At 40.5% G+C, this 60948-nt stretch overlaps 2 protein-coding genes and 1 long non-coding RNA gene across 4 annotated transcripts; 2 read left to right on the forward strand and 1 right to left on the reverse strand.

The window, feature by feature from the left end:
* The first annotated feature begins 6939 nt into the window (after positions 1–6939).
* On the forward strand, positions 6940–13700 carry LOC125886408 (uncharacterized). The gene is made up of 3 exons (XR_007449029.1): positions 6940–7666; positions 13080–13143; positions 13258–13700. It is a non-coding gene; the product is annotated as an uncharacterized LOC125886408 (long non-coding RNA).
* Positions 13701–16702: 3002 nt separating this feature from the next.
* dnai1.2 (dynein, axonemal, intermediate chain 1, paralog 2) lies at positions 16703–41995 on the reverse strand. Its single transcript, XM_049572580.1, has 20 exons — positions 41826–41995; positions 41539–41604; positions 41278–41376; positions 40966–41046; positions 40555–40681; positions 40200–40255; positions 39882–40037; positions 39621–39680; positions 39365–39493; positions 38472–38556; positions 38231–38348; positions 37972–38015; positions 37619–37866; positions 37165–37254; positions 36790–36877; positions 36509–36588; positions 32352–32500; positions 27711–27810; positions 23504–23689; positions 16703–17584 (listed from the first exon to the last, which is right to left on the reverse strand). Exons 1-20 carry the CDS (start codon positions 41856–41858, stop codon positions 17483–17485), a joined length of 2097 nt encoding a protein of 698 aa, XP_049428537.1. The 5' UTR covers positions 41859–41995; the 3' UTR covers positions 16703–17482.
* Positions 41996–44497: 2502 nt separating this feature from the next.
* Positions 44498–59308, forward strand: fam219aa (family with sequence similarity 219 member Aa). 2 transcript variants are annotated; one of them, XM_049583795.1, is made up of 6 exons: positions 44498–44748; positions 51228–51324; positions 52278–52371; positions 53033–53113; positions 54921–54996; positions 56017–59308. In XM_049583795.1, exons 1-6 carry the CDS (start codon positions 44689–44691, stop codon positions 56173–56175), a joined length of 567 nt encoding a protein of 188 aa, XP_049439752.1. In that variant the 5' UTR covers positions 44498–44688; the 3' UTR covers positions 56176–59308. The 2 variants fall into 2 exon arrangements, with proteins under 2 accessions (XP_049439752.1, XP_049439755.1); XM_049583798.1 differs by having other exon boundaries at positions 54921–54975.
* The last annotated feature ends 1640 nt before the right edge of the window (positions 59309–60948 follow it).

The following is a 60948-nucleotide window of genomic DNA, read 5'->3' on the forward strand; positions in this document are numbered from 1 at the left end:
TTATAGCTGCTTTAAACTCAGCTACTTGTTAGTGACAACATGGTCATTACAGTTGTATTGTTGTGACATCTGTGATGACACATGGAGACATATCAGCACTAACACTGTTTGTTGTTGTGGATACAGTGGGTCAGTGAATACTTCTGACTGTCATTTGACAAACTGTCACTATGCATTTGTAGCTGTCTCCTGCTGAGATGCTTTTCACTGTGTTCATAAATGTGTTAACACAGTATTTTGACACCCACGTCCACACCGATGTTGCTTATGTCGACCCATATCTTTGTCCACTTGAAGTGGTGCCCACTACGCTAATGGCACTGCAGTTTAGCTGGATGGTTGTCAAGAGAGATCTGATTATTGTGTTGGGTTATGTAAAGGAATCTCATTAGTGCTGGTGGGCTTACACACAGACAATGAGACACTGTCCAGAGGTAGTGACGCACAGACAGCCTGAGATGTCAACTGTGTTACAATCAACTGGGTTAGATGCCCTTTTTTTAGCTTTAGCTTGTTTAGCTTTTCCTTTAATTGTTTGACCTGCTTATTTCATACAGTTAATGGTGACCTGTAAGCAATGTGCTTTTCTGACCTGCTGCAGTTTGTTCTCTGCGTGGCACAAATGACCTTTGAAAAGACACAAGTGGTAGAAAAATGATTGCGGATGATTCATCTTGTCGTGTACATTGTCATAACACAAATAATGGCTGTTAACTACACAGGGATTTCTATAGAATACACTGAATATCATGTGCTGTTTATTTTGCTGGTGAGTGTGAGTGACTGTGTGCTGGACATCCAGACTGAACATGCTCAGCTGGCCTGTGCTCCTGCTACCAACAACACACTCCTGCCTGTTATGTCGTCAGCTACACTGGACTGTGAGGCTGAAACTGAGCACACTGTTTACGCAGTGAAGGAGCCACGAAGGCTTCACTGAATTCCAAACTGCATCTTGTGGATTACATGTCCTGCAGTTCTTTAGTTCCCCTCTGAAACATTATGCTTATTAACATTATGTGGGTGTGTTTCAGCTGGAGGACGTGTGTGGTGTGCTGGGCGGAGATAACAAACACTGCAGTGTAGAGACGACCAGGCTCATCTGTGGGAAGTTGAGGAGAATGAGAGATGAATGGAGGAATAACTGAGTTGTCTGTTTTGGCTGTAAACTAATCAGCAATTGTTCTTATAAGACATGTGATGACATGTGCTCATTAGAGGTTTGTGTTTACACTCAGTCAGGCAGTGGATTATTGAGCAGACAGACACTGCTGTTGGTTCAGTTTTGGTTTGATATCATATGCAGAGTCCTGGGCCTACAATATGTTTACTGTCCAACTGCACATATGATTGTGAGCAACCATAGCACATCAAGATTAAAGTTCCTAATGAGGGCGACTCAGAGGTAGAGTGGGCTGTCCACTAATGAGAAGATCGGCGGTTCGATCCCCGGCTCCTCCAGTCTGCATGTCGAAGCATCCTTGAGCAAAGATACTGAACCCCCAATTGCTCCCGATGGCTGTTACATCAGTGTGTGAGTGTGTGTGAATGGGTGAATATGACATGTGGTGTACAAAGCCCTTTGACTGGTAGAAGAGTAGAAAAGCACTATACGAATGCAGTCCATTTACCATTTAATCCGATTCATAATATCTTTAACAATTTATTCAAGACAGGTATAATAATGATTTTAATTTCATAAATGGAAAGTAAATGTTAGAGTTTCCCGACTTTGGATTGGTGCCTGAATCACGTCACCGGCTTCCTGTGTGTCAGAGAATAGATTTTAAAATCCTTTCACTTGTCTATTAAGCTACAAAACATCCACACCCCTCAGGTCATCTGGAGCAGGTTTACTCAGCGCTTAAGGATCAAAACCAAGCAAGGTGAAGCAGCTTTTAGTTTCAGTGCTCCCCAGCTGTGGACAAGCTCCCTGAATACCTGAGGTCTGCTGAAACTGTTAAGTCATTTAATTCAGGTTGCCTGCTTTTGCTTCAATGTTTTGCTTTTCCTCATTTATCTGTTCATTTTATTTTGACTGCAATTTTGATGTGTTGGTAATGTATTCTAATTAATGTATTTCTTTGCCCCTGTAAAGCACTTTAAATTGCCTTGAGTCTTAATGGTGCTATATAAATAAACTTGCTTTGCCTAATTCAGGGCGTCTACAAGTATCAGACAGTTAAATTTAATGCTTTCTAAGACCTGTCCAAGACACCATTTAACCAAATTTTAGACAGATTTTTGGACAAATCATGTTTTACTTATTTAAGGATGCAAGCACTACTTCTACTTCTACTATCTCTGCACTGGCTGGCAGGGTAGTGCAGTGGCTTCCTCCCACAGTCCAAAGACATGCAGGTTAATTGGTGACTCTAAATTGTCCGTAGGTGTGAATGTGAGTGTGAATGGTTGTCTGTCTCTATGTGTCAGCCCTGAGATAGTCTGGCAACCAGCCAGCTCCAATTTGAATTTAAGACATTTTAAGACTTTCTAAGGACCTGCGGACACCCTGTAATTGCTGTTTTACACAATAATGATGAACAGAATTGACCACATTTTTTTGGTTACTTCTTGATACAACCCTTAATTATATGAAGCTCATGGAGAGTGGTCATTGACGTGATTGCAAAATGAGTTGCGGGCATTTCAGCGATGACATCTTTAATGGCATCGGCCATGCTGTGAAGTTACGACAGAGCTTTTAGGAATAGTTTGAAGGCTGCAGATAATAACCAGTGAAACTTGTTGGGATCTGGAATATACGTCTTTGTACGCAGGTAAACACTGAGCTCCTCATTCACATTCTCATTTGAATTTTATTTGCTTTTGCTGAACTATAAGTGACTCTCCTCTCAACATGACTAAAGTCTGAAATGATGTGATTTAAGGAAAGCAGGATTTGAGATCTTCGTGTGAAAACAGAGCATCCCTCAGCAGATTTGAATTCATAGTGAAGTACTTGATGCCTCTGATACTTTTATCTTAAAAAAGCTGTCAAACTCAAAAGAGCTGCGGTGCTGAAAACAATAAAGAAGTGACATTTCTAAACATACCTCTGCCTTTATTGCTTTCTGCGTCTGTCTAAATCTGGCAGGAAAACAAGAGTAAAGAAAGGCTTCCCCCCCACATATCCTCAGTTCTATTTTCAGTCTTTTTAATAATCATTCCACAGGTGTATGGAAGTTAGATGTACAGCAACTAGATGAAAGTGTTAAGGCTTGTCTATTCTTTTTTGCTGTTACAGGTTGTGTGCAGCTTTTTCTTTTTTGCCTGGTCGTCTCCAGTCTTTGCTTCTGGGAACACCTGCTTATAAGAATATACATGTGTGCTGTCACATTTTGGGAGCTAACAGAGAGTTACAGTATGCCCTGCCTACGCACAGCCAAGGTGCCAATCTGTTTTGCATCGGCTTCTCTCTCTCAAAGCAAAAACTGACTTTGATCCCAAATCCTGGCATTTTGAGCTGTGTGTGTGTGTGTGTGTGTGTGTGAGAGAGAGACACAGATAGAGAGGGAGCCAAGGTGAGTTCACATGGAATCCATGTATAGCCCTATGTGCGACATTCAGCCTAGAACCTGCTCATTTTAGCGCTAGCTTAAGTTGCCTTTATGTGTTGTTTTGGAATTACAACATGTTATTTTGATTGTATCAATAGTTCGCAATAGATAGGTGACCTTGACATGGACACTGCAGACAGTACTCCTATCTTTGCTGTACACCCACAGTCCCAAAGCAAACCTGCAACTTCTTGATTTTTCCTGTGAAGCCTGTTGGTCTACAGATTTGTTTTCCAAAGTCAAAGCAAACTGTCCTACACGTGCCAGTAATAATATTTTTGGCCTGTAGAGGGGCCTCAAGCAAAATGTTCCATGTTTTCCCATAACACTGCTCCTGCCTTCCACCAGGTTATACAGTAAACACACGTGGGTATAAATAAGCAGACTGTACATTCATGGTTCAAGAGAGCAGAGGAGTCATTACATCAAATCAGACCCACAAACATAACAGCTGCTGTATGTCTGTATAGAATACGTATTTCTACAGAGAGTCTAAGGAGGTTGCTTGGACAAAATCATCTTACTCTGATTCTTCCATGTTGTATTAAGACATTTAGATTACAACAATAATTAACTACAATTTCACAAACTGATCCAAACAAAAGAAATGAAAGGGATACTTTGCTGATTTTCAACCAGATTTGTATCATAACAATGTGGGTCGTATGTGTGAATGAACTGTGGTACACCTCTTTCCATCTTACCATCCAGTGGACTCTGACTCTAGGGCTGTTGCTAACTACAGGTTGCGCGTCCTCGTTTTTGAATGCCCCACATCACAGACGCAAAGAGTACAGAAGCAGATCAAGAAAGACACCCGCCCCTAGCCCCTCCCTCTGTAACTCAAACTCCAAACTCATATCAAACAGTAATACGAGAGAGCGCTGATCAAATATAAACCAAGATTCTGTTACTGTATTGCCTATTTCTCAGCTAAAATGTCTTCAGAAACATATTTTAGTGCACTATTTGGCTGTAATACAAGAATTTGTGATAAAAGACGTGGATGACATACTGTTTCCTGTTTAGTAAGAATGGAGCTCAAACTGTAAAACTAAACAATGCTGATCAAATGCAAACCAAAATTCTGTTACTGCTTTGTCTATTTCTTGCCAAAAATGTTTTCAGAAACATACTTTAGTTTGCCATTTAACTGTAATTTGCATAGGTTTGTTTCCAGACAGCCACCATCATGTTTCATGTGGGGAAAAAAGGCCTTGCGTCACCCATCAGTGGGAGCATTAATTGGCACTGTGGGATGCAGTGCATTCTGGTAGTTGTAAGTTTTCCACTTCTAGAGCAAAAGCAAATGCCACAGCCCTTTGCTTCTGTCTTCTCTGGTCATGTAGCATCAATTTCAGAAGTATTTGCATGTTTCTACTGCACAGACAGCCCAGTTTTATGATGAGACCATGTTTTCAGCAGTGAAATACTTCTTTAGATTCTTTAAATAACTTTTCAACTGCCTCACTAGGAATCTGCCAAAACAACTGTTTATGTCAGCCCTGTCAGTCAGTAACTCTATATACTGACACATAACTAATAAACAGTCTGAACAAACCTTCTTCAGTTTGAAAATGAAACATGTTATATGAGACTTTAAGCTGATGGAACATGTTAAATTGTACAAACTAGCATTTGATCAACAGTAAACAGGAATATGAGGTTGTTGTTTATTTGACCTGCATCTGAAACACCACAAATCCTATTATTTTCTTCAAGATGACTGCACTTTTAATTTAAACCTGTCTCATTTGGATTAAACCTACAGCTAAAACTAGTTTATTTTGCTTTCCTCCTTACATAACAGCCAGATGTATGTTCACGGCCTTACACAGAGCACATACTGTTGAGTCACCACCCCCTCCCCCAAATAAAAAAAAAAAAAAGCTGGGAAGTCAGAGCAACTTGATGAAAATACGACCCCATGAGAGAGATCACTGTGGCTGACAAAGACAGATCATAAATCTAATGCAAAAACCTCAGATGAAAAACAATCTAGAGTTTTCATTCGCAACAGAACATAATGTTCTCGTGGGGCAATTCTATGAGTGTGCATACTGTACATTACAGAAATGCTGCAATGCTGCAATGCTAATTGTTTCTCTCTCTGTGCTTTGTCAGCTGCTTTTTTTAGCCTTGAAGACATCTCTGTGCTGAAATCATATTGTTAGTAGTTCATATGATGGTTTGATTTACCAGAAACTGTGCTACAGTAATAATTTTGCAGTATACTTAGATCCAAAGTGGGCCTTATATTACAGTATCAATCAGAGGAGCCAAAGGGTAGGCTTACATAATGACCTTTAAGGTTCGGTGTGTACGATTTAGGGCGATATATTGGCAGAAATGGATATATATTATAATAAGTGTGTTTTCTTTAGTGTATAATCACCTGAAATTAAGATCCTCATGTTTTTGTTGCCTTTGACGGAGCTGTTTCTATCCACATAGGGAGCAGATCCGCCATGTTTCTACACTAGCCCAGAACGGACAAACGAAACACTGGCTCTAGGGGCGGCACGGTGGTGTGGTGGTTAGCACTGTCACCTCACAGCAACAGGGTTCCTGGTTCGATCCCAGAAGGGAGCCCTTCTGTGCGGAGTTTGCATGTTCTCCCCGTGTCAGCGTGGGTTCTCTCCGGGTACTCTGGCTTCCTCCCACAGTCCAAAGACATGCAGGTGAGTTGGTGACTCTAAATTGTCTGTAGGTGTGAATGTGAGTGTGAATGGTTGTCTGTCTCTATGCGTCAGCCCTGTGATAGTCTGGTGACCTGTCCAAGGTGTACCTCGCCTCTCGCCCAATGTCAGCTGGGATAGGCTCCAGCCCCCTGTGACCCTCAAGAAGATAAGCGGTTACAAAAATGGATGGATGTTTTGTTACCTTTGATGGAGCCATGTTTCCACAGTAGCCCAGAACTGACAAACGAAACACTGGCTCTAGATAAGGCCATTCACGTTTTCACATAGCAGCCCCTCCATGATGAGTAGTGACTGAAAAACACTGTAAAGTGCTTCATTTAGTGTTTTTGCCAGTTTAAATCAATGGGTCCATTTGTTTTGGAGAGGAGGAGACCTCTGCTGAAAACTCGGCTCCTGAACGATAAACACTGAAAGAATTCTAACCAGGTTTCAGCTGGTTACAATCTGCACGGCTAAATCTCCCTGCATCTTACACACTGCTCCTTTAAACATGCAATCTGGTTTATGTCCAATTTGTGAGCCAGCATTCCTGCCAATTCATTAACATCTAAAACCTCATATAACATGATAAAATTTCTGTCTCCCCCTGTAGATTCCCGGAGTATCCATTTACAGTGAACCATCAAACCACTAAAAGTGCATCACTAGCAGGACTGAAGGAGGAGGAGTGGGGCTGGGAAAAAATGGAAGCATCAGGATAAAAGAGAAAAAGCAGAAACAACAAGAAGACATGTGTAGACAAGGGAAAGTTCCTATTGTGGAGACTGTGTAAACTTCCTGTGCACTGCGTGTACCATTTGTACTAAAAACAATGCCACTGATTGAGTCTTAATTTGGGCTCCTCTCATAATAGGCGAACGTGCTTCCCTGTGTTCTCAGTCCTGTGTTGAACAGCAGAAACAATTTGTTTGGCCATACTCTGCACTGCGATGCGAGGCGGAAGTCATTGTTTTGTCTGACAGGCGGCTTTGCTTGTTCTCCGTAACAACCTCCACCCTCCCCTCATCCCCCCACTCCTGTCTGCAGCAGGAGCTCTGTGTAATTACATCCAACCCGTTCCCTCTCCCTTACGCTTGATATCACTGCTGACATCGACGAGCACAGCCCCTCCTGTATCTCTCTCTCCCTCTCTCTCTATCTGTGCCGCCGCTATTGGACAGCTCTCTCACCAGCAAGTGTGCAGTCCTGCCTCGTCTTCAGCTGTGTGTGTAGTGCAGCGGAGCAGATGGAGAGGGAAAGGAAGAGGGTGAGACAGAGGCAGAGATGAGAGAAAAGAGGAAAGAGCATGGCAGACAGCTGGAGAGGGAACCGTTATCCATGTGAGCAGGAACGGAGGATGGAGGATGACTGAATTATACAGCGGGATATTTATTCACAAGACAAACTGTTGGCTGAGTCTGTGAGGTAAGTGAGCAACTAGTATGAATCTAAGACTTTGCTCTGGCATGTGACAGCACAGAAAAATTCAAAAAAAGTCTTGGTGAGCTGAAGTAAACATCCAGACAGCATGAAAGATGTTTTTCTCACAGGACTGGTGGCAACCTGAGCCTCTTAAAATGTGACGTAATTAGACACTGAATTAAGCAATGATACACAAAGCAGATCTCTAGTTGTGATTGCTGCATCCTCATAATCTCAGGGGAAGTTGTGATTGTTTTTTGATGAAACACAATCCTCCTTAATCTCCTTAGAGTGAGAGAATGGAGGCTCCCCTCCACCTGAGGGCTGAAGGCTGCGCCAAAGCCAGATCAAACGCTCTGTGACTTTATCAATTCCACCTGTCACACTCTGTGGGCAGCCAGGTTTCCTATTACAGTTGTGGGGGTATTAACATTCACTGAGGCGAGGGAATCTGATTAACAGATCAGACTAATTGATAAGAGGCGATTAGGGGTCTGGGTGTGATAGAGCTGTCAAGGTTTCCCCAACAGCTCCAGGTAGACCTTTGTGTTTGTAACCCAGAGGGGGAGAAAGAGACAAACAGATTTAAAATCGACTGATAGGAAGAAAGAAATTCAACTGAGTCAAGTGAATAATTCAGTTGGGGATACATCATTGCGATTCACCAGCTTTTTCTCATGGGAAGTGACTGCTCTCATGCTCTCTACTACTTATTTGAGAATGCAGAGCAAAACTTCTGAATTGAGAACTAGGGCCACTATTCTTGAGCTTTAAGGATATTTATCTCATCGCACATGAAAGGTATGATATGGTACATTTTTTCATTGTCGCAAATGTTGTATAGGTTTTTTTTGTAAGGCTGTGTGCTTACATTGTCCTGACTGTTTCCAGCAATGTTCAAACCCAAGGAAATCTGTAATTTAATTCAAAGATTCAATCCCCTTTACCGCCTCTTGTTGCTCTAACTTCTGTGGAAACACCAGATGATACATCAGAGAGTGAAGAGGGAATCATACGATGTCACAGATTTACACTCAGTAACTGTAATGCAGCATTTCCTCTGTGACACAGCATATTTCTTATCATATTAATCTAGTAGAGACCTAATTTATTGATTTGATATTTCAATTTCCAGTTTACTAAAGCACCACAATGACAAGTGGCTCAAGCTCATGTTATTATGTTACAACAATGTTCAAAATGCTTGTAAAGTTATTTTTAGTACTGTTTAGAACTGTTCTGACCATGGACAGCAGCACTGGGCTAGTTTTATGGGTAGTCGACTCCTCTAATGCTAATAGTAAGCTTGCAAGTTGATGTCATGTTGGTGGATTTTACTTGGGGCTATTTCATTAAAATTACATGACATAACATAAATTAACATGAATTAATGTCATGTGAATAAAACTTACACACATTAACTGGTCTGTGAACATGATTTCTGCCTGAATCACATCATTTTAATTGGTAATGTTGGTTGTTTAATGAAGACAACACCTCTCATGATCCCAAACTACGTCATAATCAAAATATGTCTTCAATTTTTTGTCAGAGTTAGTATCGCTCTCGTTCCCTTGTCAAAATGAAGTCAAATCAGCTTTTCCCATTGGATTTTGGATTACTGCTGAAAATAAGCTTTGTGGAAAACAGTACTTTATAATAGTTACATTTTTCTGAAGACTTAAAGCAATCGCCAGAACGTTCAGGTGTAAACAAGCTACACTGGGATTGCATGACTTGATGTTGCCACCAAAATGAGGCTGTGACGCTGTGTTCTGTGGTCACTCTGCAGTCTCATTTAGCCACCTGTTAGTAACCGTTGTAGTGGAAATTTTGTCATCTTCATGCATAAGCTTATATTGTTTATTTCTTCCTATGTATTTGTAAGTATGTGACCTTTGCATTCCCTTTTGTAAACATCTGTCGTTACTTGACATCATCAAGAGATGTACATTCACTATAATCTCACCTTCAAAGACAGTCCATTGACTGTCTAACAGTTACAGCTGGTTATCTAACATGTCATAGACTAGAATGCAACAGGTACGCTCCTCTGATGTAATCGAGACAACATGTATTCACTGTTCTGGGCACAAACTCTGAGCTCTTCTCTATAGAGAATAAACTCTCGTGCATGAAGCTATTCAGTCTAAATGAAAAGCTCCAACTCTGCCCTGCAGCAGGTTTGACTTACATCAACTATTTTTACGATTCTATGTTAAAAGTTCAGTACAAATATAAACCTTAAACTACATTGTTAATTACACTAAATTTCATCCAATGTGACTTCATGACACAAATTTTGCTGTTCTGTCAAATTTCATGGGGAGAAGTCAGTGCATGTCAGCTTTTTATGGCATTAACAGAGTAGTAGTAAACAAAATGAAATGGCAGGTGATAAAAGTTTAGTGCCTAAGCTAGTGTCTTTACTGCTTAGAAAGACAACTGTAAATTACTGCTCATTTGTTTTAAATAACATAAATCTCCTATCATTCAGATATTCCATGAGAATGTCTTTGATCAGTTCTCTGAACAAGTGATCATTTTTCTTTCTTTAAAATAAAAAAAAATCATCTCTACATCTAACCCAACTGGTCACAAATACAATAACTCAGATTATAACTATTATTACTAACTATTATTTTTCTGCTGTTGTTCGGATGTTTCCATGAATTCAGAACGATGAGACTCCATAAGCAATCTCCAGGTAAACACTATTCACTCACTGTAGCGTAAGTATATTGTTAACTATTCACCCAAGTGCTATTCCGATGCAAATTGATAGATATGCTAATTCACCAAATGGGAAAATAATGGGAGTGAATTTTCAATCCAGTTCCAGATATTGTGCATCCATATTAGCATACGGAGTGTCTGCACTGCAGCCTGCAGATGTTAATTTGAAGGTTTATGAAGAAAGATGAGCACATCGAGTATGTAGATGTGTACAGAAGAGTGGGGCAATGCAAGTAGAACAAAAGCTATGCAGCATCTGATATGACACAGAATTTGGGCTTATTTTGGTTGAATCAAAGTTCACAGTGCAACGCGCAGTCACACTTGTGGTGTGTAGTTGCAGACTTGCAGCGCACCAGTGGTGCATGTGCAAACAGGATGGGATTAGGAGGAATCCATTATCATACATTATCAGTCCTATGAATTGGTTTGGGGCTAGTAGCAGTCATATACACTGATATTATCACTTAAAAAGCAGTGCATACTGCAGTTGTGGCAATAGAGTGAAGAGTCTGGATCAGTATCTTTTAAGTGGAAAGCATATTCTTGTGTGTGAAATGTAGTTGTACAAGTTGAAATAGAGCAGCCTAAGAACATTGTGTGGTCATTCTGCAGCAGAGAAATACTGGTTTTGTGATATTTAAAGTGAACTACAGTCGATAATTGTGATTTGAAAATTCTCCATTCATTTCTCCATTAACAAACTACAGAACTAAATTCTGATGGGCTCATCAACCACCCTTTGTAAAAGGTTCCCACTCTTCGCATTAGTGGGAAAGTTGCCACTAATCCAGTGCAAGCATGATTTATATGCTGGAACCACAGTTAAATTGTGTTAATTTGTGGTAATTTGATTCCACACAACTTGCACAGTGTAACACAATACAATTTTAAATAATGAAGCTCCTAAATCCTCCTAAAAGACCTGGTGTGGTACTTTAGCAACATATCCGCATACAACATTTCATCTGATATCCTACAAAAGTGCACACACAACAGCTTGTATTATATCCAACAATTTAGTGCCTCATGAATGACATTACGTCCCCAATGTAAGTTATGTAATTACAGGGCTGCCCCTGACCAAATTGGGGCCCTAAGCGAAATTTTATTTGGAGGCCCCCATCCCAAATGTACCATAGGTACAAAATGACCGTACAACAACTTGCCATTTAACTTGACAACCTTTACTGGCAATAACAAATGTACTGTAGATACAGTAGTTTGGCTGTATGAGTCAAATAAAATAAAAAATTCAACCTGAAATAAAGAAATAAATATTAAATAAAAAATAACTTCAAACTGAAATAAATAAATAAACAAATCTGAGTCACAAATAGCCATCAATTACTCATCAAAAGAAAATAACTTCCACCACCTCAATCCCCCACCCTTGATTAAACACTGAAAATAAAATAAAAGAGGGGGACAGGTTTTTCCTATTTAATCTTATTTCTCCCTCTCCCCTCTCTGGAGGCATCCGATCTCCCTCAGCCCTCCGCCTCTCCCACCTTAATTAAACACTGAAAACAGAAATAAAATACAGAGACATTCTTTTCTATTTTCATCTTATTTAGCTATATTTCTCCCTCTCCCCTCTCTGGGAGCACCTGACCTCCCGGCCCCGCACATACCCCCGAGGCTCGGGTCTCCCCCTCTGTGGAGCCTGCCCTCCCTCCCGTCCCTGCACACACTCCTGAGGCTCTTTTGGACGATATGTCCACCTTCACCTGTTCTGCAAGTGCCTGCCAGCGCACCCCTCTTATTGTTCAGATGTCGAGTGCTGTCAATCATTGCAGCGACGCATGGGCCGTCAGGTCTCTTCTCTCCTTCCTCGAGCTGATTCTACGCGCGCCTCACGGTAGCGCACGTGCGCATCCATTGCGCATATGCGCAAATGCGTCCCCTCGCGCAAAATGTGGCCCCCCATGGAAGATAAGGCCCTACGCACAGCGTGTGTTCTGCGTTTAGAGAGGGGCGGCCCTGTGTAATTAGTTACTGTGGTTAGGTTTAGAAAAAGAAACAAGTTCAAACTGTTCCAAACACCGGTCTCCTGGGGAAAGTCCTGTGTTTTGTGACCCATCCACCACCCCAATCTGCTGCCTTCCGAAACTGCTCTGGACTGCTTCCTTCTTTACTCCCGTCAGGGGCTTTGGTCACATGACCGCAGCCTTTCGAAATATGTGGGTTTTGCGTGAATTACTGGTTCATTATTATGTGGGATAGTATGAATTTTGGCGGATTTATTTTCATAGGGAAACGTACGAAAAGTTGATGAAAACAGCCAGACTTTGGTGGTAAAGTTCCTTGGCAAGTTAACTATAATCAAACTATGCAAACCAAATGGCATGCAGTAATCCAGCCTTGCCAACCATGTCTGCAGGTTTTCATTTGCACCAGGATTCCACAGTACTTCAAGTGGAGAGCAAGAACTCGTCTGTGGTGATTGGCTGGAATGAAAACCTGCAGACTGACCGCATGGTTGTCTACCCCTGATCTATACTTTCCTCTAATGTGGTTGTTGCCATATTCAGAATAAAATTTTTGCTCTGTATTGACAAAATAAGTCTTATGATTGTAAAATCAAAAAGCATGACCTGATGTCTTAATTTTCATCAGGAATTTCATTTGACTTTAAACACCAAAAATACGCACTAAAATCTTGTTTTCTTATCACCAGGTCACACCTGTTCGATTGCAGACATGTGAAAGATCAATAGTCCAGCTATCTGCCTGCTCACCTGGTGAATGTTGATATGTTTTGTGATAAATATGACACAGAGCTTGTTCTTATGTCCCATCTTATACCCTGTTGTGTCTAAATACTCCTAATTGTTCTCTCTGTTCCTCTCTTGCAGACGCCGGAAAGCATTTACTGGAATCGTAAGCAGTCTTTTGATAGTGCGGACTACTGTGAAATCAACAGTGCCGGTAAACGCCGCAAGGCTCATCTGTATGGCGGAGTGGTGGTGTGTCACCCTAAAGAAGCTAAAAAGAAAAACAGAGCCCTGAGGAGTAAACATTCATCTCAGCAGTGAGAGGTACAAGCAGAATTTCCTGCTGTTGTCTAATATAAATATTCAGCAAAACACTATGTGCGCCGTGCCAAGGAACACTCCCCTTTCACAGTCACAATACATATTGATTTTTTCGCCTCACAATACCTGAGGCATTTAACTAGATGATGGGAATACAGTGAGTCAAGCCCAACTGTGGACCCATTCCATAATAACGAACTGAGGACATCATGGAAGCAACTTAGAATCTAACATCTCAGTCGACCCACAGTGGACACTGCAGTCCAGTCTTCATTATGGAATCTGAAGAGAGCATAACAGGACTGTCTACAGCTGCGTTGGTGGCCATTGCCTGCAACACGTTTGTCGCCATCCTCCTCCTCCTTCTCTGTCTGATCCTCTACCGAGCCTGCAGGGTCCCCTCCAGCCCGGACAGGCTGCCGGTGCTGGCTCCTAGCGAAGGAGAACCCCAGCAGTTGAACGAGCACAAGTACCTGCTGACTTCCTGACTGCAGAAGGATGCGTCAACTGTAGCAACGAGCGATGGCCATAGTGCACTCCTCCACAGGAGAGGGGACTGAGGGAGCACTGGGACTGACTTAAAGCAATAATCAGGCTTGCCCTTTGTAGTTTTTAGAATCAGATGGCAGGAGTGGCTGCGCCTCACAAAGAGAGCAAGGATGAATTATGGTAGAGTGGAAAGACTATTTCTAAGCAGCCATCACTTGTCAGACCTCGTCACATGGAGGAACGCCGATGTGAATGTATACGTTTAACACACACACAGCCTGGAGAAAAAGGACACGGCCACAGGGATGGATGCAGATTGCACAAAGACCGAGAAAATGGAATGTTCAGTACACAAAGAGCGGCTGGCCTGTTGTTGGAGGTTTCTAAATATATCCTCTTATTTCATACACTCTCCTGAAAAAAAAGAGAAAACCAGTATATTGCCGACAACAGGGACTTGAGCCTGTGTGGAGTGTGTGTGTCATTGTCACTCATAAATACCAGCGATCTGCGAGGCATAGCGCCTTGCTGAGGGTGTTACATAAGGACTAGAGAGGCTTAGTTGAGATTTGTGTTCTCTTCAATACGGCCCTCACACTGACATCTGCTTGTGGCTGTGCATGATGGCCCACTCACTCTGGACTGAAGCACGGGACGCACACATACAGAGGGATCTATCGTATGGAATCTGCAGACCGCAAACAGCAACACGCTCCCCCAGCATCCCACCACAAATTATCAATACTTAAGCATTTAACCTGTATCGCTGGTGCTGCAACTCAACAAGGCATGTTGTAGAGTTAAAAGATAATAAGATGTGTAATTTAAATTTTACCTTTCAGGCTTTTTAGCTGATATTAGAGTAGTCTGCCTCACAGGGTGTAGACTGTGGCTATAAGCCTGCCATTGGCCGCCTATTTTGGACAGAGTTCCCCTCCCCTTTCACTGTCCCCTGACACTATTTTGCAAGGGCACTGTCACTGAGGCCTGAGCGTAGTGCTGCCCAAGATGGTTGTGATTGAGCATTTTTTTCCTTTAGTGAGGAATTACGATGGGTTTAGCCAGACCTCTCTCAAGTGCTGGCACAGCGCTAAAACCAAGTGTGGAGAGAGGTCCGGCTATGCGAGACTAATATCAGAATAACACAGAGTAAGGACTACGCAAGCAAGGATTTCAGAATATATTGCTGTTGCTCACATAAGAATATATCTGCTACTGTGTGTGTGTAGAGTTTAAAAGATTTCCAACTCTGGGGCACCCCAGTGGTAGTACCAAAAATACACTGTGATCGACAGGAAGGTAAAACTGCAGCATTGCCCCCACCACCACAACCATGGAGCTGATGCAGGGAAACTGAGGCCACATCCACACTAATACGTTTTCATTTTGAAACGGTGTATAAAAACAAAAAACAATCTCTGTACACATATTAGAATTCATCTCTGTCCATACTAATATGCCTGAGAGTGTATATAACATGACCTTTCATGCACACTGGGCAAGCGTGTGCTGATGTACACAGGAAGCAGATTATCGACTCTGTGATTGATTGCTTAGTCGCAGAAAATACTATGAGGATGCCAAAAAGTAAGACCAGAAATGTTTTTGCTTGAAGGGGCAATGAGGTGGAATTGTTATTGAGAGTAAGACATGAGTGTAAGGTGGTCAAGTTGGTAGAAAACAGATAGGAAGTCGTTGCAAAGCAAATACAGCGACATATTAGCGCAGTACAAGGAACATTATCCATCATTGGAGGACGCCATGGCAATGGGAAAGGAGTATATACACAAGAACAATGAAACCACATAAGGTATGTAGATCTCACTATAATATTTTGGCTTGGCGCGTCGTGACTGACAGCAAATATGGGTATATGTGTCATTGTTTGCAAAACCCAACCCTGAGAGTTTTCAAACTAAAATGGGGGCAGCACAGCGAAAAGTTCCAGTTTAAGTGGTTCCAAAATGCCAGACTAGTGTGTACGCTGGGTATAAAGGTAGCATTTTACAACGCAGCGTTTTACAATGAAAATGTGTTAATGTGGATGTAGCCTGAGAGGAACAGGCTGAAAGCAATACATACACTTTATGCTGGGATGAGCTTGTTTTTCTACAAAAAAAAACAAAAAAAACCTTTAGCAATCAGAATAATTTAAAATATGCTATAATCACATAAATATTCTATACAACACATAGCGGCTCTGAAGAAACTATCCTGAAAACTTTGCGAAGGTTAAATAAAAGATACAGACACACTGATTCCTCCACTGACAATAGCCTCAGTAGACCAGAATGTAATGCAGACATGAAACATATCATGAGTAAAAGGCATCTCTCTGTCTGTCTCTTAAGAGTAAACCACAAAAGAAAGAAGTTCCCTCTCTGTTAAAAGTCTTTTTAGTAAAATAACTGAAGGTAATGTTCACAATACAAGAGACAGTGGATACAGACAGAAGCAACTTACAACACATCATCAAGTAGCTCCTGAAGCTCACTGAATATTACATATTGATGACACATGAGAGTAAAAGTACACAAAGGTGGCATTTTACTCTGCAAACACTACAGTTATTGCCCTGAAACTGACCTCTGATTTGCTTTTTCTACCCACTAGAATACTCCTCCACCCCGCCCAAACGTGATACTGGCAGCCACAACAATCTACAACAATGCAACATAAACAAATCATACAAAGCCGCAGTATGCTTCCTATTACCGCAGTAATGAGGTAACTCTTGCAGCTGTATTTTCATTACTACCCATGGCCACAATCATTTGTTACGCATTGTCTGTAGAAATGAGGTGACTGGGCGTCCCTCTCTAACTGAACTTGTGGAGATGAAGTAATGAATCACACTTTAGGGACAGAGTGCTGCATGTGTTTGCAGGAAGATGTGAAGGGCTGAGATGCTCTCTGTAGCAGGGAGAGGGAAAGAGAGTGAGCACTGTGGCAACATTTGATTCCAGTTGAGCATCAAAGCACTGGGTGGTACTTCACTGAAGGACAAGATCATTAAGACGGAGAGGGACGGAGAAACAGACAAAATAAAAACGGATGCCGCCATGAGTCAAAGCAAAGTTCTCCCCGTAGATGGGATATTAAAAGGCTTCTAGCTCATCCCTGGATGGATGCCCAGGACGACGGGTGCCAGCCAAGATAAGTTGTCTGGATAAAGTCCAGAAATGCTCAATCTATTACGCTAATTTATCTCCCTGTTCACTTGCAGTAACTCTCCCCCTTCACTTTTTAGCTTAATCAACTTGTACAATACATGGAATTGGTTTAATAAATCCCTGCAGAAGAGGTCAGTCAAGTCAATGGAATTCTAATGTTGCCTGTTTAATATGTATCAAGTACCGCAGTATAAATAAATGCATTATTAATTGAACATGAATAATTTATTAACAGCTTAAACAAGATCAGAAGAAACATACAAACTGTTGTCTTGTTGATGCTGTTTACTGTTGCACACACTGAGCGAATGTTTTTTTTCCCTTCCTTTTTTTATGAATGAGAATAAAAGATTGTACCATGTTGCTATGTTGGCAAGCCAACGTTAAACTGCGCTTTGCTCTGGTTCCCTCAGCAGACTGAGGAGCTTCTCCATCTTGGCTACTTCCACTTCTGGACCCTTAGGCAGCTCTTGACCCTTCTTGCCCTACACACACACGCACACACACACACAGAGAAGACACAGAGAGCAAATCAGAAATGACTTGACATAATGCTTACCAAGCACTTGGGAGGACCACAAACCCGACGGGCAGGCAGTTAACCAGAGGAGAACACAAAACAATCAGACAGAAATTGAAATGGATGTAAGGTCAATAGTAGCAGAGTGGTGATATTACTCCATTATATAATAATTTCTTTCCACCATGTTGTGAGATCGTCTTTGAAGTCATGGAGCTCTTGCCTGAAGGGCACCATTACAAAGGGCAAATTCAAAGAGATCTTCCAGTTTGTGGTGTGCTATTATTATTGACCTATTAAACACTCCTGTGTATAGAAAAGTGGAGCCACTTAAGAGCTACATAATATGGCTCCACATTTATTCTGTTTTGCTGCAGGAGTTTATTCTACCTCTGTTAACGGGCCTCTCGTTATCAGGGCTCATTTACTATTGTTAGAGGCTTTTCTCATACATACAGAAGCTTCACTTGATCTTAATCGAGGAATAACACACTGTTTTTTGGATTAAGTGAGGTGCAAAAGCCTAACTAATCCTAAAACTGCAAGAAAATAAGTGAGCACCGTCAGAAAAGTTTATGTAAACAGTGAATTGACTGCCCTGCTCTCACCATGACACCCAAAAAAACTGGCTCAAGAATGCTCCCTGCGTCCTTAAACCTTTGCCACAGCAGACATTGTGACTGACAGCAGGAAAGCACAGGTGTAACAGCTGCCTTCAAATGGGGTCGTGTTTACTGTGTTCACAAGAAGAGTTCATGTCAACATTCTTGTCCTCGAAAGTGGAAATTTTCTGAGAGCTCTGAGTTCACAAGTTGTGATGTGTTTTCTGACATTTACAGAAATGGCAGAGGCCATGGAAGTTAATTTTTTGGTGGACTGGAAGTTAATATAATGTAATTATAGTCACATAGTTTTCATTTGTGATTTCATTTGTCTGAGGAAAATGGTGATACTCTCAACAGCCTCATCTTGTTCCTCTGTTATTATCTCTGCATTTTCTTCACTTTGTTACCTGCTTGCTAGATTATTAGCCTCTTATTAGCTGTTGCCTAACAGCCATAGTCTCATGATTTACCACTTGAACTGCAAGCATATCGTGTACATGTCGTCTTCACATGTCAATGCCACGAGCTAACAAGTGTGTTTGAGGGCAGCATAGTAACATTAATGATGGCTTGTTACATTCAAGTGTCCCAGGAAGTCATGCTAGTGAGCTTGCGTGCACTGTCCCAGGACCCTGGAACTACAGCATCTGGATGTAATGGCCTGTGTCCACAAAGCGTTTTTTTTCTTCTCAGTACTAGGGCTTTTTCTTAAAGTTCTTCCCAATGAAGAGAGGACGTATTTAGCTGCATGTGGCCGCCAAGAGAAAAAGCGCTGCATCCATCTTCTGTTTTCAGAACACCTTGACTTTTTTGTGTGGCCGCTCCGAGACCTTAAAAATCTCTAAACTTTTCAGGAAGGCGCTGGTGATGCCACTGCCACTCCTTTATATAGGCTACTCTCTACTGTCACAGCAAAAATAGAAAGGGCCATTTTTGGGAGCAGATTGGCCGCCAAACGCTGAATGTTGCTCGTGAGTGTTAAGCTTTTATTACTGTACATTTGTTGTAGCCTGTGTTGTCAACCCTCTGTTAATGTAGCATTGCATTAGCTACCTAGCTAACGTTAATGTCAAGATACCAACACACAGTGCGTTATTTAAAAAGCCCTAGGATGAGGCGCTCCCCAGTGCCCTGCCACTGCTGCTTCACTGCTGAAGAAAAACACTATGTGGACACAGGCGCTAATGCAGTTATCATCAGTGTTATTAGATACACTTGTGCTTTTCTCATTACGCCATCCCATAATGTCTGCTATGAAATGCTGTGTCTATTCTAATAATTAATTGTGTGTAGAATGTTCACACAGGAAAAATGACAACATGAAGAATACAAATACCAATATGCATACTAAATATATTCCATGGACGCTATAAATCCTAGAGTACAATAAACGATGGGGATGGTGGTTGGTGTTATGGCTTTGATAACAAAATACACTTCTATCCTTGATTAAATTTCTGTCTGTGCACGTTTCGCTGGTAAATTAAATTTAATCACTGCAATCAAACTAACCAAAATAGCACACATGAAACATTAGTACATAATAGTTTGTTGTTTAATTGTGTAGTGGAAGTATGACATAGTGACAAAGCATGATCGACCCATCAACACAGTTGAACGAGCTGAATGAGGGCTGACTTTCGACATCCTCCTTTGAAGCTAGGAAAATTATATTTATATGATGGCGTAGCTGTTTTGAAGTTTGAAATGGATACATGAGGGGGCTGATCCAGACAGACAGCTGTGTTCCCTAAACGAATGAGCATCAAATTGCGATGTAACAATATCTCTGCCGTGATGAACGACTCAATAAGCTTCCTCCACAGTGGAGAGAAAGGCTGACCGCACACAAACCTGCACAACAAATTAATAAAACTCCCAAAGCAATCAAAATCACAAGAATTCATTATCTTTCAAGATGTCATACTGTGATATGATTTATCTGCTAAACTATTTTCCCTGGCTTGTTTTCTTGCTGCAGAGATAAAATCCCAGACTAATGCATACAGGTGGGAAGCCTTACCTGTGCTGTAAGGCCCAGAATGTCGTGTCTGCTCATTTTCTAGCACTCAACATTGATACAAATGTAAATGTTATGAAAGACATTATAATCTGGGAGACAATAGTGATAAATCACAAAATTTTGCATAATACTGCTTTTATATTGAAAGTGCCACTTGTGATTTTTGGGAACAAAGAATGAGGCCACTGAAAGGTGAACAGATGAGATGAACACATTCAGGCTGCACACAGCTGAACAGAACAGGGTGTCGTGTTGAAGACAGACAGACGCTGTTTGATGCCAGTAGTCATGTAAAGATGATGAACATTTATGTGTGTGAGTGTGTGTCTAAAGAACACTATTATGTGCACTTTCAGGTACTTAATATGCATTATGGGAATTGTGAAACACTATTAGACGAGATTCAACCTGAAATGTCAGCCTGCAAAAACGTAACAGTGGACTCTTGTCTCTCACCACCACAGACCCTCCACAATAACTCCACATTACCACATGCCTGTACATTTCTGTGTGTACAGCAGGCACGACTGACACAACAGTACCTCATTAATGACTGTAGGCCTCAGGCTTACAACTGGGAAATAACTACTTGATTCAGCACAACAGAGAGAACATTTTAGAGCATACTTTGGCAAGGTACATCCTAAATTTTTGACACTTAGAGTCAGAGTTCTAACACTTGACCTCTCACTTTGGAAGCTCAAAACGATTAATTAAAAGATATTTAAGGGGCACCACAAGACAACAGAGGTCAAGTGGACTGGTTTAGTGAGAGTAAAGGACTGCAGAAGTTGCCTTGTCAACCTAACTGAATGCCCTTCAACTAGGTGAGCACAACACACTTGTATTGTTACAGTTTGTGTTGCCAGGCCACTGTGCCAGTGTTTTGAGTATATTAATGGGTCACCATGCCTATTGTGCAAGTTTCTGTGGGCTGCTGTGCCAATTGTATAAGACATATTACTGATAATATTTGCTGTGGGTGTTTGTGCCTGATGCTTATTTGCCACACTGGGCTCCAAAATGCTCTGAGTGCTGTCAGTGGTGCTGAACTGTGCAATTATTTCCCAATTGTACACTTTAGGGCTACAGTCTGAGGTCGCTAATGAGGTAGCACTGGATGCGTGTGTATGTGCTGATTTGCTGTACCCATACAAAGTGTGAGTGGTTGAATGAGAAGTGTATATGTGTGTTACACCCAGGCCTGCGCGACGCCATGCATAACGCAAAATATGTTGTGAAAATAAATATTACACTAGTCATTGGAATTTCTTCTAGTTTACATGCACCATGTGAGCAACACAAAGGAAAACTGGAGAGGCTGCAGAGCTGACTCTAAATGGGCCCTGATTAAAGTGTTGTGACTCAGTGTGCCATTTGGTTTCCTCCTGTGTTTAGTAGGACCGCTGTGATTACTCCACAGCTCATTAAGCACTGTCATGAGTGGCAACAGAGCCTTCGGTGACTGGACTAAAGTGGGATTTTGTTTTACTGTATAGCTACAACTGGCTTCAAATTCAATATTTATTTTATCTCCCTTTTTTTAAAGATTATTTTACCCAGTATGTCTTGGTATTTATTGCCAGTATGAGGTACAGGGAATATGGAAAGAAGACAGACGGGGGTCTGTCTTGTAAAAAAAAGGATCCATGCCTGCCTCATCATGAGTACCCTTGATGGCAGTTGCAGTTATGTGAACGGCTTTTTAAGCCATTGGGCCGCCGATAATCATGTCGATTTTCAGTAAAATTTCCAATACGTGACAATTTGTGTTCAGCTTCTCCTTTGTGATCTCTCCTAACAAGCTTATTCAATTACAAGGAACACTCGACTTCTCTGTGGCTAATTGTTAACTGGCCTAAATGAGCAAGGGAGAGAGAAATACAGGCGATTAGTGATGCTGATAATGAGCAGCTGAGGAGGGGGGGAGAACGGTGGCCTTCACTCCATTATTACTTGGTGAAATTAACTTGAGGTCAGGACAAAGAGTGAATCATCTGATCTGCTTTCATTGATGTGGAGCAGAAGGGCAGAAATGCATTCACATTATTTACAGATGAGGTGATAAATAAGGTGAAAGAACACAATAGGCCATTCAAGTGTGATGGTAACAATGCAGAACAAACTTCTCCATAGTGCTTTAAGTGGCAGAAGATTTGGTACCTAATTTGTAATGTGGACAAGCTCCATTTGTATTTGCCAATAGCGCCTAATTATAAAGACAAAGTAGCAAGAGAATAAACATGGAATAATAGAGCTGCTGCATTTGGAAAGGCAAGTTTATTCTCTTACTGCTTATAAACAGACTTGAAATGGCGTAGCTTTGGAGTGAATTAGCTCAAACGATTGTAATATGATTTAAGCAACAGCCACAGTGTGGAAAACTGTACACACAATCATTTTAAAACCATTTCAAAAAATAATCTCCATTCATACTAGCATGCCTGAAAACGCATATTACATGACGTTAAACATATATTAACACATATATTAACACATATGGTCTGTGCTCTGTGGGTGGCTACATTGTTTTCCCTAGGATTATCAAGGTATGACCCACCCTACTCTCCCTCTGATTGGCTAGTACTAGGTGCCTTTGTTGGATGGGTTGCTGAGGTTCATGCATGCGGAGTCATACCGATTAGGGATAGGGTAAGAAAATCTGGGTAAGCCAATAGGAGGTAGAGTAAGGCAGAGGAGTGCAGATCATACCTTCGTCAATCTAGGTTGCTTAGTTACAGAAAATAACAAGGGGGGAGAACAGCAGTGGCAAAAAGTAAGATTGGAGATTTCTTTGCTTAGACGAACAATGAGATGGAACTGAAAGTAACACGAGCATAAGGTGGTAAAGGCAGCACAAAACAGACTGGGAAGTGTTACAAAGCAAATACAGTGACATCTTATCATGGTATTACCAAGAGTATTAGCTATTGCCGGTAAAATCCAGGGCAGTGCTATTGTGTTTTGGCTTGATGTGTTGTCACTGATAACACCCAATCAGGAAGAAAACATGGGTGTCATCATTTTCAGAAGTCTCCATTTCTGCCCTTCCAGACTAAACCACAAAACCCTAAGTTCTCAAACTAAAACATGGTCAGCAGCGTTTTCAAAAGTCTTCATTTTAGGGGTTCAAATACGCCAGAGCAGTGTTGATGCTAGGCGTAAACGTAGCAACAGTTGTGCATTTTGAAACAAAAGTGTATTTGTGTGGATGCAGCCTGAAAGTTTTTCTTTGGCAGCTCAATAAGATTCTTACCTTGGGTTTTTTACGGAGGTTAGGGGAGAGTTTGAGGCTGCTGACATAGCCTCGGTCGTCACCCACTATGATGATAGGATAGATGGGATTAAACTCAATGTGAGTCAGCCTGGTCTTCTTTTTGGCCACCACTGGCTGCTGGCAGATAGCCTCATATTTGTTGATGCTGAGGTCAAAGACATGAACCTGAAAAAGATGAGTAATCAAATAAAAAAATATGTTTTATATGATTTTTTTTTTCACAGTCAGACATTTAGGTTTAATAAATATTTGGTAAAACTGACCCATCTTACTGACATATTTAGGCTGGAGGATGTATGTGTGAAGATTTTGCCTCCACAGTAAGTAAGTAAAGGCTAAAGCTGTTGCTACAGACTGCCTTTTCATATCTTGTGTTTGTGTTGTCTTTTATGTGAGAGGGAGATTGGTGGAGCACAAGCCTCTGCTGGGATGCAGCCTGACCATCTGGTCAGAAGGGTGCTCCCAGCGTGCACTTCTGTCTGTATGTATGTATGCTTTTCTGTGCTGGCAACCCCAAAATAAAATCATGGGCACTGCTATCCAGAAGGAACCAGATCACAGAGAAGTGCATAAGTAATAAGTGCATTTAGACAATATGTCAGCAACAAGCGAGCCCACTGCAAAGCACAACCCACTCCTTTTACCAGAAAGATGACTGTGCCCGGGCTGCTAGGGTTCACACTGTCTATGTGTACCGGCACCACACAAAACATCGCAGTCATCACTTGCAACCAATCATCATATTCTATCAGGGTATGACTTTCTGTAACCTCCATCACCACAGCCATTATCCACAGTGTTTTTGCTCATTAGTCATGACTGATTGCAGTACACACTGACTATATTTGTAATTCACACAAGTACTTGGGGCAGAGATACATTTCACTGTTTTGACATAATTGCCTGTATGTTAGCAAACTTATATTGTATTACATATTGTTATCTCCACCAGGCATATGCTTGGATGGGATCATGGGTTGGGTCCTGTGTGTGTGTGCATGTGTGTATCTGTCTGTTCGCAGCTAACTCTAAAACCACTGGACCAATCAGCCTAATATTTTGTGCGCACATTTATGACTGCATGGTCAAGAACTTCTAGTGAAAAACCTGTTTTATTGACTGTTTTATACCGTCACTTACTGCTGACTCCTCACTACTCTCAACCAGCTAGTAGGGGTCGCAAGTTTACCAGTAATCGACTAGTCTAAAAACAAGCCTAACCATCTGTTGCTGGACACATTTTGGCCATATACATATACATAGAAAAGTTCGGTCTCATTTTGAACTGGATTCATCTTTGCTGTCATCTCAACTATAAGGGACCTGGGGACAATCGAGCTGTGCTGTACGCTGGCTGTCATGGCTGTGACCCAGCTTTGCTCCATCCGCTGCACGGTATCGCACCACACCAACAGTGTTTCAGAAATGGAGCATTTTACCTGCTCAGTTTTGTTGATTTGGTCATTTTTCCTTGATATTTACGCTTCTGCCCTACGTAAGTAAGTAGCCTTCATAGTTAATGGTTTCTTTTTTGGACCTTTTTTAACTGTTGTAGCCTACAAACTTAATACCATTAAAAGTCCAGTTATGAATGGATCAATCGATCAAATGGATCACAAACAGCAGATCACAGACTCATAGCTGCTTTGTCATTAACAATACATTCATCCTCAAAATTACATGGTATCTATATTTCATATACAGTGCCCATAGCAGGATAACTCAATCTGCTCTGTGCAATGTGCTGCAGCTCTGTCAAAAATAGATGTGTTGTGTATTTTTATTAGCTTCTGAAATGTGCTACAGCACATCTTTGGAGCAGAATTGTCTAGAATGGCTGCGATTAGTTCAGCCGGCTGCCTGGTGGAGACCTGCACTCTACTAAGAGCACTCTTCTAGTATTTTAATTGATTTTTTATTTTATCAAATCCTTTAAATTATGCAGACAATTTTCATCTGTTTGATGTTGTTGACGTATCAGATTTAAAAGTGCAGAATGATACAGATATAGCCACTGATATATGAGGCAGTCCACGTGCAAAAGGTTAAGAGAACCTGGACAGAGAGCAAATATGGATTTGGAGACTAATCACTGGAGGATAAGCCTGGTCCTCTCATTATTTCATCCTGACACTTTATATCCTCAACAGTCAGCTCAGATGGAGAGGCAAGGACAGAGAGAACGAAGAGATATTTGTTTGCACTGCACAACTCAGTGTCATTCTTGCACCTCAGCTTGCCAGGCAAGTCATTATCCTTATGAACACATGTACACACGCACGTACGCAGGCACACACACAAACACGTACGCCATTGTGTCTGACATTTTGCAGTGTGGCAGCAGCAGCAGGCCAGGATTTCATCAACAGAGAATACACGTCAAGGGGCGCACAGCTCAGGCTGAGTCACTCAAGCTCCACCAGACACTCGTCACAGAAAACGGAAAAATTGTACTGCAAAGAATCTGCTATCCTGGGGAACATTACGCCAATAAACATCACGCACCGTGACCGCTCTGGTGAATGTGGGATTTATGACAATATTCTGTCAATCTTCAAAATGTGATGGCAACCAAATGGTGAGTTTAGCATTGGCTTGGACTGAATGTATAACAGTTATTTAGTGGATGCAGTTAATTCTGCACAGCCCTGTCACTTTACAGATGACACTTACACTATCTTAAAATCTGACATTTGAGTAAATACTACTATGCCTATATATAATCACTAGCTCATGTCAGCAAAGTCTGAGCTATTTTTGCCCAAGCACATTCTTAAAATCAGACTGAATTGATAGTTCAGTTTTGAGTAGCATGATGAGGAAAAGTGGGGCAGGCACACTGACCTTGATCGACGCCAGTTTAATATTCTTGTCCTTCCTGTTGCTTAGAAAGGAGAGGATATTGTGCTTGTAAAATGTATGCCAACTGATGAGCTTTTAATGAGTTTTTTAATAGCTGCTGAAAACTGCTTTTGATCTAGTTTCAGGGAATAAATTACAATACAGGACTGAGATTTAATACGCTTTCTAGCAAAGTCATTTAATTAGATTTTCTTTCTGTAGAGGATGTTTACAATTAAACAAACTGTTGGTTTTATTCTGGGTTTAAAAATCAGCTGTGTGCATCATCACTGTTATTTATGTGCAACTTGTGTACTATGACAGGGACATTTGGTTATGGCTGTTAATTAGTTAACAAATCTGATGTTTCCTCTCTTTCAGATCTTATTAAGACTGATGTTTGGTTGTGAAATAATTTGCATAATTGTGGGTATTCTACAGTACGTTTTGTGTCTGTGGTGACTGAATCCTGGCATTGGAGAGGAAGACTGAACACACATACACACACTATCACATAAGGTGCCTCTCAAATTGCTCAGCTCTCATTTCCTCTTTGTCACTCTCACTCGACTTCACTTGGCACACTGGACAGGAAATGTGTCAGACACAACACTCTGGACTTTTATAGCATGGTGCAGACTGGTGCAAAGGCAAACAGATGGGGACAGCTTGCAGCCATACTAAGAAAATATGTGGAGATAAGCAACACGGAATCCGCTGAAATTACTTTTGGCTGGAATCAATAACCACTGGCAAGGCGGGAAGCTGCCTTTGTCACAAGAAACTGTGTTTGAACAAACTCAATTGCCTGAGGCGATTGTGCATTAATCTGGGGCTTAGCCTTATGAATATAGCACGGGTTTAGTCAGCTGAGTCTATAACTATATTACGAGGATAATGAGGTCGGTGGCAGGTGGTAGATGTTGCAGCTGTTTGTGATTTCACGTGTTCTGTCAGGTAAGTGTCAAGTTCATGTTATCTGTGGTACACAGCAGATGTGTGGCGGTGATAATCACAGCCTTCAGACAAAACATCCTATAAGCTCTCATGAAGGTGTGAGACTGGTTGTAATGTACAGTCAGCGTTTATCACCTGCAGCCATTCAGTATTAGTAATGTGTCTTTTGGTGTGCAGACGGTGCAAAATCAGCTCTCTTTAAATATGAATGTGACACAAATGAAATCAATGATGTGAGATTCTTAATAAATCTAAGAATAATTATGCACTGTGGCTTGAATCAGATTATTCTGAAGGCCAAAACAGGCAAAAAAACCCCAAACAAACCATGAACTGCTAAACTTCTAAGACAAGCTCTGGGCTGCAAAATGTTCAGATAGACACTTACTGTTCCATCTGTTGTGACAGCAGCGAATACAGTGGAGGAGTATGGAGACCACGCAACATCACCAACAGCTGCATTCAGATCGAAGGTGAACATGGGAGTGCTGAAAAACACACAAAGACATTCATGTTCAGACAGGAAATCTGTAACTTTTCATTATCCTGCATGAAAGGATGTGTGCCTTTGAAATCCAGTGTCAACCAAATTAAACAAAAACTGGTACTTATCATCTTGAATTGGTGTTTTCAGCAGTCAGAAAGAAATCATGAGACTTTCTGCTCACAAATGTAAACTGTACACTTTATTTCTGCGGTCAAGGCAATGGCACATCCGTGATTTCTTCTAACACGTTTCCAGTGGTGCAAAACCCTCTTCAGACTGTCATCCACGGTAATCAGTCACAATCTGTCCAGACACTGATGCCTCAGCAGAGCCTGGCAGAGAACACGTGTGGAGATGAAACAGAAGGGTCCTGCACACTGTTTCCTTACCTTATTAACTTGTGAAACACCACTGGAACCAGGGGGAAGAAATGAAATATAAAAAGAAACAAGGCACATACAAGCCCTCTTCAAATACTGAGGAGTGTGTGTGACAGTGAGAGAGAGAGAGACAGTGTAAGCAAAACTTACAATTTCAATAGGGTGCAACTTTGGTAACACAGAAGGACAGAGTTTGGTGCATACATGAAAGCAATTTGCACCAGCAGTCTGTCAGTAATTTGTGTTTGATTTACTAAGGCAGAAACTAATTACACATCCAACACCTGAGATGGCCTTCTAGGCACATTCTGCAAGTGAAGCAGGTCTCAAAAGGCCCTATTCAGTGGTGGAATATGTCTGCCATCAGCAAGCTCAGAAAAATAAATCAAAATATAGCAATGTTGAAATGTGCTATGAGGAATGCATTCAAAATAGTGCTTTGGCAGCTCAGTGAATGTCATAGACGGCCACACACACACAGCCTCAAATCTGTATCCCATCTTTGGTTGAAGTGGACATATTGTGTTTATTTCTGACATTCATTTATATGTTATTTATTCTTTTGGGGCAATTTTCTTATAGCGCCGCTGAAATACTTTTCTGAGGTGTATTTATATTCCAACTGCTGTCACTGACATTTCTACAGAACACCATTCCTTAAAAGTATACTATGCAGTATGTTCCTGAGGAACAATGTATGGACTCATAAAAAAGTATTCCCTCTCAATCATCACTTATGACCCACTAGAGGCGTGTGGTGATGTCTCTGCAGAGACTACTCTCCTTTTCTTCTTATTTTGCTGCGGTGGGGAGTTTTATGGGGCTGCAACCTCTGGGCAGGGGCATGTAGCCCCCGGCCAATAACAGCACACAAGTGACATCTGGCATTTATAAAAATGTAACAACCGGATAGCAGCAGCACAAAACTAAGAGGAAGCTATAAAAGTCATGGACACAACACAGAGGAAACGCAAATATAGCGAAGCAAAATAACCAAGCGGACAAAGCTCATTCCAAAGCTAGAGCGAATCTGGGGTTGGCTTTCACTTTTACTTCTGCTGGCGAGCTCTGAAGGAGCGGATGGGGATTAAAAGCGACACAGAGTTGGCTGTATTTCTGTTGGACAGTTTAGTTAGCTTGCTAAAGTATTGGCTTTTCCATTACAACAAATGTAACACTCTGACAATAGTAGCTTACAGTGTTTGTACAAGCAGTGTAAGGAGGAGGTGCCAAGCTTGAATGTTGGGTTTACAAACAATACACAACTTTTTGCATGATATCCCTTTAAACACAGTATACACACGAATAGTATTTTCTATGCAAAACCAATGATCAAAAATTGTATGAACCTTAGTGAACAAACCAGAATGCACAATCAACCACACTTAATACTCATCCCATTATTTGTCCCAGCCTCCATTATTGATTTTGTGCAAGAAACGCCTCAGATGACAAACTGTGCTTCTGTGCTGCTCTGCCTGTTTGATATATAACATGCACTCTGGTAGGTGTAGAAAATGTCTGATATTAGGCGCAAAAGGCTCATAAATCTGTCCCGGAGTATTTCAAGAGAAGGCTTTTTACAGGAAAATGACACTGCACAAACTGTAAACCCAAGAGTCAGAGCTGCTGGGATTCATAAATGATGTCCTAGTTTATCTCCAGGCTGAGGTGAGTTTATCAAGCCAACCTTTTGTCTAATTAAGAGACTTAAAGGAAATCTCTATTACTACTTTGGGTCATTTAGGAATGCCATATGACAGTTTTACATTATATATTTACCTCAACCACCAAACAAAAGTAGCACTTTTCACTGTTAAGCTTTGACACACGTCTGAACAGTGTGGTAAAGTTTGTGAAAAGTTGTTTGATCCAGTCAGACCCTCTCCTGGAAACAATATGTCCTGTAGCGATGGGAAGTTATGGATCATTCTTGAAAACCCCGTCTCTCATAATGGGAGGATGATTACTATCATTATTCAGTCAAACTGCGTGTGCTGACACGAAGTGGGAGGCACTGTGGGTTAGTCCGATAAGCAAGGAAAATTATGCTGTGCCCATAATGAGTATAAAAAGGTAATAAAGACAAATATACTGTAATATTATGGAAGGATTACAGGAATGATGATTATCTCATCCTTTCTTCACTGAACATTTCAACACAGCACATTAATAATGTTGCTAACCATGAAAATATAAATACAGCTTAAAATTGCAGTTGTGTTCTGCAACTAACCGCAGCATTTCATTCCCATGAGAGATAAATGACAAATTTATCTTCCATCTCCTTCCAGTCAGGTACTTTTACTTGAATTATGCTGAAACTGAAACATAAATTATATATTCATGAACAGTCTATTAAAATGAATAAAATCTGAAATTACTGGGAAATCCTGAAATTAACAATAGCTAATTGACTAATTTTTCCCCAATGTAATTCTTTCACATTTCTTCTCCTTTTGCTCCCAATTTGACACGACCAATTCCTCATGCACTGTAGCTTTTGTCACTGCTTAACTCCCACTGTTGGCTTACGGACTACACAGCCAGCCATGTGTCAAGTACAACACATACGGAGACAGGAGCTCCTTCTCTCACCCAACACTGAAGAGTTTCACAGAGAGTCTGTGACACTGAGTATTTCTTTTCCCTGGAGGTGTCACCCTCCTCTTCAAATGTATCCTTGCCAACCAGTAGGAGTCACTAATGCAGCGACAAGTACATGTCCCTCAACAGCTTCCCACCAGCCAATACTGCAAGTTGACATTGATGGGCCACCCAGTTAAGTGTCAAAGATATAACCCTAATCACTTCAATGGTGGGCAAGTGCTGTTACTCAATATTACCAGGACCACGCCATGCCACGCTCATGCTCAATGCTCAATATTATTAGGGGTGTAACGATACATCGTTCCACATCGATACATCGATTCATTGATTAACAATCCAATTATATCGATGCAAAATGAAAGCATCGATCCATATCGTCATCTTAAAGATACACATTTATTTTGAAATTCACATAGCACGTCTGTGTCACCATTTCTGGGCAAGCGCGCTTCTGCTCAAACAACAAACAGAGCTCAGAAATAAAATGGTCAAATCATATTCTAGTTGTTTTTGTGAGTTGATGAAAATGATTGTGTTAGATGGACATATGTTATCGCGTCATATCGATCGCAGCCTCCTGATTCGAATGGGATCAAAATCGTATCGTGACAGACTTTGTGATATCGGCAAACATTGTATCGTCATCCTAACAATATAATATCGTATCATGATGAAGCTGGTGATTTACACCCCTACAAATTATACCAACATGTCCTGCAAAATGTTTGTCACTGACACTGTGTTTGTATTTCTTGATATATGAAATGAAACCACAGAACTTAAAAACTACACAGGAATGGAAATGATATAATTAAACTTCTACTAAAAACTAGATAAAACATATACAAAATAGTAGGGCTGCCCCCTAATGGTCCACCAAACGTTAGACGACCAGAAAGGTCATTAGTTGGCAAGCTTTCATTGGTCGCTAAGTCGCAGACGGCATGTGTACAGCCCCTGATTTCCAGAGCTGGTTCCTGTGGTTATTCCACAGGCTAGTTAACAACATGTCTGGCAGGAAATCCAAAGTGTGGGATCATTCTGAGAAGGTGAAGGACGAATCCAAGGTGATATATAAGAAAATCTTCATTCGTCGACTACAAACATGATGTATCATCTGAAACATGGAAGTAGCTACATGCCCATTAGCCACTTAGCACAATCATTACTGCTTAACAGGCGGCTCGCTCAGTGTGTGACGTGCACTTGTAGATAAAATATAGGCCTATATTAATGAAGGTTCATTAGTAAGGTTTTGTATTTCTCTGTAATGTAGCACAGTGTTAACAATGTTACTGATACTATTCTTTCTCACACCTTGAACCAAAACCATTGTGTTGCCCCACCCAAAATATGTACTTTAATAATTAAATTAATATTGTAAACATGAAGGCGACTAGTTGACTAATGGCCCTATATGACGACTTAGTCAGGGGCAGCCCTACAAAATAGAATAATTCTTATATCTGTGATACAGTATACCATGTGCAGAGAGATGTCACATCTACAGAAGCTGTAAGTATTCAGTCTTTCTCTTTATCAGTCGTCTTACTTGATGGTATGGTCCCAGATCTTGACAGTCCAGTCTGAACTGCAGGAGATGAAAACCTTTGGGTGGAAGTGGTTCCACTTTACTGCATCCACTGCCATGCTGTGGGCACTGTAGGTCTCCAGGAACTGGCTTGAGTATGTCTTTGAGCACTAGTGAATAGAGGCAAAGTCTTGATTTGGATAAAAGGTGATGGTGTGAAGACAAAGTTTTTCCTAATATTGTACTATTTAACATAGTTTTCAGTGACTGAAGCCCTTGACTATCTGCTGGTGGCACCTGCTACTATAACCACTGTATTGGAGGATTGTTGAAATGTCTAAGTGGAATGGTGAGCTTTTACCATGCTATATATCAAAGGGCAATACAGATACAGCAATTGTTTGTGTATTTCTAGGCTTTTCTACTTGTTTCCTCAAGTTGCTACCTAAAATACTAAGTGATAACTCAACAGTCTAGTATTAAATTTAATCTATGTTGCCGTGGTAACACCAGTCCTGCTCAGCTTAATCAAATCTTGACTGTAATCCCAACTGTTACTGTGGTTGTGTTTATATAGTATAATTGGTAAAAATGTTGTGCCAAAATCGGAGAAAAACGAGGTCTAACTAGACATCACTCTCCCTCCACAGTGCCACAGAACAATTGTCACAATTGTCTTCATGAGTAGTAAACACATAAAACATGAAAAATGATACGGACAACCCTTGAGTTGAATTTGTGAACTAATTTTGTTTTCTAAGGTAATTTTCCACTGACAGCTGAAGGAAAAGTCTTGCTGAATCATTGATTGAAGTGAGGTCAGGGGTCTAATCTACTTGACAGTTTTAACCCAAAGAGAGTAATTTAATCCTCCGTGGCTCAATATTAAATTGCCCTATACATTTTCACAGTTTGTTTGCAACTGACAGACTAGGGTTAGCAAAAGCACCAAAACAGCAACAGAGTTAGATTGCAGGGATAAATAAACTGGACAGGCCAGGATGAAACTGCTAGACAGCTCGTGGGGACAGCTGTTGCACTTCCAAACGCTGACAGTTTGATTGTTGACCTGCAGCTAGGTGAAAGATTCTTTATCCGTCCTCCCCTGGGGGTTTTTGTGCCACTGAACCTTGAGGTGACAGACAGAACATATTTCATCACACATACTGGGTGTGTGTCTGCGCATATGTCTACAGAAAGGGTGAGGTAAGTTTAATGATTTCACAGGAGTGGAGCCGAGGTGTGTGTGTCCCTATACACACAACATACACCTCACCATAATCATGCTGCATGGCATAAAGATGCCAAAATGCAATCAAAAATGATTAAAAAGTGTCTGATTACAGTTAAGTCCAAAGGTTAAGATAATCAAGCATTTTAGTTTCCTAAGGGATTCACGATGATTCTTGTCTGACAGGAGAAGAGACAGTGATTGTGTTTTTACTGACAACATAACAAAACAAGTGAACAGAACTAATGAATCTTGTACTAATTACTGTTTGTACAACGGTGCACCACATTAAACATGGTTATTTTATCTTTTTAAATGAAGTAATTCATGTGCTACATTTACAGCAGTCAGGAATTAACCTTAAAGGAGCTTCATTCAGAGCATATTTATGAATTCAGAGCCTGATTCAGAGGTTGTCTTGACATTGTTCCCAACATGGATGTGGAGGCTAGCACTTAATGATGCTAACAGCACACAATGCTAAAAACAGCAACAGTGCTGACAGAGCTAATGGTGTTGAGTGGTGGGTGGGTGATTGGGATGCAACATGCTATCCTGATATCAGCGGTAACCATTGTACGAGTGACGCGCAGAGCAACAGTGATTAGCTAGACAGCAGGACACACATACACACACAGGGACTCACAACAGAGAAGCTCAGGTTACAACACAAACAGAGGGTCACTTTATTTTCTGGTCAGGATGTCATTATTCCACTGTATCTTTACATAGCAAATAGTGGTTTGCCACTATATTAGTCTTTAACTCTTAATGTCCCACTGCTGAACACTGTATTCTTTTTATGATCATGTGAGATAGTCATCCTTCAAGCACTGAGTGTAGTTTTTATAAACATCAGCCAATTTCAATGATGTATACATTAGTCAGTGAGCTGTTTTAACAATTTTGTATTATTAAATCAATAGAATGAGGGCACGCTAACTGCAAATGAATGAGACTTTTATGAGTGTCTTTCTGCCGACGGTAACAAGAACACGAGGAAGGAAAGCATAGAGTGAGTGGGAGGCCAGCCAGAAACTACCAACTGTCTGATGTGGACAGAGAGAGCCTCTGCTTAAGGAGACTCATTAAATGCTTAATGTCAAGCCTGAGGGGCTCCCAACGGGCCACATGGACACACACAAGTGCACGTGCATGGACAACTGCACACACACAATTAATGGATGCTTTCTAGGCTGTGCCCCCTCTGGAGTGCAAGCACAGCACGATATCAGTAAGTGCACCACAAGCAAAATGAGCTTCATTTTTTTAGGGGCAGATAGTGGGAGACAGTGTGAAGCCCCAAGATGATCCTAATGTCATTTAGGGGTGGTGCAGAAGCAAAACACATTTGAGGGATAAGGCTTTGCTGCACAACATCAGCAGATTTTTTAATGAATTATCAGAAGTATCAACCAACTAACTTTGTACAGTGCCTTGTGACCAAAACTGGCAAAAGAGTGTGATTTTGGCAGTATATTAAATACTGAAATAATGTTATTTTCTTTGAAAAGACAGGTCAAGGGACATAACTCAGGAAAAGTTTTTTTTTAGGGTTGCTAACTAGTTGCTGTTCACATGAAGTTGTCATTAAGCCAGTCAGGCCGTCAATGATACTTTTGCCCAAGTAGATACAATATAGATACTGTATAATGCCAAGTCAATCCGCAAAGTATCTGCTCTTTGCTTGGTGAGAGGATTTTAAAGCAGCTAAAGGCACAGTAAGTCAGGGCTAGAGATGACTGTTGTTTGTCTAAGGACCCAGTACTGTATATTTATTAGTGACCCTGTTTAACTAGTTTCCTCACCCTTAAACTGGTCCTCAGGATACAAGGTTACTGGGTGGGGGGATTTGAGCAGGTAAGATGGGTGGCAGTGGTCGGTAGGTATGGGCCATAGTGGTCATGGTCATGGGGTGAGCAGACTCTCCCAGGGGCGTAACAACACCCTGTGCAGGGACTAGTAATAGGTCCATAAGAATGTTGGCCCAAATTCTGGCATATTTTACTTTGTATTGGTAACTGGCAAAATGTTAAAAATTCCAGACATGTTTTGTCTGTCTTTGGTCTAGCTCCTTTGTCTCCTTGTGGTCATTCATATGCACTCTGGGTGGCAACACTCTTGTAATGCATAATTGATAAACTGACATCAAGTATTTCTGTTTATTTGACACTGACTCTGTTTTAAAGCAACTTTTATGTGACTGTCAACCAGAATAAACTAAAACATTAAACCATAATCAACATACCCATTGGGGAATATTACCAAGTAACTATAATAATGACTCTAAAGATTCAATTAGAGGGAATAAGGGGGCCGCCTGTTGAAGTGAGACACCTGTGCTCAATTGACTGAAAAATTGATTAATTTAATGCACATTATCAGCTAAAATAGTGCATTTTCAAAATAAACACACTGTGTAAACAGGTCATAGCATGGACTTGCAGCATACCTGTCTCAATATGGGATTATCTCAAGCAAGTTACAAGTCTCTACTATATATTCATAGCTAGGTGTGTTCAACAATCAGTCTGACATAATGGTATTCCTACAGTGAATGAAAACAATTCAGTATGAATGGTTCTTTAAAGTATGTAAATTAAGTAAATAATTTAGTGCCATATAAATTTACATATTTTAAAAAACAACTTTATAATTTAATAGGGTTATGTTTTCATCAGTTCTGCACCTATTGTACTGTAATGTATTACTATAGTTGATTGTCCCGTAATGTGTGCTACTGTGTATTATAGATTTGTCTATCATCGTCATTACTGCAGCCAGTGTAAAGTACATTACTGTTACTGTATCTCAAGTTATGCTGTTATTCCCTAAGCCCCCTTATTGATATAAATGATGTCACATCAACGAGATGTTTAATGTAATTTCAGAAGTGACCTTTGTCATCCAGCCAATAACATATTAAGTTAAAATCCTAGATACATACCTTGTGTATTTTCCCCTCCTCGGTGCCAACTAGAAAGAGAAAGTCGATCTGTTTGTGGAAGTCAAACGATGTACCGCAGGCTGTGGACAAGAGGAATCAAGCACTCAAATCAGACATGCACTGTTACAGAAACCGGCCTAATGCACCAGGCATTAAAAATCTGATCTGATATCAGGTAGTATTTAAAGTTCATGAGTAACAGCAGTTCAAAAACGGTTTTGTAATTGTGTACATTCTTTTATACTTGCACAAGATAACATAACGAGTAATGGAGATCTCACCAGTGCCAAGCTGCTGTGCACCTTCTGGCCCCTCAGAGATGGCTCCATTTAGTGACAGTCTGATAATGTCTGTAAAGACCAGCTCATTCTGCAAGCACACAAACACACTGTGATGCCGTGATAAATATACTGTGTACACATGCAAATTATGAACACGTGCTTCTGAAAACAAACAATTGCAAATGTGAACAAACACACTGGCACACTTATCCAGAGTGCACACAAAAACATGTAATAAACATCTCATAATTATCTTTATATTTGAATATTAGTGAGATAACACGAGAGAAGAGAGGTAAATATCTCTAAAAACACCACGTAGGTGTTCAAGTTACAGAGAGAATATCTGTAAATGAATAAAACTGCTTGGCTAACCTTGACGAGTGTCCAGGACACAACTCGGCCATCAGATGATACAGAATAGAAATTGTGATTATTGTCCATGTCATCCTTCTGCCAGCGCACCTGAATAAAAAAATGATCGAAAACTGAAGAAAACGTCTGGTTGTTATATGAGTGAAAAAGTTTATGTGCATGATCGTAATATTATTTGACAAAGATGACACCTTTATGTGACATTTCCTTTATTCTCCAGCACATTAAATTCTCCGTTAGGTTAGAGTATTATAGCTCAGCATTGCTGCTTGCTCAGTGTCAGAGTTTATTACTCCACTTTCACTCCTAACTAACTGGTTTGGGATTGCTCTCAAAGGCAAAACTTTCAAGTAAACACACAAATGGAGTCAAAGTAAAAGTTCAAGGGTGGAATGACTGCAACTAAATAGACATCCTGAACTCCCATCACCTCCACCTCGTCCCCTCCTCTCACCTGCCAGACGGGGTCCGTGTGCTTGCCGGTTTTAGCTGTACTTTTATATACAGGCTCCAGTCCCTCCTCCTTCAAGTTGTAGACAGCCACACAGCCATCATAGAAGCCTACCGCTACCAGGTAGGAATGCTGCTCATGGATGTCGAGGCACATGACGCCAGAATCGGTGGGGTAGATGTACTCTGGGAAGGCAGAGTTCTTCAACGAGTAGTAGACAAGCATGCCACGCCCCTGCTTACTGAAGTCGTCTGGCCAGGAGAGGGATGGAGGGGAAGTGATGGAAGGTCACAAAAAGGTCACGCCAAATATCAAATACTCACTTATGAATCCTCATTTTGATCCTGTGTACTTACATGATCCCATTCCCACAGCAAACAGGTCCTGATATTTCTTATTCCTGTTCAACACAGATGCATCAATCAGTCATCCCTTCTCGAATAGCAGAAGCGATACACAATGAAATACAAACACTGATATTTGAGGACAGTGACATGATCTTTAACACACTAGAGTGCCACTAGTGTGGCAGCTGCAGCTATATATTTCACCCCAGAATAATAATCATCATCATCACAAGGGACTGTTAGTTAGTTAGTTGATGAGCAAACCGACCAGCAGAGGGCAGTGACAGACAGTCGTTTGGCTTTGTCATATTGAAACTTCCACAAAGGGAGGAGGGTGCCCTCCTGGTCCCTGAACTCATCAGAAGCATCCTCAAAATATTTGAAATCTAAAAGGGCATGAAATGGGGGCAGGGAGAAGAGAGGAATGGAGAGGAGAGTGTTAGGCAAATGGAGAATCTAATGAGATTACAGTTTATTATTATGTCCCTTAACATATTAGTAGAACATACCTTGTGCTATGTCATCAAAAGTATTCTGATTGACCATTCGTTCAAAGATCTTGGACGCCTTTCCCACTTTGGTGATGTCATCATTCTGTGACAGAAACATGGCAAAATTTTGGATGGCAACACTGCAAAAACATACGTTAAACACTGCTACTCTACCTTATTAAATGATCCTAGAACAGGCATGTCACAAAGTGTGGCCCAGGGGCCAACTGTGGCACACAAACCCACGGCTTGTTGTTCAAAATATACTACGTGAGCCACAACACAATACTGGTTAATCAAGTAACATCATCTCATGATGGCGGGACTATCATACACTTTGCAGCCATGCACCATGTAGAAACTAAGCAGACGAAACTAATGAGTTTTCATAAACAGATAGTTAACTAGCAATCGAATGGTTACCTAACAGCAGACATTTCCTGCTAGGTAATAGACATGGCCACAGCAAAGAAGCGTAAAGTCAACAGTGAGGGCCGCTACTTTCAGGAGCAATGGAAAGTTGAATCCTCTTTTGCTGGCCCCAATTAAAAAAAAAATAGACACCCCTGTCCTAGACCAATATGAGAACATTAGTATGATGGCAGAGTGTTATCATGAGACCTGGGTAGTTATTGTTAGCATTGATGATGGGATACTATGATCTGAAAGCCATTAACAATGTATTGTAAGGCAATGTAGGTACGGTATGTATGGGAACAACATGTATATCAGATATAAATGACTATGTATGAAGGGGGAGGGAGAGGGGATGACATGCATCAAAGGATAGTGGGCTGGAATCGGACATGCTGCCCGCTGCACCAAGGACAGTGTCTTTGCACTACAGAGCTACTTGGGGCCCCTGATACATGTTAAGTTTAAGCAGCAAAGTTGGTGAGTGCTCCACTTACCTGGGTCTCCATCAGCATCATCTTCTTCTTGCTTTTGTCATTCTCTTTCTTTGACACCACAGCTTTCTGCTTCTCCTTATTTTTTTCTTGTTTCTGCAGCTCCTCCACATACGCATCATAGATTTCCCACTGCAAAGAGAATTGAGGTATTACAGTCAGCCCATGTGAGCACATACTGTATATTCACTTATGCTCAGCGGGATGAAAACAAGCCTGGCCCAAACATCTCTTTTAAACAAGTCAGGGGATCCAGTACTTGATTAGCAGTGGCAGAGAAGACGCTGCGTGGAGGAGGTTCGGTCTGGCAGCTTCTTTCCTACAGGAAAATAAAAATGACTCCAGTGAAACTCTTGAGGCACTAGGCTATGAATATTTTATTATACACACACATCAATATTATGTTTTTCACACTCTCCAATATTTAAACTTTCCCTTTTTAAATGTTAGAATACATATCAACTACTATGTAAAAAATGTTTGTTTAAATAAGACATCAGATGCTCCTTCTCCTTCCTACCCTCAGTGGATTATTGAGGGTCTGGGAGGCCCTTTCACTGAAGTTGAACTGGTTTGTAGCTTTTGGCTCCTTCCTGTCAGTTTTGGAGACAACACTGTCTGGTCTGTCCTCTTCTCCAGCTTCCTCCACTTCCCCTCCATCCTCTACAGGTGTTGCCTGTGGACAACCAACAGAGAAAAGTGTTGCTCAAGTTACTCGCTTGACTTATTGACCTTGTGAAAAAAAAAAAAAAACAGATCCAAAGCATTGTTCAAAATGGAATATGCTGTCCAACACAAACCAGTGCTCTGATTTTAGTTCAACAAAACATATTTTTACCGGGGTTTCTGGTTTTTCCTCATTAGGCTCTGCTCCAGTATCAACAGTTGTAGTCTCTGGACACATTAGAAATATTAAATCAGAATTTGACTGTGTTAAATGAACACATCACTCATTTTACATATAAACTCTGAGCAGCTCTTCAATTTTATGGCACATGTTGAAAGTGACACCTTGTGGTGCTTAGTACACACTACACCAGAGAGGAAAACAAACTACATGCTACAAAAACACACTATGCAACAATGTGAGCTGTTTTCATCGAAGAGAATAGTTTATTAGCCTTGAATTTCTAACCAAGTGTTACTGAGAACTGTAAACACAGAGGATTATTGCAGCCTGTTTCAGTAACTACCCTCAGAGAGACCCTCTTTGGCCCTCAGTCTACGAGCCTCATCAGAGTCTTGATGCAGGAGGCTGCCCTCCAACACAAAGTGAACGGCCATCTGATCCACAACACTTGTAGGCTTGTAGGAACGTTCCTGGAAAACATAATAAGCAATTATGTGAGGAACAGCGAGCAGAGAAACCTGTTAGTTTTGTATAATTGCGGTTACGCAAGAAGAAAATCTATGGTAATGAACTACTTGCATAGCAAAGGAACATTGATTGGGAATAGCTGTCTTTTAAGTGTGCCTAGCTGAGAGGGAAGCAAGAACGTCTGCCTTTCTAATGAAATAATCCTCAGGATGAGGTGGCTTCAGTCTTGCAGTGATGCATCTACAGTGAGTGATATAAGCAATAAGCCCCCATATAACTTGGTTACCTTGAAGCTGTAGCGGACAATATTTTGAGGGGCGTGTGGGTTGTTTGCAGTCAGGATCCTTGTTATTTCCTCTTTCAGCTCCTGGTGAAATCATTACAGATACAGCAGAGTGTATAACAGCACAGGTTACACATGTGTGACTAATTTGGCGAAGGTATTTACTACAAAAATAATGACCAAACGATGTTGATGAACTATTCTAGATGGGGGAGGGGGGGGGGGGAGAATTAAGCAATAGCAGCAAGGTCTTCGCCAATTCCCCCAACACAAGCAATGTGGCTGTCTACAACTTGAGCAATGAAGGTCTCTTACAGCCTCAGTGAGCTCCAGTTGATCTGGAGGTTTAATAAGTGCTTTCCCATGAGACCACTCCTCCCATCCATCAGCCGTATCCACACCCTCTTCCTCATCCTGTAACAGTACATACAACACAGATTTATGTCGTGGTTAAACATAAAATTACATCAAGATGTAATAGCACGTGTTTGTCATAGTTTTTCCTACTACAGGCTTTCAGAAAAAAATCATTATCTGAAACTTTGTGACACGCTTGTGTGTTGGAAGTGCACCCACCTTTTTCTTACTTAAAGCTTTAGTTGACTTGGCACCAGGTAAAGTTACCTTCTGAACAGTGGAGCCCTGTGTGGAAACGAATACAAATTAGAGGTAACATTACCTTAATAACTAACACATAAAATAAACAGCTTACTTAAAACAACAGCCTTCTTAACATTAACTGTACTGCTTTTACTCTATTCAGTTGCTGTGACGTAGCATTATCACTTTGCTAGCTAGTTAGCTAACGTTAGCATTAGGTTTGTTAACGTTATCGCTAGCTTAACGAAAACATTCAACATTACCTTTCTCATAGAAACTGTGCTGGGCAGTGGCATTGCGAAAAAAAATCCGGCTTTGTCAGCTTTGTCAAACGATACAAAGTAAAAAAAAGAAACCTTAAATAAGTTAGCTGAAAACTCTTAAACTCTCTTTCTACAAAGGACCTCGTGCAGCTACCTGCTGCTGTATACAGGTTGCCATGACGACCAGCCGTCTCGGCCAGCCATTAGACAGGGCAAAGATCCTAATGGAGTCAAGATAGTTCCCATCAGACTGAGAGCACACGTCGGGCCTTCGAGATACATGTCTGTTTTTCTAAGTTGTGATATATAGGCTAAGCACCGACATTTTAATTGTAGCCTACTAGGCAACATTACTGAAAACGACACATAATAATAATAATAATAATAATAATAATAATAATAATAATAGTGATAAACGTTATTTATACAGCACTTTTCAAACACAGTTACGATTGCTTTACAATAACAACAGAACACATAAAACATATAGAGAATGAAATGACCTAAGAGACAAACACTAGGCACGTAGTAAAAACTGGGTTAGATGAATTAAAATGTCCTATAACATAAGTAAAAATTCTAAAAGGCAGTTCTAAAAAAGTATTTTTTAAGTGATTAGTAAGATGAGACAAGAGTTTGCAGCTCTGATGTCCACAGGAAGGTCACTCCATAATCTAAGGGCTCTGACTGCGAAGGCTCTGTCATCTTTTTGAATAAATCTGGACCTGGGAAGAACAAGGAGCCTCACATCTGAGGATCTCAGGGTGCGAGAGGGGACATAGGGCGATAAAAGGTCAGATAAGTAGGCTAACTTAGAGCAAGGCCTCTTAGGGCTTTGTAAGTGATCAATAATATCTCAAAATCAATTTGAAAAGCAACAGGTAGCCAGAGTAAGGAAGCCAGGATCGATGGCAGCAGAATTTTGGATGGGCTGAAGGCAGAAAAGTAATTTTTTATCTGATGCCAGAGAGCAGGGAATTACAGTAGTCTAATCGAGTAGTTATGAAGGCATGGATAACAGTTTCCAGATTTATGGTGGAAAGAAATTGTCTAATATTTGAAATGTGTCTGAGATGATGAAAGCAGGATTGAACCGCTGATAAGCATAGATTTCTGCAGTGCTGGGTTATTGTCTTATTTTTCTATTTTTATGGAAAACAGCAAGTAACAAAGATGTGTACCACATTTGTTGTACATAAACAAAAACAAGCTAGATGAGTCCAAAGTCCATTGATTTTAGTCCTGTCAGAGTTAAAAGAAAAAGTAATTTCTTTAAAACCTTGCAAGCCTTTTTGGTTACATCTTCAAGTAATGTGCCATATTGCTTGAATACAGCACCATTTTGACTGGATGTGGAATTTACCAAGAATGATCAATAGCTGAATAATATAGGTAGGCCTAATATTGCTATTCATAGCATAAAACACAAAATAGGCCTGTATCACATCAAATACATGCAAGGGGAGTACCACCTAAATTAAGAATTCCAGTATGTTATTTCCATGGTCTAGGAGAGTCCAATCAATCTTTGTGAACATGAGCTACTATTTGTTAAAGCCAGAAGCCAGAGAAGTAAGTCTCAAACTTGCCATGTCATAGACTATAAAGTCTGATACTGCTCCGTAAAGACAATGACATGGAGCATGATTTTGTAGACCCACACCACGTTTGTTTTCTTTTTGGACCCACATGTTTTTCTATTGTAGTGTTGTTAGTTCTGAAACCGAAAATGTACCCATATGCTCAGAAAATTCCCCAGGTTGCTTTCAGTGTCATCTAGAACATCTTTCACCATTCACTGTCTCTGGAGCAGCTCCAGACTTTATACCCTATGACATCACAATTTGAGTTTTAGCACTCTAGCTTTTGGATTTGGGAGTGAATTGTTCTTGTATTATTATATTTTTGGACTGTCTTAGACATAGGGATAACATGCAGCCAATGAATTTTGAAAATTGGACATAGTTTCCCTTTGATTTTTATATTTTTACCATATTTTCCTATTTAGAGGTTGTGTATATCAGTCCAAATTAAATCTTAATGAAAACAGTAAAATAACAAATGAAATACTATTATTTTATCTGAATTACAAAAAACATATGTAGCCAGTCTTTATGTAGCCTGAATCTTTCCAGCATTTCTTTAGCAAGCTAAATTTTATATAATCTCTCGATGTAAGATACTTCTTTCACTTTATTATTTTATATTTTATTTGCTTTATTGTAATGTTTCTTTCAACATGCAACAAATATTTTGTGCAAATCATAACTAAGTCCATCGCATATTTTGTACTTTGTGTGTAAATTAAAAGCTTTATGCACAGAGGTTACCAACCATGCACAACTAGGCTACATAAATAAAGAATAAAGTGCAAAAAATACAAAATTTGTTATCACTCTCCTCTTCATCATGTTATGTTGTATTATACAGTAAGCAAAAGGAGTGGCTATATTTTTCTTGAGACCATTATGACAAACAAATGAGCAAGGGTACCAATAAAAAATGAGATTTTAAATAATAAAAAACGAGATTTTAATTAAAATGCAGTATCATATGAGTATACATTTCTACAAATGTTTCTATTAGATATTTAAATCGACCGTCCGTGAATTTACTTCACTACGCATTTCAATATGATCTCCTCTGTGATTGGTCAGACTCCTCATGAATATCCCACAGACCCGGAAGTGGGGCGGTACTGCTGTTTTGCTGTCGAGTCACCTCTGTCAGGATGGAGGAAAACGAGCTGCTATCATGCTGAAAAACGAAGGACCCCGACAACCGAGCATCACCAACCGGCATACTTAGACACAAGTCACCGTTTATCTTGTCTGCTGTATCGTTTCCGTAAAGCTTCGCCAAAATGATGGAAGAAATCGACCGGTTCCAAGTACCTCCAGTCAACGGGGAGACACAGCCTTTGGTGAGAGAGCAAAGACAAAAACACATCTTGTGCAAATAATTCTGTTGAAAGCAAACGGCAATTTTTTTTATGTGTGTGTCGCTCGTGGGTTTACCGTGACAGCTGTGTGACATAATCTGCGTGTGAGAGCTAGCCGATAGCTATCTACAGCTTTGGCACGAGCTGGAGCTCTGGGATGGGTGTAGATTGATTTTCTATAGATGAAAGGATAGCGGTTATCTGTCTCTCTAAAGATAGGTTACATAAATTATATTTATACAAAATAAATAATAAACAAGCCTTCAGTGTTTCTATCTTTGTGATTTAACTACGCATTTAACTAAAACCATGATTTTTGAAACCCACGTCAGTATGCGCTTGTTTACATCAATAGCCCACTGTTTTCACATTTCGTCATTTGGTGACGTGTTATATGGGTCGGGATGACTGTGGGAGCTGAGCCCAAATGATCGCGTGAACAGAGGCTCTGTCCACATCGATACTGCAGACTGCAACCCTGAGGATGGTTAGCCTGAGCAGGCCCACATTAAGAGCATAGTCTCTTCTTCTATGATTTATAATATGATACAAACCTGCCAGCACAATCATAGTACATATAGTGCTCCCCTCTCCATCGCACTGTTTGTGACACAAGTATACTTCTCAGGCCCAACCTGCACACTAGACAATATCTTAAAATGATATGTCATGGCCACCACTAACTTACTGGACCACTGCTCTTATTCCTCCCATTTAATCTTGAGTTGAGCTTTCATTCCAGCAATACAGCTTATTAATGACATAGATAATTCTGATACACCCGCCTTATTCTCAACACTTCAAACAAGGCAGGCTCAAACAGCTGCCCCTTTTTTAAGTGTTTGCCTTAGGGGGTTTTAGGCAAAAGCAGAGCTCCAACTTCTACTGTTCATTATCGCACCCCTCCCCAGCCCTCTCATCCCGAGGCTAAACTCCAGCAGGATTCACAGAAGAACATACACACACTCCGGTACAGAAAGTCTCCTTTTTTCATGCAGAAGCAATTGCCTCTTCTTATGAAGATTTGATCAGTCTGCTCTCACGTTTCATCTAGTGAGGCTTCTGTGGAGTTGAATCCAATATCACAGATGCTTGGGGTTGTGGTTGCAGCATGTCTGCGCCTGCGGTCATCTTGTGTCCCTTAAAGTCTTGATATTGTAGTTTATTCCTTATCATCTCATGTGATTATCATGCCAGAGTCAAACAACAACGTGGGTCTCTTAAATGTTACCTGCTGTCTAGATCCAGCCAAGCAGTGCCTCAGTTTACATTTAAACCTTATCTGATTGTGTCAGGATCACAGTTGCTGTGGCACACACGGCCGTGCATTTTAATGCTAATAACTTAATTGTGATTCCTAAACCGCATGAATACACTTGGCACCTGCCTCCTTGTTGAGAGTGAATGTCACACAAATAAAGCAGAACATTTAAAGAGAATTTTAAGTGATATGAAGCACTGAGTTTTTGTCTGTTACCAACCCTATTTTAAGAGCTAGATTGTGGATTTTAATGTGTACATTATTTTTAAACTGCCCGTAATTGAAATTATTTCCTGAATCAAACCTTTTACAAACCGGCCCATCATTAAGCACAAGGACATTTGAAACTGATTACTATAGGCTAAATGTTACCGTGACACAGTCCAGTTAATATTGTCATCAGGACAACATGCAACTGTTTTAATGGTCACCTGATGTATCAGTCTCCGCTGCTATTGGCCCATGGGAGGCCATGATGTATAATCCTACCAATCGCTTGGTGTCTGTGCTGTGTCAGCAACCTTGTGGCTCTTCATCATCAGAGGCAGTAAAGGAGTCGCAGGACAGGTTGATGAAACAGATAGGTCATCTCATTTATATGTGTATGTGTGTACACATGTTTGTGTGTGTGTGACCATGAGTGAGTGCAGGTGTGAGTAAATGTATGTTGAAGGTCAGGCCACCGACCAGGTTTGACTTTTAATACATCAAAATCAGAGTGTCACCCCACATGTCATAGGCCAGGTTGTAATCATTTGTACGTGACTGTCTGCAGTATATAGTTTACTGGGACATACAGGTGTTTAAAGGGGAGCACCTCCTCATTAAGAATGCCACTATGTGTTTTTTCATAGCCTAGAAAAGATCAATCAATATTGGCGAATATGAGCTGCCCTCTCTCAAAGATGGAAACCAGAAAAATAGTCTGTTTAACGGTAGGGCACTCGACACCTTTGATGACTGGTGCTAGACAGAAAATAAAAATCTGTGCAACATTTTCAGTTTATGCTTCAGCAAAAGTTTCCAGTCTCCATTGGTACCAGACACTAACCTCCAGCCAGTTTGCTTAGTTACATTATATCATCCTAGTATATATCCTTTTAACAGTTATTTGTTTTGCATCTATATTTGTATTACTCTAAATCCTTTTGCATATTGATAGTGGAGGGATTTGATGAAATCAGTAGCCCTTTTTACATAGAGATTGCTCAATAGGATCATTATGAAGTCCCTTCTATATGCCACCTTTTCATTTTTACACAGGACCAAACAACAGTGGCATCATGCTGCTCCAGTATGTGATTTTAGACAGAATGCCAGCATCGCAGAAGTAAAAAAGACGTGACAATCATTGTTATTCCAATTTGCCGACATTTTCAGCCACTGTTTGTCTTTGAGTTAGATCTGGCCCTATGTTGCTTATGCCCGGACACACACAACTCCAGTAAATATGTCAGGGAGGGCCACCATGACGATCCAGTGACATGGCGTGACAAAAACATAACATCGTCCAGGTGTGCAACATGAAGAGAAAGTGTTGAGCGCCATTTTTCTCTGTCGAAAATGTGTAATTTCTGTTGAGCACCCTACCATAACTCAGGCAATAGTCTCAAACTGGTGATGTCTTCAAGTATAAAGTCTGGAGCTGCTCCACAGACAATAGTTGTGCTTGAAATCATTAACTCATTCACTACTCCCTCTCTCCTCTCGTCTGTCTCTTGTATCCATTCCTAACATTCTGTCTGTTCTTTCAGCGCAGTGCATGATGGGATATATTGCTTGGTTAGTGACCATCTGTTGTATACTACTTTTCACAATGCCTTGTGGGATACTTTGAGTCCACTATATAGGGTATAATGATTCTCACTATATGCTTGGACAGCACTACAAAATGGCAAAGTCATTATATAGTGGACTGTACAGTGAGTAGTGAGTGATTTAAAACACAGCCAATGAATGAGAGCCTGATTTTGTTGACCCACAGAATGTACCCATATACCCAGAACATTCGTCTGGCTGCTCTCAAAGTCATCGAGAACATCTTTCCCAATTCATCGTCTATGAAGCAGCTCTGTACTCAGTACCTTATGACATCACAAATTTTAGTTTTAGTACTCTAGTTTTGGATTCGGAAGAGAATTGTTCATGTGCACTCATATTTTCGGACAGTCTCAAACCACAGAAATAGCATGTATGGATTTTGAAAATGTGCATAGTTCCCTGTTAATGTATGTTTTAAATGGCCTTCCTGGCTTTGGCCCTCCTCAGCTAATTTTGGTGACTGACTCCTCAGCAAAGTGATTCATAGGGACTTATTTTATATTGTAGGTTTGGGGACTTTAGGTAGCATTTCTTTATGTCCAACGTCAGACAGATATGGCATAAGCTGTTCTATTTTCAGATGAGTTTTAACTTGTTTATTGTGGGCTACCCGCTAGTTGCTATCAGTAATTGAAGCGGCAGTGAATTCTGTCACAGACAGCTTAATACTCAGTCCCTTTCATTCTTCACTGCCAGTCCTGCTGAAGAAATTTCAAAGGGATTTACTTGACAGACAATGTGACTACCTCATCACAGTATCTGTCCGTGGCGGAAGGGAAGTGTGAAAAACAAGAATGAAAAAAATCCTGTGAGCCTTAATGATCCAAGGGACGGGCCTGTCACAGAACAGAAAGAGCTTGTGTTTGTGCTTGCAGTTGGGAATGCCTCATCTGTGTGCTTTCTGTGCTCCTACGAGCGTGCATACCGTAGTCACTGTTGCAGCTCTCATTAATTATTCCAGCTACATGACCAAAGCTTCATCGCCAGATGAGAATGACATCACTGAATCCACTGAAGGTGTATTTGGCCATATTGGATCACATTGTTTTAAAACCCTCAGCCTGTCATTCATCATCTTGTAGAGAAGTGGGGGAATGGAAGGAAGTTTTTGTTTCTTTTACAATAAGAGATGAATGGCTGCTGAGAAATATTTCAAAAATAAAATTAAGCCTTTTGCTCTGATGACAATTGTGTAACTTTAATTTTGCTTGTGCATTAACCAGACATCACATGTATCCACATGTGTTGTGCTTTACTGTTTTACCAGATTTTGTAGTCGGCAGCTTGTTTTTAAATGTATTACATGAAAATTGATATGCAAAATAAGCTTCTCACTGTCCCTGCTAAACACTCATGAATTTTTTATCAGGCCCTGTGAGATTGGATAAGCTCTATTGGTCTCATGGAATTGGCCTAAATTCCTACAGCACTTCACAGTAATTCCATGAAAAGGTTTTGATGGAATAGATTCGAGCATATCTGTGTCTCTAGACCTATTTATTTTGTTATCCTCTCAATCCCCCAAGACACTTTAGTTTTTATGAATTAGGAAAAAAAACATTTTATGAAGTATAAACATGCCTAGGCCTGTTATGTGTCTATCCCACACTTAACTGGTAATTCATAAACAGTTTTTGAGAATGATTTCTAATGGACAACATCCATCTGCACCTGTGTTTATAAATTAATTATTGCTGCCTATAGGTAAGATAAAATTCAAGCATCCTTGTGTGTGTTTAAGTACATGAATTGCAGGCAATGTCTCACAGATACTTTTCATATTTTTTTATTTTATCTTCAGACATTTACTCACATTCGATTAGGCCCAAAATGATTTCCATTTACCTTAACTGCACATCAAGACATTTTCACATTTTCGTGTGACACTGAAATCATCATCTTCTTCACCAGTTTTTAGGACACAGTTCAAAAAACAGTTCTCATTTCGTCTTTGACCTTATGGCAAGATGCTTCTGTTGGTGGTACACATCTTATTCAACACCTCCGATGCCAGAAAAGTTAGGACGCTGTGTACAACGTAAATCAAAACAGAATGCAATGATCTAACAATCCTTTTCATGCATTTGAATACAATACAAAACAAAGACAAAGTATTCGACATTCAAACTCATAAACTTTATTGTTTCTTTTTTGTAAATATACACTCATTCTGAATTGAATGCCTGCAACATGTTCCAAAAAAGGTTGGGACAGGGGCATGTTCAGTTTCTTCATACAAGAAGCATTTTGAAGCTGGCATTACAAACAAAGGCTTCTCTGAGTATTAAATACATTTCATTTAGCATGTTCAAAACTTTTTCCTTTGACACTCCACTTTATTGCATGTAATTTTTATGAGTTAAAATGTTGTGTGATGTGTAGTTTTATTGATCTAATCTCAATGTCTGATCTAAATAGCTGAAAATGCATAATGAAAAAAAATTGACATGTTGACATGTTTTTCACTACTGTATGTAGTAGTATAGTGCCATTAAAAAATTAGATAGATGAGAAATGAATAAGCCTGAATAAGTCGTTTTGATTTGTATGTATTTTAACTTTTTTATTACTATGCAAATAAACCAAACTAATCTACTGATTATATTTTACACTATTATAATATATATGAACTAGTAGCTTAAAGTAGTGGTCTATATTCTACGTCTAAGCTCCAGTTTTAATTGCTTGGAGTGTTATTTAAACATTTCTCAGGAGAGAATACAGAGTTATAAAGAGCCAAATGCCTGGTAGCCTTCGGCCATGTGGCCTGTGGAGACCCTCAGAGTGCAACAAGGGGAGGCCTGTAGGATCAACATAATGTGGAGCTCTGTCAGCAGAGCAGGCCAAGTGCGGCCCAGCTCCCCTCTCTCAATCTGAGTGAAACCGTGGCTCCAACAGCAACCCCCTCTGTTCTCCCACGGCCTCCTCCCCATGCCATCACCACTCACACATAAAAGAGACGGAGCCAGCGACATAGGCAGAACACTCAAGTCTATTGATGCTGCAAGCCAGGCAGCTATAGTAGCACATAGGCTTGGGAAATCTCGCCAGGGTATTGGACACAAGCAGGTTCTAAAAAAAGAGCTGATTTTTTTTCCTGGGCTATGTGGGCCTCTGCTCGCCTGGTGATAAATCAGTGGGTTGCTCTCGATTGTTCCCTCAGGACAGTGTTCAATTTTCGGCTCAATGGAAGTACAGCACAAGTTGATTTGAACTGTGTTTCTAGAAAACAGCCGGGGTTCAACTTTAATCCCTGTCAGCTACTGAATTAGCAAACAGTACAATCTATGAAGAGACATGAGCCTAGGATATTCCAACAAGATGGTACTAAAACATTTGGTTTTATCAAAGCTAACATGTTCTGCCTTCCCCCCCCCAGGACCCAGCAGCATCCTCTACCTCAGAGGCAGACCCTGACACCAAGGGAGAGACTGTGGCCATGAACTATAAGCCCTCACCACTGCAAGTCCAAATAGGTATCACAATCAACACGACATGACTTCACACTTTAGCCGTAGCAAAGACTCGTAGAATGGAAAGCATTTAGCATATTCGTGCATGAAGTTTGCCGTGGGCTGCTGCAGTATGCAGATTTGTGTTTTAGCATCATGAAAGGTCAAAATAAGCATTCTGTTCAACATGACTTCATATGCAGTATCATACAATATTCAGAGTATTGTATGTCAGTGGAAAAGTATTCCCCAGCACTGCAATTTACTTCTAATGTCAGAGGTGTCACGAGTGTTTCTGAGCTGCCTCTGTTATTGTACCGCCGCAACACTGTGAACGCCTTTGTCACACTCAGCATTCCTCATTTTTATTTTTTCCTGAGGGCTCTGTTCCAAAAAATCTTTGTGTCCTGAAACTCACCATTCAATATCTCCAAGATGATCAGTATTGTCTAAGGATAACATCCTCGAAAACAGGTCTAAATTGAATTGAAGGACTTGCCTGTGGCGGCTACAGCATAAAGTGGATCCCAAGGATATACCTGCTTTGTCCTGGGGGCCACTATTGCAAAATAAAAGGAGGCCAGGGGCTAATATCTAGGGTTTAAGGACATCCGTGGCTTAGCATGAGCCCTTTTGTGGGTGTCTGGGGGATCCTCTCCTGGCACCTTTTCTTGACAAAGTAGCTCTATTTTAATGCACTCTTGCACCTTGCGTGTATTCAAAGTGTTGTATGAGTCAAATTATTTTCATTGTGAAGTAGAAAATGGTCATAGGGGCCACCTAGCATCCAGATTTGCCCCGCAGGCCATAACTTGAGTATCACTGCTGTATATGATATAACAGATAAAATGACTAAAAGCCTGTTTTTGTTTTAAGCATATTTGATTACTTTAATATTATAAATCTACAACTGATGGTCATGAAATCGAGGTATATTGATGCATTTACTGATGACCTCACATCCTGTGGTTGCCCAGAGAAACAGAGGGATCTTGCCAGGAAGGGATCAGTGAAGAATGGCACCGTGGGAAGTCCTGTCAATCAACAACCCAAAAAGAATGCCAGGACAAGGTAACAGCTTCCACAGCCTGCTTGTTTCCTGCTATTTTGACCGATTCGACCACAAATGTTACACTTTGCATCAATTAGCATCTCAAGCAATATGTTTTTGTGTCCTACGCTCGGCCCGCTACTGAAGGCGTTATTTGCTGCCAGCTTGCCGGGGACGGCATCAGACTTCCTAATGTTACAATCAAACGCACAACAAGGCTTTTTAGAGAACGGGATGTTTTTGTGGGTGTGAGTGAATGGTGATAAAAGAGTCAGTTCGCTGAGCATAAACCCGATACAACCCACAGCATTGACAACTGGCTCATCTGTCTAATCCCACTCCCTGGTGGATTAGTGGAAATATAAGAAAGGCTACCGACTGGTCTGGACTGCGGGTCTCAGAGGGGGAAAGATAATCTAGAAACGCCTGCAGTCTGACGGCTGCAGATTAGCCCCACTGTTTGTGTCTTTGCAGCCTGTAAGGAGAGTGACATTTTTTACACAGCTCTATTCCACTGTCTGCATCATTTGAGATGGTTGGATGTACTTTTTTAGGTTGCTTTTCGAAGAATGCATTGTACTACATGGTGAAAATCCTTTCAATGAGTGTTGAATGCTTTTTCAAATTTTTGTCTTCTGTGTGTTTGTGTGTGTGTGTCTCGTTTTCTGTGCTCATCCTCAGGTTGGTGGTGCCAAACAAAGGCTACTCCTCTTTAGACCAGAGCCCAGATGAGAAGCCGCTGGTAGCACTGGATACTGACAGGTTTGTACATCATTTGGTATAATATCTATAACATTAAAATATGACAGTGTTAAAAGAACAAACATTTCAGGTCGATTCAAAAAGGAGAGAAAAAGAGAAAAATCTGCCAACGTGTAGTTTTATAGGTCTCACTCTGTCGTGATGTCACATTAATCCATATAGCAACTTGAGAGAGTTCTTAACAGAAGGTCTCCTAAAAAGGGGCAAAGCCTCTCCCAGGGCGCAGGATTAGAGGATAGCGGGCCGAGGATTTGGACAGGGAAAAGCGGCTCAGAGGGAGTGCTCGCTTCCACCCTGTACCAGCAGGTCTGCATTTGACACAGCTGAGTCCCACCCTTTGTGCCCTCCGTATGCTGCGACACGAGGGAAACTCTCTCGTGTAATCAGTACTCTGGAGGCCAACCATCCTTATATCACGTATTGGATCATACACACACTCTGACAAGCTTTCTGACTCACAGCCACACAGGGCACCATTTGTTTATTGTCCACATTTTAGATTCACGTGCAGACAATGTGGCTTTGTTCTATTTGTGTACAGTATGAAAGGCAGATTACTCATTTGGGGGAAAAGCCTGTTAGCTGCATTAGCATAATATTGTATGATTTTTCCACGCAATTGAAAATAACCCCTGATGACATCATTGTAGTTGTTTGAGACTAAAAAACCTTATATAACCCCAATAGAGCCCACTATGTAAGTGTGATGCATCCACTTTAGAAAACAAATTCTGCTCTGTTTTTCGGAAATAACGAGATCATTATCTTGGAATTATTAACAAAAGGTTGTTATGGAAATGAAAATTGCCCTTGTTTTTTCTGAATTAAGGAGATAATAATCTTGTTAATTATGAAAAATGAGACTTTACAAGACTATTATTTGTTACATCAGACAAAAAGAGCAGAATTGTTTTTCCATGATAACTTTTCTTAAAATTCTGAGATCATGATCTTGTTCATTCAGAAGAATAGGGCAATACTTTTCCCGAAGTAAATGCATTATGCTTCTGTAGGCTACAAATTTAAATCATTAAGTTTGCATTACAAACTGGGATCATAAAGTTTGAATGATTGGGCTGGCATCACCTCCGTCAAAATCTTCAGTAAATTATTTGGGGTTTGTCCTTGATAGTCTCTAATCAAGGGAAGACATAGCCTTCAAAGCATTTTACTAAATTACAAATAAAACAAAATTACTGGCTGGAAAAGCTGAATTATTAGACATGCCAACCTTAAAAACACTAGATGGAGCACTGGTGTGGGTGTAATATTTTAATCTCCTAAAAAAACAACCACTCCCACAACACTAGAGGCAGTCTAACAAATTTGATTCCTAAAATATTTAAAACTTGTTTTGGAAATTACTTTTTTTATATACAGCCACAGCCAGTCTATCTTAAACTAAACCCAGCTGAGAGTTTAAAATCACATCTCAAGAAATGGTTGTTGGATAATTTGTAGGTATATAAATACCTGGTGTTTTATCATCTGTTTTTGTATTCAGATTCAGTATCCTCCTTGCTTTTCACTTTTGTATTCAGTCTGCATTCTTATATTGCAAAAGAGAACCACAGTGCAAACAACCCCCAAGGCTTTTTTGTGTATTTTAATCCTCATTGTGATCAGCCTGCCATGTATGATTTAACTCTTGTCAAATAAATCTGATTCTCTGGAGTGTCCCAGCAATGCTTAATTGCTTGGCTGACCCTTTTAAATATTCAGATATAATTTCCCATGTGTCACTTTTATCTTGAACCTTGCTTTTTGAGACACTGTTGTCTAACTGCTGACGTCTCATGTCTTTCAGTGATGATGACTTTGACATGTCCAGATACTCATCATCAGGATACTCCTCAGCCGAGGTGAGATGTCTGAGGGACCAGGTATCTATACATGCATTATACTGTTTCACAGCGTCATTTGGTGAACCCACAAACATCACCACCTGATCACCCAGTTCCATTGTCTCACCACTCACACCAGGTATATGTGCACCCCTTGGAAATAAGGGTTCATAGCCACAGTCATCTGTTGTGATTTATCCACAATTCTCATCCAAATTCCCGTTCCTGTCTTCCTGTTAGAGTCGAATATATTTTGTTTGTTTGTGATTCTTGCCTCCCCCCTCTGCCACCATTGACCTGCCTGTGCTCCATGTTGCTGCCTTCTGTTTCTGTAAAATCAAATTAATTTGGATCACCATGTTTTTAAACATCTATAATTAGAGTTTTTAGAGTCAACATTGGAACTAATTTAACTAACAAGGTCTAATTAGCTTAAAGGGACATTTCATCCCCAAATCAAAAATACATATTTATTCTCTTTCCTCTAGTGCTGTTTATTACTTTAGATTGTTTGGTGCAGAGGGAAGTGTGCATCCACTGGTAGCTGACCGAGCACCACTGAGCTACCTAACCTTACAGCTCAGCTGGGGTGGACACCATTAATGTTAACATCTCACGCTGTCACGAGCTCAGACTTCTCATCCATGAGTAGATGCACACTTCCTTCTGCACTGTGATATGGTTGGCGATGTAGTTTGGTAGAGGGAAAATAGTTCCTACATGAAACTGCTCACAACAAGGTCTGAGGATTATCTTGAGTAACTGGGTCATGATTTATTGAAAGAGACATTGCTGTTGAGCTTTTTAAAATGTATTTTTGGGGACTTTGAGCACCATAAGCTGAGTGCCATCTAGTTCCAGAAAGACCTCTCTATATCAGATATCTCCAATACTGAGCAACACACCAAAACAATCTAGGCTTATAAATAGCACCACATGTAAGAGGAAAAATGTGTGTTCTCTACTTGTGTGTGTGTGGTGTACTGTTAGTTTAAGGATTATATCAAAATTGTCCCAAAGCTCTGCTGATACTGTTTCTCTTCTCTTTTGCCTCTGCAGCAGATCAACCAGGACCTGAACATCCAGCTCCTGAAGGATGGGTACCGGCTCGATGAGATCCCAGATGACGAGGACCTGGATCTGATCCCTCCCAAAGCAGTCAACCCCACCTGCATGTGCTGCCAGGCTGCTCCCTCCACAGCCTGTCAAATCCAGTAGCACCATCCTCCCACTCCCTCCCCAAAAAACCTCCTGTCTGCCACCTGCACTGAGGCCAACTACTGACCAGAGTGGCAGCAGGGAGGAAAAACTATCCGGCTGGCAATGGCACAAAGGGAAAACAAGGGTTTATAAATGCTAAATTAAGAAATGGAGATAGTTCAAGTCTTGAGAAAAGAGTCCATATGTACAGTATCTGTGCACGTTCCTCCTATGGTAGGATCTGTGCATCTTACTTCTGCATTGTTGGTTAGGCGAGGACTCGACTGATGGCAGAAACATTTACCTCTGAGGAAAACATGTTACTTTTGCTTCTTCGTTCACCTCCATCTTATGCTTGTGGATATTTTGGTTTACAAGGACCTTGAGGGATGGTGCGACGCTGTGGAAGAACGCAAAGAAAATAGGTCAACTTGAACCTAAAAATGGTGACTACCGTGATAATGCATCATTCATGGAATCTACTTCTTCAACTAGTGTCACTGACGGTCAGATATGACGGACAAGAAGAGACTGGAAGTTTTGTAGTGGCCATTTCTTTTTTCTCTTTCTCATTTCTCTCAGCCAGTCTGCTTCGTCTTCCTGTGTATATATGTGTCAAACATGAAAATGACATGTCTCTAAATATGTCCAAGAACGTAGTGCTAAACCATCCAGCTGCTGATGAAACACTAATGCTTACACTCACAACACTATGAGAGTCCAGTTTTCTTTTCTAAGTTTGTCTGTTACACCGAGGTTCTACTGCTTAACTGTTTCATACTCCATTTTAAAAGAAGCTGAAAACAAATAGTTTTGCATGTTGCCTGTTAACACTGTCCTGATGACCTGCTTGTGCAGAGGATTTCTCAGTTTTTATTGACCTTTGAACACATCCTTGTGCCGATGAGACATTATGTGTGAGGCGTGCTTTTATAAACATCAACTTAGCAATGTTTAGGTTCACCCACTGTAATACCAGTAGATGTAGAGAACCCGTTACTAGAATAATGGCAGAACAGCTCATGAGTAAGTGCATATTTCCTTTGTGTTTGTCCATGTGAGTCCTGACATGAGCTGATGTATTAGAGGATCACAAAGACAGTCAACACCAGTGAATGTGGTTACGAAATGATAATGATAATATTACTAATAATAGTAATAAGAAGAGGCTTAGAATATGTGCAAATACATAGAAAGCTATGTAATTTTGAACATACCTGTTATGGGGTCTGAAGAATGTCTGTAAAGTGATTCCATATTGACTGGATGGAAATGAAATGGGATTTTTTTTTTTTTTTCATTTTTATTTTAATTTTTTTCCAGAAAGGGCACACCTTATTTTGCAAATTAATGAAAGTTTTAAGTCTTTTAAATTTTGTTTCAAGTGTATTTGGTTTGTATGGTTGTACATTTCCCCTTAATTTTTAATGTAACCAATTGGTCTAATTTGATTTGGGGACAAGAACTGTCAATGTAGCACCAGACACAGCTGTGTATTGTCGACGCTTTGATGCCAATGGATGTTTCCCGCATCATTGATAAGGAATTAGTCCTTGCCTTTAGGAAGTACTGGATGCATATTGTTTATCTGTCATGTTTACATCGCTCTAAAGACATCTCTAGAGCTCTACAGATGTCTGCTGTTTTCTAATCGATGATAACGGTCACTCGCATGTGAATCTGCTCTGGAACAAATGACCGTGGAAGATCAGGCTTGGTTTCCCAAAAATGCAAGATGCTCATTTGAAAATCCTTTTGTATTTAAAATAACTTAAACCATGATAAGCTCTTATATCTGGTAATATGACTGCAGTTCTTTGTATTTGTACACTTAACACTATTGCTCATATTCTGTAGTTTTGGATTGCTGGCTTAACAGTTTGATCATGACCCTGAAAGTAGAGGAGCGCTTGAAGAACAAATGACATGGTTCAGTTCAGAATATTCTGAAATCTTTAACTCTTAACCTACCAACACACTAACATATTTAACATACGCTCTGGGGACCCTAGCAGCAAACTACTGTAAGACACCACCATCATAGCAAAATGGTAACTACTTTCTCCTCATCACATTATTACTTATGTGATAACTGTCATCTAAAAAAATGATTTTTATTGTTTTAGGGTAGTTACAATTAGCTTTGAACATCATTTTACCTTAGGAAGAGCAGTATTTAGGGTCGTCGATAGAGTGTATGAGGAAATCTGTGTGTGTCTCCTTCACAATGACTGATGTAGTGTGTGATACGTTGAATTAGGACCTAGTCTTTTAAAACTGCACAGGTGGAATTGGGTGCTTTTGGATGCTGTCAGGACCCCATTGATATTTTTAAGTAGCACTAATTAAAACCAAAAACAATGCTATGAAGTCATTAGGAACAATTCGATTGATGTGACTGCGGGATTGACAAGAAGTACAGCCCTGGGGTCAGCAGGTACCCCAAGGATAAAACACACACAGTTATACATTGTTTAATGAGGCTCTGAGTGGGTAGATTGACTGTGAGACTGGATGAGACATGAATCAGGGCTCAGTCGGAGTGATAGTGTTCAGTGTTAAGTCATTCTCAGTCATGGAAACATTCAGGATATTCTGCTGACACACGATCGAGGGATTTGAGATCAGGACAAGAAATTACTTCTGAAATATTGTGCGCATCTACTATAAAGAAACATGTGGGTTATCTTTGTGGATATGTTGCAGTGTTTTGGGGAAACATTGCATTAATCTTTCATGACTGATGCTCTGCTGATTTTTGTTAGCATGTTTACAACCAGGATGTTTTACATTTTTATGAAAATCCATACAGAAACAGCAGAAGCAAACATCATTGAGACAGTGCATATTGTGTGACTCCAAATGACTGCATCTGGTAGAGCTTTTTGTTTGGAGAGGTATGTAGGCATGGACAAAAAAAGGAACACATGTTTTTGCTCTGGTCAAGTGAATTAATTCATAACAACGTACATGGTGAGTAAACAAAACTGAAAGCTACTTGGAAAGAGAACAAAATGCTAATTCTGCCTGTTAACCTGTAAAAGGGCATCTCCTTTCTCTTGTCACTGATATACCTGATACAGCCTCAATATTTCTACAGCATTTACAGTTACAAAAGTAAACAGACAAAAATAAATACATTTGCAAATAAGGTGCCATGTTTGTAGATAATAAAATGACTTGCATTAAGTATGAAAAATACAAGAGTAGTACAGTAGGTCAGTTAATATGTCACTAATGCATCTACTACACTAGCTGAGTGTGTGTTGGACCAGTAGCTGTGTACAGTTACCATTAGCATTGAAGGACTGACTATCAGATTGACTATGGTGCTGATTTTTCTTGTTTTCTCTATCATTAACATCATGCTAACAGATTCTCACACAGGCTGTCGGAGGTGTGTGCACTACCCCTGGCCTCACTCGGGGCGTAGCTTCACTAATCTCTTTTGAGTTCAGTGTTTAAAGTAATGCATTGTAACAGAGGCTATTTATTTGCAGTTGTGTGTTTTTAATTTATTTTTCAAGAATGGGAAATAATTCATATGCAGACAGATGCTTTTTTATTTGTTTGTCAGGTGCTTATTATGATGATTGTGAACTGGTTCCATTTAGATTTTAACAGTGTCAAAGTTCTGTGTATAGTGCAACATATCAAAAAATAAATATTAGATATCTGAAGTGTTATGGTGCCGTGTGTTTCTGTATGCTTGTAACTGTACTTTTTAGGTATTTCTTTTTTCTTAAACAATATTTTACACATTTTATTCAAAGACAGATGGACTAGAGGGTGAGGTTTCTGTGCAGCCTCGGAAAGTTCTCAAGTGCTCGTATCCAAGCGGCTCCTCAGACTGCTTCAAACTGTCATCCCTGCAGGAGATGAAACAAATAGCTACTAAATGAAACACTTTGCCTGCCTCCCACACAGAGTCTCTGCTGGTGATGTGTGATTACCTACTGAAGTGAATGCAGCCAGGACAGAGAGGATGGGAGGGAGGGATGGGTAGATAGATGGATAGAGGAGTAGTGAGTGTTAGGGATGGGGGTTGGGTGTTTGTGATTAGCCTTGAGTTGATCCCTTGGGAGCAGATGGTGAATGGTGGCTTACCTACAGAAGATGCCTTGAATCCACAGGAGCCAGTTTGTGTCCACGCTGCAAGGAGCAACACCGAAGTTGAGGAGGACATAGTGAGAAGGCTCATGTGACAGGACCTCTGGGAGACAGGTGAGGAACATTTCCATGCCTGAAATGGTGCCAGTGGGACATTTCATGGTTATAGATAGAATATATTATTGTAAACTGTGAGAGCATGGTAGTTAAGGTTGGTTGAGAATATGGTACCCTTCAGTACACAACAAAATGGATAACCCACCCATGATTGATGATGTTGTCAAGGACTTTTTATAATGGGAGCTGAAAAAAAAAATCTAACTGTGATTAATATAGCACATTCATTTTGAATATACTTCATCCCCCAAATGGCCGTTTGTAGATCAATTACTCACTCCATGTTATGTTGAATTTGTTAAGAAAACTTTGCTTTTCTTGCAATCCTTCATGGTAAATGAAAAATCTAAAAACAGAAAATTCTTGATGAATTGAAGTCACGGGGGTCCACATTTCATAACAACCAAACTCTATTAAAACAGAATTTTACAAACTCTCATAAATCTTGTGCAGTATAATTCCAGTCTAATTTATTCAGTCATATACTGAATACTTCCCAAATAGACAGACCTTTCTGACTGAAAACTAGACTAAAATTGAAACTTTGTTCTCTTCAGAGCCAAA

The sequence above is a fragment of the Epinephelus fuscoguttatus genome, linkage group LG1 (genome assembly GCF_011397635.1).
Source record: "Epinephelus fuscoguttatus linkage group LG1, E.fuscoguttatus.final_Chr_v1".
NCBI lineage: Eukaryota > Metazoa > Chordata > Actinopteri > Perciformes > Serranidae > Epinephelus > Epinephelus fuscoguttatus.

Coding starts and splice junctions, on each gene's coding strand:
- fam219aa (XM_049583795.1), top strand. CDS start 44,689: ATGATGGAAGAAATCGACCGGTTCCAAGTACCTCCAGTCAACGGGGAG. Junction 44,749..51,227: donor ACGGGGAGACACAGCCTTTG/GTGAGAGAGCAA, acceptor TCCCCCCCCCAG/GACCCAGCAGCATCCTCTAC. Junction 54,997..56,016: donor TGAGATGTCTGAGGGACCAG/GTATCTATACAT, acceptor TTGCCTCTGCAG/CAGATCAACCAGGACCTGAA.
- dnai1.2 (XM_049572580.1), bottom strand. CDS start 41,858: ATGCCACTGCCCAGCACAGTTTCTATGAGAAAG. Junction 36,589..36,789: donor TGCACAGCAGCTTGGCACTG/GTGAGATCTCCA, acceptor TCTTGTCCACAG/CCTGCGGTACATCGTTTGAC. Junction 23,690..27,710: donor CTGTCACAACAGATGGAACA/GTAAGTGTCTAT, acceptor CATCTTTTTCAG/GTTCATGTCTTTGACCTCAG.